This window comes from Corvus kubaryi, unplaced genomic scaffold (assembly GCF_017639235.1).
Source record: "Corvus kubaryi isolate FWS band 111438036 unplaced genomic scaffold, C.kubaryi_AGA036_p1.0 66, whole genome shotgun sequence".
Lineage (NCBI taxonomy): Eukaryota > Metazoa > Chordata > Aves > Passeriformes > Corvidae > Corvus > Corvus kubaryi.
This window is the reverse complement of record NW_024582054.1, coordinates 12,822,829-12,894,917: the sequence shown is the minus strand read 5'-3', so window position 1 is coordinate 12,894,917 and position 72,089 is coordinate 12,822,829. Positions and strand designations below refer to the sequence as shown.

Here is a 72,089-nt window from a genome sequence, read left to right as displayed (position 1 = left end):
GACAAAAACAGCTGCAGAAACTGCACACACCAAGGTCAGTGAAGAAGGAGGGGCAGGAGGTGCCCCAGGCACCAGAGCAGAGATTCCCTGCAGCCTGTGGTACAGACCATGGTGAGACAGGATGTGCCCCTGCAGCCCATGCAGCTTCACAGTGGAACAGACATCCACCTGCAGCCCCTGGAGGACCCCATGCTGGAGCAGGTGGAGGCCCAAAGGAGGCTGTGATCCTGTGGAAAGCTCACACTGTACCAGGCTCCTGGCAGGAACTGTGGTGCTGTGGAGAGAGGAGCCCATGCTGGAGCTGGTTTGCTGGGAGGACTTGTGACCCAATGGGGGGCCCATGCTGGAGCAGTACATAAAGTAGCCTGTGGGAAGGACTCCCTTTGGAAAAGTTCATGGAGGACTGTCTCTTATGGGAGGGATGCCATGCTAGAGCAAGAGTCGAATGCGAGGAGTCTTCCCCCTGAGGAGGCGGCAGCAGAGAAAACGTGTAATGAACTGACCTCAATCCCTGCTACACATCCCTCTGCATCACTGGGGTAGAAGAAACAGACAATTCCAGAGTAAAATTAAACCCAAAAGGAGGGAGGGGTGGGGAGAAGGTGTTTTTAAGATTTGGGTTTATGTCTTATTTTCCTCTCCTGATTTGATTGGTAATAAGTTGAACTTCCATATCCCCAACTCAGTTCTGGTTTGCCCATGATGGTGAATGGAGTGATCTCTTCCTGTTTTTATCTCAGCCCATGAGCCTTTCATTGTATTTCCTCTCCCCTGCCCAGCTGAGAAGGAAAGTGATCGAGAAGCTTTTGCGGGCACCTGGAATCCAGCCAGGGTCAGCCCACCACAGGTCGTGCTGACTCTTCAAGGTGCGTGTCTGCACAAAAGGAATGTCAAGTAAAGCTATACAAGATACAAAAAGGTATAAAACAATCAAAATATTCCTTATCATTTGGTGGTTAAAAGTGATTTTTGAGGCAACAATGCAAAAAGAGCTGGCCTTCTTTTAGGGCACTTTTGTCACAAGTAGTTTTCAATTCAAGGAGTTTATACTAAATTATCAAATAGGAATTAATGTAAAACAACAATCAGACTTTTCATTTCTGGAAGAGGGAAACAACATGGAGGAAAAATTCCAAGTAATAATAATACTGATCTAATAATATTGTTTCCATCTGCTGGTAAAAAAGTGTAAAATCGGAGTATCTCAGGGAGATGCAGGCATTCCTGTATGAACGAATCTTAACAAGCATAACATGAAGCTACAAATCCCGTTAAAATTTTTGTAGGATATCTGCAAGGAACAGGTTTGACAATCCATATATAGCCTTATTAAAAATATATTTAGCTTAATACTGGTTTTCATGGCTAAAAAAATAGCTTTTTAACTCTCAGAAAGCTGATGCCTGCAGAGCATGCCAAGATTAAACGGAAGTGCAAAAACAAAGCACCTTTGCTATCTGATGAATTAAACTTAATGCAGTCAATCTCAGGAGAGAGTTGTAGCTGACCTTGGGAAGTTTAAGTCTTGATAAATTGATACAACCTGCTCTTCAAGGCGGTTTATTTGCAGGTGTGAATGAAAAGTTATATGTATTTTTAAGCCTGTGGATATTTTTCGTAGGGAAGACAAGACTTCACAGAAAGAAAATTATTGCTTTCTTGATCTGACTTACCATAAAATCCTACAACTGTAGGTGTCTTTGGACTTTTTTACAGTCAAACAAGATTCTTTCACAGAAGAACTCAGAATTAGCGAAAAAAAATAGTTCTGTTGCTGTTTAAACTGTTAACAAAGTCATTTGAATTTTACTATCAACTACACAGAAACCATGCATACCTCCACATATATCATTTGCGTTTGTGAAATTAGCTAATTGCAGGGAGTTGGTCACTTGTGAAACGTGAACAGCTTTAACGGACCTAAATTAATGTCAGGTAAATGATCCCTTTGCCCTTCACAAACCGGGATTTAAAAAGAGAACAGGTGATTGTAACAGGTGCCACTAGATGGCAGTGCTCCAAAGAATTTAGTTCTCTAGAGTTCAAGGATTAAACGAATTCAGCAAAGAATATTAGTATGGGCTTCTTTTTAAACTTTAGTTCTCTTCCTTTCTGGAGAATGTAGCTCTCAAAGTAAAACTTCCTTCCCCAGAATTTCTACTAATTTATAAATTTTAGACTCACCTCCATTTCCTCAACCTGTTGACTACTTGAAAAATCAAACCACTCTCATCTTCAACTCCCATCATCCCATAGATTCTACAATTCATCTCTTGTAATTCTACTCCCATCTAATTCCTTCAACTTCCTGCTTATTTTAAGTGGTTCTTTCCTTCTTCCTCTACTTCCTCTTCTTCCTCTTCTCCCTCTTCTTCCTCTTCTTTTTCTCTTCTCTTCTTCCCCTACTCAGTGTCTAGTAAAATGTCTAGTCAAAGACCATGTACAGGTTCCCTCTCCATGGTAATCAATCATGGTATGATTAATCACTGTTCTGTGACAAAAACGTCAGATGATCTTTCTCTTAGGGATGTGAAGATGCCAGTTTTAGCTCAGCAAGGCTGACAGACAAGAATCTAACGAACCTTTGCCTTTTCAACCTTCATGACCTCCTCACTACCTTCTTTCTTCACTCACTGTGGCTAGCACAGACTCAGATCACAGGTATCATTCACAACATTCTAAAATTAGACTCTTTCTAATCTCTCTACAAAGCTAATAGTCTTGTATGTAATTTCATATCTTGCTTGCTGCAGCATCAGTTTCTTTAGCCTAGACAAACATCACCTTGCTGTATTCACAGTCATTCAAAGTGGTACCACAAAGATCATAGTTGCTTCCTTGGAAGGTTATCCCATTCTTTGAAGTAACAGGGAAGAAAAAAAAAAACCAAACCTGTTCAAATAAAAGATGCTCATCTGCTTTCAAAACATTCACAGGTTTTTTGTCGTCACTAGAACAGTAAAATGATAACTTCTATGTTTGTGACTTCTAACTCCATCAGTGAATTCCTAAGTTTTGGGGCTTCCTTTCTAAACACCTATTTGCCCACCCTTATACTGCCTCTCACACCTGAGAAACACTCACAAAAGCCATTGATTTATTCTCACAAGAATTTCCTTAATTCCTCTCCCACCAAGTTCTGCAAAATAGTTAGTGGTTTGGTTACTGGTATGCTGAGACCTCTGTTTACAATGCTGATCAGTGTCCTTATTCTCATTGAGTCCTTATATTCTCTGAATGTATCTGTCCAACACACAGAAAATGCTGCTGAATCAAAAGCAAACACTCTAACAAAGGCCATGAATTATATTTATATACTACCCAAATTGCTGACAAAAGCAGAAGCTCACAAAAACCAAAGGGAAACATCAGGGCCTAATCCTGTACCCTGAAATAATGCCATCCTTGATGCTTAGGATAATCTTGACTACATCAGAATAATTCAATTACTAAAAACTTTCCTAAAGCAATTTGTGGATTCATATTTTAAAGGCAGAGAGAAGCACCGTTATTAGCAAACCTGACCTTCTAAATAATACAGATAATAACATTTCATCAGTATTCATGGACCAAGCTCAAAATTGTCTCAGCAATGCTCAGATTATACCTCAGAGAGAAATCTTGTCTTGATATGAAGGCTGTAAATAGTGGATCATTTCAGAATCTGCTGCTCTCGTTGCTGCACATTGAAATATTATAGCTACTCTCAATTTGCCTAGCCTGAAACCTCAACAACTGGATCTGCTACGTTTTCATTTAGCAAACCCTCTTGCACCAGTAAGTATACCATACAGATAACATATTCACCCCAACTCTGTCTCTCCCTCATGTGTAAAACCTACATAATTATCTTTTAATACGGAACAGGCAGTCAAGAAAAAGAGAGAACACACAGAGGAACTGACACTTCTGCTTGCTCCCCAGGAACAATTTTTGAACACTCTGTTAAGTGCATTAAGTGCACAACATTCCTGAAAACGTTCATATAGAAGAAGAATCACGATTTAGCCAACAAAAAATCAGCTGCCCCTCTCTAGAAATTAGATTTTTCAGGGGTTGCCAGCAAATATTTCCCTCCATTTCAAATCCAGAACACAGCACCCTCTTCTAAGGGTGGATGCATCCATTCTTCCAAGAAAGGGCAAGGTGGTGGTTTTTTTTTCTTTTACAAGAAGAAAAAGGGCAGAGATATGATTTCCACCTCTTTATGATAATATATTATTGAAGCACAGAGTCGGAATAAGAGAATTCACTGCTTATGTGAAGGTTCAAAACTCACTTACTGTTGGATTATTTGACCATTCTGGGTACAGGAAGTTGTGTTGTTGAGCAGAAAAGAATGCAAAAGTCATGCAGCCAAGAGAGAGAACAAGTGCTGACATGACTATTTCAGTTATTAGAGCACTTATCTGGAGCAGAAAAGCTCTGTATAATAATTCTAATCCCAAAACTTCTTTTCTATATTATTGGTAATGTCTCACCTCCTTTATTTTAAGGTAAACATGTTTAATTTAAAGTTCAGAGAGTATTACAGAGACATCTTCTGTTGCTTATCTTTCAAGACTGTAAACTCCTTTCAGAATTACTGCTTTTCAGGATACAATCTTCCCTCCTACAAAGTGTGACCCTAATTCTCTATTCTTATCCTTATGACCTTGCATTTGGCTGCACTAAAACGTGTGTTTTTCAAGAGAACCCAAGTTAACAAGCTGCACAAATTGCCCTGTAAAACTGACCAAGCTTTATCCTTATTTACCACTCTACCATTCTTTAGTCACTACAGATTTTATAAGCCATAATTTGGTCTTCCTGGAGCTGGTGATATACAGAAACTAGAAGTAGCAAACTGCCAGTCTCAAAAACCATCAGGAAAAACTTGAGAATATTAAGGCTCCAATTCTGAATTTTTCGATATTACTATACAAACAAAAAAGACACAAAAAAGAAAAAAGTAATAAACAATGGAAAAAGAATATGCTTCATATTCCTTCATATGCACATTACTGAATACAAAGCACATTAAATTTTTAAAAAAATATTTAGGAATACACTACCATCAAATATAGAAATTGGTAATATAATAACTTGATAAAACAGGGTAGTTATTCCAAAATTCATTTACATTTCATCATTACTTTTTGTAGAACGAATTTTTTGACAGATCCCTTCTTACATGCTACTTCAGCCTTAGAAAAATTAACTATGATGCAGTTTGTTCTACTTCAGCTCCTCATTCATTAAACATCCTGCAGTTATCACATGACTACCTACTGTCTATGCAATTAATACTTTTGACTACAAGTTTATCTAGGTCCCTGTTACGTATGTGCTTCATTTTGTGCATGTGTGAACTCAACAGAACTACAGTCAATTAGTTAAAGTTGTGCTTGTTCCTAAGTGTTTGTAGAGTCAGGACTGAGGTAAGACTGTGATAAAGGGCTGGTGCATGTGTACTTTAAACCTTTTACTACTGCAGAATTTTACATTCACAGAAAGCCTACTGTATTTGTTTAGTATTTCTTCTCATTTCAATGGGACCTCTCATGCGAGTAGAATATATTTTTAACCTAAATTGTGGCATATAAGTTATATGCCTACAAAATGCAATTTATTTTTAAAAACAAACGGTACATTTTACATTCTAAGCAAGATACAAGTCTTTTAGTACCCTCCTTCTACTTATTTTAAAACTCATCTACCAAACAGAGAAATCTTTCAAATCTTTTTCTTTGCCACTTCAAAATTACAAACTCCTGAAACACCATGAGAGTTATTTTTCAACACATAATCTTGTACATTAAAAAAGTAATCATAGAAACTCTGAAAATAAGTTCATACCTTTTTCTTCAATTAAGGTTATTCCTCCTTATTGTCCATGTCCCCTGCTGTAAATAACATATGACCTCTTCTGTCTAAAACATGATAAAACTGTTGCAAATAAGAAGGCAATATGAAAGTAAGAAAAGCAGTACATAGATGATGAATGCCTGGATAATGTTGACCTCTAAAAATAAAAATAAATAAATCAAGAATATTAATATCTATTCCCTAGATTCTTAATTATCTTAGTTGATCAAATATTACATCATGACATACATGAGACCAGATTATGTAAACTGCAAACATAAAAACTTGGTATAAAGTGACCAGTAATTTCTGCTAGAAGTAGAGATTATATTATTTAGAAAATAAAAACAGGTAAAAGCTAAATCATTGGTAATAAATCTAAAGAAAAAAAAAGGGCAAAATTTGACTACCGAGTCAAAACTCAGTAGTCAAAATTTTCCTGTCTCACCTTAAAAAGGTCTTTCCTTTGTTGCACTGAAAATTTAAACTGAGTAACACAGACTTACAACTTAAATTGCCTACGTGAATTAATGTTCTGTGAAAACATTAAATACACATTCATCTTTAAATTCTCTCTCAAGACAGAGTACCTCATAAATACCCTTAAAACTTTGAATTATTTTTATGATATGCTATCACTTGAACTTCTTCCTAGCTTTTCAATTCAGCTGTTGATTTTAGAGGAAATAAGGGGTCTTTGACTATCTGAAAAGTTAATAACTAAAAAATTCTACCATTTAACTCTTCAATCTAAGTTGTGCTAAAGGTGATGAAAGTTTACTGACTTCCACAGGACATGGATCAAATTCTAAAAACAGTCTGTGGCTACTGTATGGACTCTACAAAGTTAATAAATGTCTAATGTGCAGACAGTTACAACGTGAAGAGCAGTATATGAAAAATGCCTGAGATGTAAAAAAAAAAATCAGAAATGGCTCCCCAAATATATGCTACTTTAATTCAAGTTCATAAGTGCCTTCATATTTGAGGAGGAAATCCCAAATTAAAAAGGTTAAAATTCCATTTTGAGATTACACTGAACAGTTTTCAGGTTTTACTATTTTTCCATGGTTCTCCTGAGGCAATAACACTTTCAACAACTTGATTTTTTGTTATAAAGACTGATGCATTATGCTATTAACAGATATTATAAGAAGGAAATCAGCAACAATTGCAAAATGAAGTAAAGAAAAACACAAGATTGACTTATCATGCAACACATATTCATGTTACAAAAATATTTTATATGTCCTTACATTAAAAAAAAAAGCACAGCAGAAAAAGAAGTCACACATGTAAAGAAAAAACATTACATGAAAATTAGTGTAATATAATAGAACTTTAACTTACCATCCAAAAAATTATTCCATGAAGTATATATAAGCACATGACCACCCCACAGGAAAGACCATCAATAAATCTCTTCCTTTTAATCAAAACTGCTCAAAATCATTTTTTCGAGTCATACAACATTAATATATAGAAAAGTGCTTAGTTACCTTATGCTTCAACAAGACTGTTTCACAGATTTTACAATCCAAAGTCTCTACTGAAATCAATGGCTTTTTTGCCTGAATTAATATAGCATCAAGGTTATGAAAAAAATGTTCAAGTTAAACATAAAAATGAAAAGTCAATCACATAACACATAAGATTGGCTAGGATTTAAGGCATGCTTACAGCAACCCCATATGATACAAAGGAATTTTTTTTTAAAATAATTGAACAGTTTGGCAGAATGAATAGAAATAAGTAACTGTTCTGGAGTGTAAGATCAGAGATCAATGCTTTAATAAGCATATCATATTAATTTAAAATTAGAAAGAAATATTTCACACTGCTTTTTTAACTCAATAGCAAGTATATAATCTTCATAACTGTTTGTAGTAGTTTAGGATGCTCTAATACAGTTCACTTTCTCTACAATTCAATTACCACACGGTTAAAATTTTAAAAAAATATATGTCAAACAATTTAATTTTGAACTTACAACATTTAGAATGATTTCTGTAAATAATGGCTGGCAAAATAATTTAACATTTCTAGGGACGTTTTCTGTAAGTTTTGTCATTACTATAAATAACTACAACCAAAACCAATTTGAATGCTATTTTAATTACATTACCATTGCTGCTCTTGTGTAGAAGTTATCGTTTTACTGAATGGACTAAACGAATGCTTTATCAATGTAAACTGAAATATTTGGGGCATGCTGCAGGTAAAGGTGAATGTTTTTACAGCACACAGTCTCCTAAAACAGACTATTTATCATTCTTTGGAAAAGGGGACATGAAAAAACAATACTATGTGTGTGGCCTACATTACCTTCACTTAATGCACTAAATACAGGTTTTTAGAAAATTGTGCAGTTTCTGCACCATTGATAATCTGACAGTAAGTATTTATTGAAGGTAAAACACTCATTGTCTGTTGACACTATTTGTTTTAATATATAATCTTGCTAACCAAATGATCTTTAAGCAATGCAGATAAGCAATGGCATGCAAAGGGTCACTTAAATGCCAATTTGACTGTTTCATAAACTTAAGCATTCTTTTCCCATGACTATTCTCAGCTACTTAATTGAAAGTATTATCCATTTACAAACTTCAGGCCTGCCATAAAAAGGCTCTCTTCTGTATCCAACAGACCTTTCAGGACCCTAAGAACAACAAAATCTAATAAATAAAGGTTCTTTTTCTTTTCCTCTTTTCTTATAGAGAAGTGAAGAAGTAACCTATGGTACATCTAAACAAAGCTATCTGTAAAGATCTTATTAGCAGTGGGGACTGTAAAACTGAAGAGTCTGACCTGACAAGGGATGGACAGTATCAGTTAAATTAGGACACAGTCTGTACTGATTTTGTAATCCTCACTCCTACTAGAGAATGACAGATACACCCTATGACAAGAGCAAGGTAATAAGCAGTTGTCCTTAAATTACAGCTCTCCATGTAAAATCTCCTGAATTTCAGACAAGCACTGACTGTAATACAAATTCAAGTTAATGAATTTTTAATACATCTTCTCTATTTAAAGATGATGACTTACAGCTGGCATTGCTTATATTAAATTTGTGGTATTTTCCATTGTTTGTTTTTAATTATTTTGATTAGATTATTCTTGGAATTGTATGGACAAATGCAACCCCCACATAAGCAACTTCAGTTTCTGCTGCAGTCAAGAGAAGTTTCATCTGCATATAACAGGACTGGATGGCTCCTATGTGTTTTAAAAACCATATCAGAACTATTTCAAGGAGATAAACAGAAAATTAAACTAGAGATACCAAACTAAATCTGATCATTTAGATCAGGAATTGTAAGTGTTCAGATCCAAATTTGAAGGAAGGTGTGTATTCTCCAAACTTGGCAATATTGCTATGCACCAATAACTTCATATCTTTTCAGTAATTTTTTTGTAGTTGTGAAATAATTTTTAAAAATTACTTGAATTTGAAGCCTGAGGAGCCAAAGATTGTTGCAGGTTGTGTTCTTCTTGTAGCTCTTTCTGAACTTCATCCAGTTTAATTTTTTATATTGCTTTTCTTTCTACATGTGGGACATCCAACGATGGAGCTAAAATGTTCATGAACAGCAGATAAACACAGTATTACCAACTGCTAAATTACATGGATATTTTCACACCCACTCTGGAGTAGTACAAGGAACAATGGCACACAAACAGCTCTGACCATCAAAAAAATACAAATAAATTAAACTACAGCAGTTTAGAACTGCTGTCACTACACATATCACAGCAGTGCCCACAGCTATTGAGTATAAGGAATAAGCAGAAAAGTGTAATAAACCAAAATTTCCAGTGTGCCCTACCTAAATTCTCTTTTCTGAATAGTGTATAAGATTGGCATATCTCAATATATTACAAAGCAAATAATCAAATGAGCATCAAAATAGTATTCGTATGCAGAACTAATAAACTTAGAAATGAACACATCTACAATTTTTGTGTTTTAAGCAAATTCAAACATACACATAGTTTAAAGAATAATATTTTTAGGAAAGTTTCTTCAAGGTTGCATTTATTAAACAGAGGAACTCCAGTAGGAACATAGATGTAAGGAATTCCTACTGTTTTCATCCACAGCTGCTCATTCCTATTCATTAGTTGTGCTTAGTTTCACCAAAAACTGGTTTTTCGCATTGCAAAATAAAAAAATAACTGATCCATGTTGAAAAAATAATAATAAAAAAAGTTGTAAAGACACAAATTTTTAATCTAGATCTCTAAATCTCTTTGTAGAGTGTCCCCACATCGACATTTTGTCCAGGACAGCTCACTGTAATCCAGGAGCAAAAGCAAACAGTAAGGAAAAGGAACTATTGATGTCATCACTGCTGCCGAAGTGTCTGCATGTGTTCCACAAAACTGAGCCTCAGAATCTATACCCTTGTGCTGCTTTTGCCATGTTGTGATGACCTCCAGAGGTCTAGTCCAACCTCAACAATTTCAGAGTTCTGTTTCCTGCAACCCCTTAAATATCTTTAAAACAGACTGGCAGTGCCATCAGTAGAAAGGATTCTTCTGAATGCCACCTAAAAGCTTGCATATGTAACAAAACAAAACAGGTTCAAGAAAATGAAGAAGTATAATCATAGCATTAAAAAGACAGAAACAGAACAACACAGTGGGGAAAAATGAAATTCAAAGTGCTTTGTTTTGAAAAAAGTCTATCTCAATATGAAAAGTAGGTCCACTTTTGGGCCCGACTCTTCCTGCTACACCATGGTGATTACCTCTGCAAGTCTGGGAAGGCTGTCTACCTTAATCTATAGAAACCCAAAGAACACAATTATTTCAAGAAAAATGCCTTTCTAATTTAGATTTCAGTCACATGTCTGGTTAAATAAATCATAAAACTATAGAATTTTACTCTTTGTCCATTCACAAGCTTTATTTATCCCAGAACATAACTGAGCACAATGTCTACGTTTATTGACAATTTCAACAGTATTTAAGTTCTTAGAAGGAATTGCTTCAGGAAAAAATTATGGAAGCTTCTATTTCATAAACAACAACATAACTCACCAAGTAAAAGATACTGAGAACTGTAGAAGATACCTAAATGAGTCACTACCTTCTGAAAATTCTTATTCAAAATTAAAATTGCTTCATATGTTGTCAGTTTATTTTTGAAACAGACACCAATGTTTATGTCAGCACATACATGCAAAAAATACAAAGGAGCAAAGTCGGATATTTAATGTTTAGCAGAGAAACTGAAAGCTGATTGAAATTTTACACAGAGACAATAAGCTAACAAAACTCTAGAATACAGAAAAGCTTTAAAGTATTATGTCTACCTGAAAATGTATCAATAAAATGAACCAAATATAAGATTATGATTTTTGCTTTTGAATGTCACATAAGTTTCTGTCATGAGTCTTGTCAAATTTAAAGGAAAAAAAATAACTTGATTAGATTCATTGCCATTTTCAGCCTTTGAAATGTCTACATACTAAATAATAATAATAAAAAAAAAGCCACACAAGTGATATCCAAAAAAACAGAAGATACTCAACATTTGATATCTTAGACACCAATATAGCTAATTGAAACAGCCAAAATTAAAATTACAGCAGCTGTTACTTTAAAATCGTAATTCAAAGTTCTGTGATTTCACCTGTTTCATGAAACACATCATGGAGGGGGACTTCAACACTCTCTTGCTAATGAATAATGGAGGCTATACCAAGCAGAGAGGAATTCCCTTAACACTAAAATAAGAGAACGTGGCCCACCACACTTACTATTACATGGACTTTTATAATTTATATAATCTCATATTATATTCCATTTTCTTTGTAGAAACACCAGTGAACTGGCACATAACATTTTAAACCAAAATATTTATATAATTCAGTTTCAGATGTAACACAGAATTACAGTAACTAAAGCAAATAGCTGCATTTTTTCATCTGACTGCTTTGTGTATAACAAAATTTTCAAGTTCGTCTACACAATCTATCAATTTTTCTTGAAATCACATGGGCTCTGCAGCCCACTAAGCAAAGCAAAATAATTTCAAAATCATATGTCACAAAAACACACCAATGAATATTCTATAGAAATATTAGTATGTAGTACATTGCCATTATTTTTTTTTAAATAGTCCTGCTAAGGATGCATTAGAACATTTAGCTAGTACATATGAGTTTTTAAAACCATTTCTCTTTCTTTTTATCTCCGTTAATTTTTCTGTGTGTAAAACTGAAAGCATGCACTTTCAAGTTGAATAATAGATTTGAATTATGTAGTACTTGTGTTAAATACAACCATATGTACGTATTTTTTTCAGGTGGCAAACTTGCAAATTACTTTCTCTTGTAAGATCACTGAACACATACTGATGAGCATTGTCGTAACAATAGCACCCTTACATTACTGAAATGCCAAGCTGCCCAAAATATTAAATGCTGTCTAAAAAACATCATCATAATACCCCAGTACTGTTAAATGATTGGGAAACTTTTCTGTTGTCAAATAATAGTATGTAATTTAGAATTAATAAGTAACCTTACTATATTCTTTAATATTATAAAAATTACCATCAGTGACACTGTACTGTGTATTGTTTATATATCATTTAGCATATTTAGGTTAGCAACCAACAGATAACTGATGTTGCAGAGTATGCTCTTCAAGCTACCTACAAACATCATTATTAATGCCTTCTCTGCCTCAGTCTTTAACAGTAAGACCAGCTGCTCTCCAGGTACCAAGCCTCCTGATCTGAAAGACAAGGACTGGGAGCAGAATGAAGCCCCCATAATCCAAGGGGAGAACATCAGTGACCTGATACATCACTTGGAAACCCACAAGTTTATGGGGATAGGTGGGATGCACCCAAAAGTACTGAGGAAAGTGTTGGAAGAGTTCACCAGGCCACTTGCAATCATTTACCAGCAGTCCTGGCTAACCAGGGAGATCCCAGTTGATTGGAAGGTAGAAAATGTGATGCTCATCTACAAGAAGGGACTGAAGGAGGATCCAGGAAACAGCAGGCCTGTCAGCCTCAGTGCCCAGAAAGGCCATGGAGAAAATCATCTTAAATGCCATCATGTGGCATGTACAAGCAGGGGATCAGGCTCAGCCAGCATGGGTTTGTGAAAGGCAGGTCCTGTTTGACTCACCTAATCTCCTGTGACAATATGTCCTGTTTGGTGTGAGGTAAAGGTGGTGGATTCTGTGTTCCTGGACTTTAGTCAAGTTTTTGACACCGTTTCCCACAGCATTCTCTTGGAGAAACTGGCTGCTCATGGTTTGGACAGATGCATTGTTCACTGGATAAAAACTGGCTTGACGGCCAAGCCCAGAGAGTGGTAACTGGAGTTCCTTCCACCTGGTGGCCTGTCACCAGTGCTGTTCCCCTGGGCTCACTATTGGTGTCAGTCCTATTGGTGTCAGTCCTCTTAAATGTCTTTATTGATGATCTGGATGAGGCGATGGAGTGCACCTCCAGCAAGTTCTCAGACAACACCAAGTTGGTCAGGAGTGATCTGCTTAAGGGTAGGAAAGTTCTAGAGAGACATCTGGACAGGCTGGATCAATGGGCCAAGATCAGTTGTGTGGGGTTCAATAAGGCAAAATTCCCCTAAATTTCAGTCACCAGTTCTGCCCGTGGGTCACAATAACCCCAGACAGTGCTACAGCATGGGGAAAGACTGGCTGGGAAACTACCCAGTGGAAAAGGGCCTGGGGGTGCTGGTCAACATTGGCTGGACATGATCCAGGGTGTGCCCAGGTAGCAAAGATGGCCAGCGGCACCTGGCCTGTATCAGCAATAGCGTGCCCAGGACCAGGCCAGTGATTGTCCCCTTGTACTGGACACTGGTGAGGCTGCACCTTGAGTCCTGTGCTCAGTTCTGGGCCCCTGACTGCAAGAAAGACATCGAGGTGCTGGAGCGTGTCCAGAGAAGGACAGCAGAACTCATGAATCATCTGGAGCAAAAGTCTTGTGAGGAGTGGCAGAGGGAGCTGGAGTTGGTTAGTCTGGGGACATGGGGCTGAGAGGAGACCTTATCAATCTCTACAACTACCTGAAAAGAGGTTGTAGAGAGGTGGGGGTCAGTCTTCTCCTAAGTAACAAGCAATTAGAACAAAAGGAAATGGCCTCAAGCTGCACCAGGGGAGGTTTTGATCGGATATTAGGAATTTTTTTAAAGTAATATAATTTAATTTTCATCCATTTCCTTCAACAGAACTCTAACCCATTTAACAGGAGTAATTTTGCTACCAGAAAAGCTTCTAGGAAATATTCATCCTTCTCTGTAGAAGAATGCCTGCCAACTGAAACTGCTCAGGCCACTTAGGGCTCTACTTCATGTCCACTGTAGCCCCATGGCAGAATGCAGTGCCAGGACTGATGGGGAATTTCTGTCACCTCCCTGTGACTCACTCCCAGAGCTCCCCTGTCCTTCACTCTTCAGAATAAACTGTGTGCATCTTTGGATCCTGGCTGACCAGGAAAGTTGGATGCTAATGCTCTGGAATTCTAGGCATACGCCTACCTCTCTCTATGCCTTTTTCCATTCAGCTTGAAGAGACACAATCAGGGCGAAACTACAGTCAGTGGAAGGAGCTAAAAAAGTAGCTGAAACAAGGCCCTTAGACATGTAGAAGGTTTCTCATTTTGACTAGACCTCTGCTTTTTGATGACTAGACCTTGAAACAACAAACTCGCAAATATTGGGCCATCAAAAAGCATTCAATGTGTCTGTCTCATCCTCTTTTCATTCTGATCTTTTATGTCTTTCTTCTCAACACCTGCATCTGTCTTCTCATGTAGCTTTTCCAGCCTTGTTCATCTCATTTATTTAAGTTTAGGCCAAGGCTATCTGGGCCTCTGCACATAACACTGTCCAGTAGCAACATATCCCATTCTTGGTCGTCCTTCTCAGTATATCATTGTGAACGTAATAAATAGTGTTATTTGTTTCACAACAAGTGTAAATAAGAATTTTAAGGCAAAGTAATCGTTTGCATCAAAGCTGCAGAAGGAATTAAGTCAGGGTTTTATTTTAGTACCTGGTTACAGCCTTGGAATACTAGAATGTTAAAAACTGACAAAATATGAGAAAAGATATCATTCCATCTTGGCAACAAATGTGTCCTACTGTCTGTATACACTTGATACGGGTTCTCTTCTGAAAAATATAAGCTTTATAGAATTTATATACTAGTGACAGTTTTTTCATGAGAAATACCACAAAACTAAAAGGATATTGAGCATTAAACTATTTTCTAGGAAGGCATCCACTTGTTAAATGCAGGTTAGGATTCTATTTATATATTGTTCCATGAATAATCTGCTTTCCAATCTCATAAAGAAAAGCCTAACCCAACATCTGACCGAATGAACCTTAATTTGTTTTTTCCTCTAACCTTAAGCTGCAAGACCAGTACGAAGACCTGTTTTATAGAAAATCTTTTTTTAAAGGGCAGGTGGTAAGGAAACAGCTTGCAGACCTCTGTATGCTATGAAGTATCAAAACCTTAAGCATGGGAAAAACAATACTATCTCACAATAGTACTAAACCTGCTTACCTGCTTCACCTGCTTATTATATGTTAACAGCTCATCTTTAGGCCAAGATTTATTTTCTGCTGCTTGAGATTCTTTCTGAACTTCTGAGAGAAAGAGAAAAAAACTGGTGTAAAAGATGAATGTAAAAAAATTTTTAAAACACATTTTTGTCTTCCCTGACAGGCAATTCAGTACAGTATTTATTATATGCAATTATTCTTTCAAAATCTATGAAACACCTAGAATGTTGTATCAATTTTATCTTAAGCCAAATATTTCCTCAATATTTCCTCAGCTAATTAGATTTCCAAAAATAAACATAGTAATAGGAAAAGGACCTGCGACAATTAACGCTAAATAATAACATCTATAAAATGTATTATCAAAGGTCTGGTGGTGTTTCTTCTACAGATTTCACTTGTAAGAAAAACTGCTAAATGTAAGAAGAAACATATATCAGAAATTTATATCAACAGATGTTTGATCCTTTAAAGCAAATAAATCAGTAATGCCTCTAAACATTAAGCAATTCCCCAAACATTTCTAAGTTCAAATATTTGAATTCTAAAAACACTTTGAAAAACGTAGAATGATGGGCACTAACACATATGAATATAGATGGATGTCTTATGATTCCATTTCCCTAATCAGCATCCTACTTAATAAAAGCAAAATTCTTAATATCCAGGAGTTGGAAAATCAAGCCCCTTATGAAAAGGAAAGAACAAGAGACACAAAAAAGAAAGAGAGAAAAATAAGGGTATGCTTGTGATTTATGAAGTACCAAAATGTTTTCAAGGAGTGTTGAATTTCCTTTCCAGTTTTATCAGTTTAAAATATGAACTACCTATCTTAACAACTCACAAGCAAATAGAAGCACCATTAACTTATTATATTTTAACATTCCTAGATAATTCAGAATGTTACCAAGCTTGCTTGGTGAAAACTTGGCAGGACTTGAGATCCATTTTTTACTTCCTCATGTTCTATTGGTGCCCATTGTATGAGCAAGAGAGGAAAACTAGTGTCAAACAAGAATAAAATAAATAAAATTATGTTACTACCTTACAGAAAAAAACAACTTCAAAAGAACATATATGTGCAAATTAAAGTTTGAGCCTTCATTACACAAATTAGTTTGAAAGAAACAAGTGCATTTAGAGGCAAATGATCTTATGCTCATCTTTTGCAAACATTTACACACATGCTTAACTCTACTATAAATGACTCCTCCATGGAACTGCTCATAGTAGAGAAGTTTGCAGGCTGAGCACAATTCTCAGTTAATAATTTTCTCCAGAGGAAAAAATCATAATTCCTCCACTAGCAGGAAAGCAATTACAAAATTTAAAGTTGTTTTCCGTTCGCAGACATACTATTCTTGCTCATCAAAGCAGTGGTTCAATAATACCCCTTTCTGGATACCAAAAAAAAGAAATAAAAGAAAAAAAAAAGGCAGAATTAAAATGCAGCAACAGCTCTCAGCACAGACAGCAGTTTTAAGAACTGTGTGCATTCTGAGCTCCTGGTTAGCACACACGTATGGACTTTACCTGTTGTGCCACACACTGCCTTGAGGAGCCCAGTGCTAAAGATAGCAGCAACAAACAGGTATCACACCTGAGCTACACTTCATTTGAGAGTACTGCTCTTTAAAACTGCTATTGAAACAGTAAATGTTTCTGGGGAAAGAAGCCACAAGCTAATACAAGAATTAAGTAAAGCTATCAGTTGAACTTGTATTAGAAACAGTCTGTTACATCATAATATTGCTTTCTAATAGAAGAAACTTCTACACAGTCGAATTTTTATTCCACTGAGTGTATTGTCCACCCATCAATCTAAAAATACTGTTTTTAAGGCCTAGAGTTTTTGCATTATACTTTAATACCATGTAAGAAGCATGGTCTGAACTGTAACATTTTTCATATATATTAGAATATGAAAAGGAAAAATGTAGTCTGTAGGCTAATAAAAAGTGATAGATGCATATAATACCACAAAAATGTAACTAGAAAGCAATAAAAAGCTATGGCCCTGCATGTACATGTTGTACACGTTAGTGCCTTGCTTTTAACCAAAGCCTTAGTAATTATCTACCTTTGATAAAAAAACAGCTAAAGGAAAAAACAATTCCTATTACTTATTTTTTTCATCACCATGAGAACAATGCACTAAAATTGTGAGTGCGTTTCTCCGAGTGGAGAAGCAACTCCGACTAAAAGAAAGAGATTCAGCAATATCTTCTCAAGCTATACCAACCAACCTTCCTCTTCTTTGCAATACATGCATGTTTTCAAGCATGGTGATTACCAAGGACTATTAGTTATTACAGTCCATCTAAGCCAACTGTGATTCTTTCCCTATGCAATTTATCCAGTTCATGGAATCAAAGAGAAATTTTCATAAAGCCCTTCACTCAACCTGGCTGGATCAACTTATGTTTCTAAAGTATTGCATAATATGCAAATTTTATATATTAATTTTCCTGCTCTGTCAAAACCAACAGAATTATATGAGCAAATATTAACTTAATTTCATTTTAGACACCTGTACATGGTATGTGATTGCTTTCCTTTCTTGGGTGTGGTGTTTTGTCTTTTGTCCATTCACCCTGGTTGAATCACAGGCCCAATGCTATTGTGTTATTTTAATAAAATTATGTGTACTGTCAATATACATACTATGGGCCATGTGTTTGCATTAATAAAAACAAGGCCAAAGAGGTGTGATATAAACTTTGGAAGATGAAAGAACTGTGGCAACTCTTAATTCCTGTGGGAATCTATTCTTGAGTGTTCTGCTCCTCCTTGAGGAAGATGTTTCCAGCACTGGTATTTTAACCTAAGAAGTGATGGAAACTTCTAGTGGGCCTTTAAAAAAAAATCTCTATTAGACACAGCCTTCCTCCCACAGGTGTAGAAAATTATTTAGGTACCCCAGCACATTGATCATTCATTATAAACCATTTTAATATTTTTAGTCATTTTCGTATGTTTGTGGTACCCTTTGTAGTTGAAAAGACTCTTTTATGAAGTTTATGAACCCTTACATAAAGAAAACTAAGGATTTATTATTTTTGTTGTTTGGGTTTTGTTTGTTTTTTAGTAATTACCTCTAAATATATCTGATTTAAATATTTTTATCTGATATTTCTTTGATTCCACATTTGGTAGTTACATGCTATTAAAGTAAATTATTTTCCTCTCTGTTTTGAATAAAAAAGTGCAGAAAAGACCCTGATAAATGGCAAAACAAAGTCATTCTAGATGTGTGAATATACAAATATGTTTTAACATGGTGAATTTATACAAGTTGTTTATACACAAACACAGCTAATTACCCTGCACCCCTTTGACAAAGCTTGAAACTCTGGGAGATTACAATCTATCTCATTAAAATAGATTTGTTTTCATATTATAATAGCAGTTTACTGACCTAATGAGAATTAATCTCCAATTTTGTTAGACTCAAAGGTAAAAAGATCCTCCCTGCACCATAAAGTCTGTAGAATTTTTAAGACAACCGTAAATTATGTGGGCCTAATGATCATAAGGAACCGGAAAATGATTGTTGTTAAAATGTAACAAACTGCACTGGTTACTTTGAGAAAATAAGCAGATAGATTTCAGAAGTCCACACCTGTAAACCATCTACCCAATATCTGTCCCTAGGTAGTTTCATGAAACTTTATGAAAATAAAACATCTTTTTTTAAAGAAGCAAAATGAGTTAACTATTCTGGGGGGGAAAAAAAAATATCTCTGGGTCTCCAGGAGTGGTAGTGCCCACCCCTGAGGAGTAAGCAGCTCCCTTCAGCAAGTGGCAGAAAGGGCCATCAACCCTATTGACCATGTGCTTCCTGAATTTGTAATGTATTGCAAACTTACAATAAAAAGCATCATGGTCCTGATTAAGGTGCATTTTAACAGATGCTAAGACTGCAAGAAAAGCATTCCACAACTTACCTGTAGGCAAAAATAAGAAAACCAGTAGGGAGAGTTAGGAGTTTCACCCCTTGAACAGAACTAAGTGAAATAAATGGAAGTGTTTTGTTCATTTCCATGACATTTACAATACATCTGATAGCATAGCACTAACAAAAAAAAAAAAGAAATATTTTCAGTAAGACTCCTAAAAATACTGTTCTTTATACATCAGTATATCTGTAACATAATTGTCATGTCAGCTGAAGTATAAAGAACGTATAGACCAAATAATAAGTGAGATGCTGTAATGTTATAAGCAAATACTGTTTGTATTTGTTTATAAAGCTAATAGAAGTCTATCTCTTCTTGAATTTTAGCAATAATTATTCTCCATCAAACCACTTCTGAGAGTATTAATGCATTACAGAGAAAGTCTCAAGGCCTCATTATTGAGATTAGCTGAAAAGAGCTAGAGATGCTTTTAAAAAACTAAAGTATCTTTTATATACTGCTAGTGCAGTGGACTCCATAGTCCTTGTTTAATAGAAGCATTCAAATTTGATGTTACTTTTAGATAAAAAAAATGTTGTTCATTTACTTACCACCCTCCCAAGCTCATCTGAGTAACCACCTAAAGAGGAGCTACAGGTTCTTCACCAAGATAATGCATTTCTGAGACAAATATAAACACCTTCCTATGGATACTAAACCAACCAGATGCTTGGTATCTCAATATATTTCAGAGTTAGCAATAAGCCTCAAGGCAAAAAAATTACTCTAGGCATTGGAAGCTACATTATTCTTATAATAGAAATTCCATGTTTTCACAGAAAATATGATAGGAAACACTACTGATAACCAATTTCCCTCAAAGGACACAGGGCTAAGTAATGATGTCCCACCAAGTTGGCATTTTATTCCCAGATAATGCTATTTCAATGCAGGTGGAAAACCAGCACTCAGCCCCCTCAGCAACACCATAAGGTGTCAATGCTAACCAGTCATTAATGCAAAATTGAGAAAAAAATAAAAAGAATATAATTTTCTTTTTTTTTTTTAAGAAATGAAAAAACGCATTTAATTCTGAGAGTACGTTTTCGTTTTAGCAATTCCATTCTTTTCTTTCTTCATTTAAAACAATACACTTCTTACTTCATTAGAGAATGCAAGCTATGAAGCTTAGTGTAAAGTAAATAATCCATGCCTAATAATAATAAATTGCTAAACTCTTCAACCTAATTATAAGGTCACTTCAGTTCAAAAGACACCTGCTGCAAAATTATATTTAATTTATTAAAATAAAAGGTAATCAGCAAGAAGGGTCTCATTCACCCTCACTAATGTCCATATGTCCCTACCTAAAAAAAAACATTAAAAACCAAAAAACTGGAAGAGAAAGCCATCACTAGGTTCAAATTTTCACTTTACTTTTAACCTGATTGATCAAATAGTAGAAATAAAGAATTAATTATGATATGATATGAGATATGATATGATATGATATTATCCCAGAGGTCAGATTTTCAAAGCTCAGAGCCCAGAAGCTCATACTACAGACAACAAAAAATCAGTTCACGTATCAGGACTTGGCAGAGGCCAAACTTCAAAAATCTTACCTAGAACATAAGACACATTTATAAAAAAGTAAGAAAACCACAAAATTCTGCACGTTACCAGTCACTACTAATTATTTCTGGTAAGTTAAACAACAAACAGTTTTCCAGGTCCAATACTTCTTTAACCCTTTTCACATCTGCCTGAAGAATTTTGGTAATCAACTGACAAATTGCAACCAAAGAGTCCCAAACTATTACGTCCCTAAAATACAAGTCAAACAATGGAGCGGGATCATCCCAATGCAGCCTCACTGAGAAAAGTCTTCTCTGATTTCAATGCCAATTGATAGACACCACATAATATACAGAAAGTGGAGACACTGCGAATGCCTCAACCACACAAAAAAGCTCTCAGAAGAAAATCAAATCAGAGGACATAAATTACTGGAAATGCAGTTTCATACTACTGCTGCTTATGGACTTTCACATTTAAATTAACTTAGTTCAGGTGCGCTTTTTTTCTCTTCTAGTTCTTGTATTCAATCAAAAAAGAGTCAATCTCACATTAAGGGAATGTAAGGTACTGTACATTTTAGCTGTCTTGGAACTGAAACAAAACTGTCAGCCTTGCTTAGAGAGGACAAGAAGCCATCTGATACTAAGTCAACAGTTTCCTTAACGAATAAATTGGCAAAGTTCTGGTGAAAATCTAGGAAAGTTTTCCCTAGCATCTACCTGATGCCTATTATTACTGATATCACCTGCTGTAATTAATTGAAGGAACTCTTACAGCTGCTTACATGCTCCTCATAACTGCAACAATAAAAAAAATTGTCTTACAAAGACTTCACAATCTAAACAGTACCTAAAAGAAACAATATGGCCAATGATATTCCAAGTGCATTTAATGCACTTTTTCATCTGTCATACTGGAATATGTCAACTTAAAAAGGGAAAGGAGAATAAAGAAAAATATATTTTAAACTATAAGCAGTATAATAAAAATAACACCCAAAAAAGATCTAATGTTTTAATGTATTTTGATATTGGCTCATTTTCATTTTTCAGGGACATCAAAAAAACTAGCAGAAGAAAGAGTGAAGAATATTCTATGATACATTAATGTCTTTATCCATTTGTTTTGTCTGGCTTCTGTGTTGTAACACATTGTAGGAGCTGGAAAAAAAAATATACAACTCTTATAAAAGTAATATTTACCCAGGAGAAAAATATTTCTCTTGTTCTGGTTCATCTACTTCCATTTTTATGTTGTACTTCTGGCCAAGAACACTCTCCAGGAGTTCTTTGATCATCTGGTCTGAGGGAGATGGAGAAGTAGACTGCAGGAAAGCAATTATTTCATCAATAGACCTTGCAACCACTTTCACAGGCAGCACTGGGGTGGAAGTAGACTCTTCAGATTTGCTCTGCTGGAAGTTCTTCTCGTATATTTTTGAAATGTCTGGTCTAGTTACATCCCTTGCCTCTTCCAGCTCTTCTTGAGCAGACCTCACACTTGGCCGCTTACTTCCTTTTCCCAGAATCCTTCTCAATTCAACATCTAAATCTTGTTGCTTTGCTTTTGAAATCACTCTGCATCTCTTCTTACAGCTGTCCCTGCTTACTTTTGCTTTTCTTGAAATGCTTTTACTTGTATCAGAATCTGTAGAGCTAAATTCAATGCTATCTTTAATTACTGTGCCTGTTTCTTGAGCTTTATCTCTTTTTTAATCTATAGCATACACACTCCATTCTTAACTTTATTCACAGCTTTTGTCTTTTCTAATGAGATAGGAGAGTTATCTGGAGCAACTTGACTTCTGAGGTAGTGCTGGGTGTTTGACTGTCACAATTTTTTTTAGTGGTACCTGCAAATGATGCTATTACTGGCAGTGTTACAACTGTACTTTCATGACTAAAGTTGCATTTTTTCTCTTGACTTTTCCAGACCAACTTCCCAGATTTTTTGTCAGCACTGTCTTCTTCTATAGATTTATTTCTTCTACTCATCACCCTGAGATCACGAGTTTGTTTTTCCATGTCTCTTGCTTCAGAAGATATCCTTACTTTCTGTGAACTTTGGAACACCCAATGAATTAATTAAGAATATTTTTATTTATATTCAGACAGGCTCATGTGGACTCTTCGACCTCTGGAGAGGATAATGTTCTTAACTGATGCAATTGATCTGGTGTTAAATCTTCCAATAAGGGCTAAATGCTCATGTTTCTAAGAGCAGTAACTATTGCTTGTTTGATCTTCAGACTATCCCACTGAGATTCCTCGCATATAGTCTCATGTTCCTTAATCATATTCAGTGCTTCCACATAATTCAGTCCTGAGTACTGATGTTTTCTAGCAATTTTCTCTTACTGTATGCAGTCTGTAAACTCGAACAGAAATGAGGATTCATATTTTATGCACAAACACAGATGCCAGCTTGCAAAGGCTCCTCCATTTTGCCAAGGGTCCCATTGGTATTAACAAGACTGTTCCAAACAAGTGTTGTGAAGCACCAGCAATTGCTATCAGCATTTTACATCAGGAAACAACTGAACCATTTCTGATTTTGGGAGTACAAGTTGGAAGCTGGAAGGAAAGCTCAAACAAAAAAAAAAAAGAGAATGAGAAAGAATAAAACTCAACACTTTCTCAAAGTAACCACAAAGAGCTTTCCACCTACAAAACAAACAAACAAACAAACAAACGGACGAATGAACAAACCAGTGACCACGGGCCCCTCCAAGTCCCAGTTCTGCCTGTCCGGCAGGGCCTCCTCGCCGGTGGCCTCGCGGTCCTGAGGCGGAGCCGCCGCCGCTCCCTCTGGAGCCGGCGCAGGGCAAGGACGCGCTCCGCACCGGAGCAACGCGCTCCCCATGCAGGGAGAGCGGGCAGCCCCCGCTGCCGCCGCTACCGAGCGCTCTCTCTCGGCAGGAACGGCCCGGGAACACGCCGCACTGAGAGACCGGGCGTGAAGTACCTCATGAGTGGGGCACTGGTGAGACACTTCTGCCCTAAGTCAGCTGAAACGCGCCAGCGTCATCTGAGGATGTCATTAGAAACGTGTTTCTTCCCGCTTACCCACGGGATCCTGAAGGGCGCAGGATGGGCAAGGGCGTTTGTACCTCTTCAGCCTCATTCCTCTCCTGTGTATAGCAACCCTCTGCTGTCAGCCACGGGCTCTTTCAAAGCTTTGCCCTGAGAACCAAACGTATGAACGGCACTTCTGGGAACTTGTGCACCGTGCAGTGCAGTCGCTTCCTGGGGGCAATTGTAGGCACCTTTTTCTTACAAAACTAATTTTTGTTATTGTCAAAGTCTCAGCTTGGAGATGAAAGCCCCGTTCAGCTGTATGTGGTTCATTGACCATCATCAATAAAGTTTCTGTTATTGAGATGTTTTTTCAGTACTAGCAATTGCATGCAACAGGAGAGACTCCATCTCAGAGTCCATAAACCAAACAGCTTTGCAGTATTAAATGAGCAAAAAGTCTGAAACCAGTTCTCTGAGAGGAACCCTGGCCCATGTCTTGCAGTTTTACTAGCCAATCCTTCAGAAAACAGAGATGCCAAACATAAACTTTCACCAGACATCTGTCTGGTGAAAGTTAAATTTTAACAGTAGTTCTTATCACGTGTGAAGTATGAACTATAAGTGGACCAAAAAAAGGAGAAAAGTTTCAGTGTCCAACAAATACAGGGAAGATAACACATGCCAAAAATCATCAAACTTCAGGAAAGAAATTTTAAAAATTAACTTATAAATTAAAAGAAAATGTGGAAAGTCAGACTGAATCTATCAAGATGGTCATAACTATGGCACAAACCTACAAGGTCAGATTGATCAGGATCCCAAGAAGGCTGATGGTCTAAAACACAGGCAAAGCAAAGCAGATAATAGCAGTAAGGGGGAAAAAAATAGTTCCCTGCACATAATTTGAATGCAAAGTTCTGGAATTTCCATGAATCTCTGGATTGTAACAGTTCACAGAATTATGCTTGTAATCCACTTAAGCCTCTTATGGTGAGTAAAAATAAAGCATTTTTCTTTTTCCCTTATTTCAGTTTGGAACTGTAGGGACTAACTGCAGATATTGGATTCAAATAAGGCGTTCAACTGATTGAAAAGCTCCACTGGTCTACCAGGCAAATGGCTCCTATTATCGTCTCCTTTCTTTGTAGCTTTCAGCTACATTTTTGTAGGTTTTTTCCTCCTGCCTAATTGTATTCCTGGAGTTCAAGGGGTAGCCAGTGTCTTTCTTGCAAATAATGCAACTTACACTAGGCTAGATGGCCAACTTTTAGCTTGATAATGCAACTGAAAACTTGTTGAAGATGAAAAAGTCATTAGCCAGTCATTACGTCCCAATTAATAGCAAGTTTTCTCTTCTGATAGCAAGATAACTGAATAAAATCTTGTATTTGGTGCCTAATTTGCTTCTCTTTCTCTCTAGCAAGAATCCCAGAGTATCTGGAGAAGCAGTAGGTAGAATATCAAATAGCTGTTCTGTGTTGAAGGATTCCTGTTAGCAGTCCAGGCCATTAAAGCAGTTCAGAACAGGAATGAAGTGTTCGATTGCCACATTGAAGATGAATCCTATTAGCAGTTTAATGCAGATGTAAGCCTAGAGAACAGATTCATTTCAAACTAGTTAAACAGTAAGTAAAGCTTCAATGATTTCGTTTACCTAGAACAGTTCCTCTCTGCAGGAGTCACAGTGGGATGTGGAAGAAAAAGCCCTGCATGTGAAGAGGTATTTGCATCAGGAAGTTCCAGTAAGAAGCTGCTGAATGGCAAGAAGGATTTGCATTAAAAAAAAAAGTCTTTGGAGGAAGGAAAAAACCTTAGACACGAATTTCCTCTTTAGGTTAATAGTGGTGATAAAATGGCAAATGAGTATGCTGTGTTATCTTACTGTATCCGTTGGCTGTCGGTTCTGCTTGCAGAAGAGCAGGGGCTGGCTCCTGGGGAATGCAGTTAGGTTGTGAGTAAGGTTCAAGCCTTGGTTCATAAACATGTCCTGTGTTATTAGTCTCTAGGTCTTGTAAGCAAAGCAAGTAAACACCCAAGGGGATCTGATGTCAGGTTAAGTACCAAATGCTATATTTTTTCCCCTACTAAGCCACACATGATGTTTAGCAGCCATTCCTGGAGAAATTGTTGCCAATATATCCTCTTGATCCTTTAGCCTGAGCTCCAGAGATGACAGCTGCAGCTCCTCTGATACACATGAAAACAGGGAAAGCTTTTTCCGCTTTCCCCAGGTATTATTATTATCATTCCTTAATGATCACAGTGATGCTTGAAGCCTGAGGGTGGGGGTTTTTATTAACATTAAGTATTTAGTTAAACAGGTTAAGCCCTACCTCTGAAGATTGCAAAGTCCAAAATTTAATCAGTAGATGAATCTTTATAGTTAGCAAATGGATCTAGATTTGGAAAACCTTCTGCAAGTTCAGTCCCTGGGTACACATTATTATTTTTCATAATTAGACCTCACCAGATCACTAAGCTTTCTAATGTCACATAAACTGTGTTATCTAAGTTATCAGTCTATTAATTTTATAAGGAAGGGTTTTTTTCTTCTTAGGAAGAAAAGCAATCATTAAAAAATTGTTCAGTTGGTTGGAGAAATTAAAAAATGCAATTCCTCATCTCTGAAATGTCTGAGTCCATGTCATGTAGGAAGTCCCATTCCCAGTGCATATCACTTCCACGATCCAAGCACGATGGAGTGAGATACACATCATACCCCACAGATACTGGGAGGCAACTGGAGTTAGTCGTGCTTCCAACAGCCACCTTCATCTAGGCCACCAGAAATCAGGACAGCATGGTGCATATGAAATACCTATAGCCTGGTATGGGCTCTCCTGAAAATACCAAAGAGAATCCTTGGGAAGATGAGTAGCTATTGTTTAAAGGAAAAAGGAAAGTAAGAGCATAACTATTTTGCGAGCTCTGTGGCTCACACCTAGTTTGCCACTAAATTCTAAGCCTCGCCTTGGTATCCTTTTCCAGCTGGCTGTGAAACTCTTTGCACATGTCATAGTCCAGAGGCCCCCCAGCCCTGCTGGGGGTGCTGCATTCTCCATTCTGTGCTACAGCCAAAGCATTGATCTAGTCTGCCTCAGAATGGCAATACACATGCTCAAAACTATTCCCCAGTGCAATAGTTTTAGAAAGGATAAAAGCATATTTACAAATACATTTTCACCATGATGTCCAGTAGCATTATTGCATTTTAGACTCCAGAACAAAGAGAGACTGAATGACTGTCTAAAGTCCCCTAGTAGAATCAGTGGTAATTTCATAACTGAATCTGTGCTTCTGATGGATAGTAAATAGAAAATCAGAGGCATGTATCCTCAGGGTATAGGCCACTGTTTGCTCTTCCAGGCCATCAACATCTTCAACATTTCTGCCAGGTGTATATATAAAATGGCCATAAATAATCAGAGTAAATGGATTAATTATAAGCTAAATTACTGAACTGTGAATTATGGGCATTGGGAATGTAGCACGAAAAGTTCTCTGACAGTTACACTGTGGGGACAGTAACCTGTAGCAGAAGAGTAGAGTAAACGGCAGAGGGGTTATCTCTTAAATCAGACAGTGTCAATACTGAAAAGATTTTTTGTTAGCTGCATCCAGCTGAGCTGAAGAAAATTTTTTTTTTTTCCCCAGTGATCAATCTATATTGAATCCCTTGTGCAGTAAGCAGCCATGGAAAGGTTTTGTGGAATTAGTATTATAAACCACACATTCAATCCCTTTGTGAGTGTTGAAAGCATTGTCATTCTTCTAATCACTATATCCTATCTTTGATCCATAACAAATATGCACACCCAGCTCTACTAATCTCCATTATGATTGTAAGATATCTGTATTTGCCAGTGCCATGCCAGCAGAAATAGTTAAAACATTTTTCTTCCTCCTAAGATTTTGGGCTTTGTCTTCTTGTTTCTCCTCTCCCCATTTAAGCACATTGGTATTTCCTAATATAACATAATATAACATAACATAACACAATATAATTCAAAAATATATAAATAAAAAAGTTCAAAACAAGATTAAGCCCTTTTATTTAAAAACATATTTATAATGAATAGATCAATACAATGATTAAATCACTTGGTCATTTTGAGTGATAATAATTCACAGATTTATTTTTAGTATGACATGACTGTAATATTTCCACGTATGTGCCATTTTATTATATAGCCCAAGAGAAATTACATGAGTTACTTCTGGAAGCCCATCACACATGGCTGTTATTATAGGCACAAGGTCAGAGACATTCCTGGCTTTGAATAAGGCTGTAAGCAATAAACAGAGAAATTACAGCAGAACACCTCACAAAGTCTTTTCTGGGATTGGGCCTTTTCTTGATTTAGTGTTAAAATTTGATTATATTTGATCATATCAAAGATACATCATATCTCTCTGTTGTCTTTCATTTAATACAGCAGGTTTCCAGTTGGCCATTCCAGTCCAGCTCTTTTGTTCTCTTGATAGTGAATACATAGGTGGAGATATATATGTGTGTTTGTAGATCTCAGGTTTCACAGCTGAAGACTCAGTTTTGGTGAACATAGCAATTCCATTTAATCACAAGAAAAATTTTCCCATCTGTTCAGTTTCTTCAACAAAAAGAAATGCCCCTCAAAGGGTGGGGAGAGTTGTCTGCAGAGGCTGAAGTTCCAGCTACCTCTAAGGACAAAAAGATTTAAAGGACTTCTGAGAATGGATTGTGGAGCAAATATTCATAGACCCTGAAAAGGGGAAAATGTTTTTTTCAATCGGTAATGGCAAAGCCACCTAATGAGCTATGAAATTGTTTGGATAGAAGAGAGGAGTTTTATCTTTAGGAGGAACTGAAGGAAAGTTCAGATGTTACATTCCCTCTCAATTATCCCACCTTAACACATAAAAAGAAGTAAACCTGAAACTACATGCACAGCAGGAATACTCAGGCAGCTGCCTTGTTGGCAAGACAGGGATGGAGGAGGAATGAATTAAATCTGATTCTTACCTTGTCTCACCTGTAGCTGCACAGAGAACTGAGCCCAGGTGATGGCAGAAGGGAAGCCATGTGGTAATCTAAATGACCTTCATGATGTCAGTCCCTTTTAACTACTCAGCAGTTTTCAAATTCACCCCTGAAGTGCTTGAAGCAGCAGCAGAAGCTTAGCCCAGCTGCTGGAACAATGAACCACTCTTCAAAATACTGAACAGCTTCTTCCCCTGAGAAGTCCTAACATGTTACTAAATTCAGACCTTGCTCTACTTTCCCATAGGCATTAGTTGACTATAGTTTTTTTATGGATATTATGATTTTAGGGTGTTACCAGTTGATACTCACATTCTCATATTTAAGTGTAAAACTACAGACTGTGTTACATAGGGTCTCTGGTCATCCTTTTCCAGGGCAAGCATCATTTTTGCTATACACAGGTTAGTTATGTCCCCTAATGGAGTAAATGGCCAGTGTTTCTGTATATCTGTGAAAATGCTGCCACACACCCCACAATTGCTCACTGTCCATGTTAAACAGCTCAAGAAAATGTGCAGTTAATGCAGCTTGAATTAATTTATGCTCTAGGAACTGCAAGCTGGATAAGACTGTGGAACTGCTCCCTGGGGAGGAGTTTAAATAAGCCAGCCTTTATTTCGTACATTTGATTCTTCAGAGCTGAAGTCAGCCAAGAAAGCCTTCTAGGATGGATACTGGTCTCTCCCAAAGCTTTTCTATAAAACTGCTGTAGAGACAGAGACAGGGAAATGAATAGTTTTTGAAGGTAAAGCAGAAGATAGCAAACAATTTGAAAACATGTTGATATGTGCTGAAAGAAAGGTAGCATTTCTTCACTCTCCATTGCTCAAAATTAAAGGTATCAAACCAAGTCTACTTTCTGCATAGGAAAGTCAGTTTGCAAAGGAGTAGTATACTAAGATGAATATTACAAAGAGCTGATCAGCTCTGAATCTATTGTCCAATACAGACCTACTGGTTTTTATCAGTAAAGCAGATGTTCTCAAAGATAACTCACTGCAGGTTTTGGAGAAACAAGACTCTTGGAGAGTGGAAATACCTTTGATTCAAGCAGCAGATATTGTTGGAGCAGGGATGGCAGATTTTGGTCCATTAAGTTATTGGGGCAACTTTAACAATGAAAAAATTCTATAATTCATGCATATGTGCCTCTCCTATCAAGTGTTGTTTCTCATACTAGTTTATTTAGATTAACTGCACTCACTGCCTTGGTTTGCTTTCTTTGCTTCCTGCAAAAATCTGTATGTATCCTGAAACACCATTTTTGGAATTTGGATGAGATTCTACAAAGTGGGTGCCATCTAAGTACTTGTGTTTATCTCTGTGCATAATCATATTCCCATCTCCTCTGATACTGTTTCTTCCATGCCATCGTACTGTGGCTACTTCGAAACAAAACACCCTTTAAATCAAAATAAACCAACCAAGATTTTCAAAAACATATCAAGTATTTGAACAAGAACAGACACACTGATTGAAATACACAACAGAAGCATTTACATTTATGTATCAGTATATCATAATATAAATAAAACAAACTACAACTGAAATAAATACCTACATGGTTGCTCTTGAATAAAATTATAATTATCAAGTGCATTTATTCTTGCATAAAGTAAAACACACTTGGCCAATCACATGCTGAAGTGTGGGCATCCTGCCAGCTAGAGTTCTGAAAACAGCATACATATATCTAACCATATTAGCAAAAATAAACTGGTTGCTTACGATGGGTAATGATTTACCTTGTTAAGAACTCTTTTGTTACACTTCAGAAAAAAAACCCCGAAACAACACAAAACAGAAACTTTCTTACTCTCATCACTGTAACCATTGGATATCAACATTCATAATTTTTCATTTTGTTATTTTCTTTCTCCCTTGATTGGTCTGATACATGAGTATTTTCAGATGGGTGGGATATTATTTGCTACGTTGCTCAAGTCTTACGATATCAACTCTGCAGTATGCCTAGAAAATGAAATGCAGTGAATTGCACTGAAATTAAAATAAAATAAAATAAAATAAAATAAAATAAAATAAAATAAAATAAAATAACTATAATCCTGCAACGGAACATCACTGTTGCAACGAGCTACATAATGTCTCCCGGGCCTGGTAGAGCGGTCATGAAAGGAGCACGGCCCTGAGTGTGACCCGTGAGAGCCCGCAGGCCCGGCGCCCCGGGAGCGCTGTCCGGGGCCCCGAGGGCGCGTCCGCAGCAGCACTGCGCCTCGGAGGGGCCGCGCTCCCGCGGGCAGCCGGGCAGCACTGCCCGGGTCCCGGAGCCCCTGCCCCCGGCGGCGGCGGCGGCTGAGGGTCCGGCAGCGGGCAGGCAGGGCCCGGCCGAGAGGGGTGAGACGCCCGGGCCTCCCTGCCGTGGATGGTGCGGCGGAGAGCGCACGTCTGGTCCGCCCAGGAGAACCAGACCACGGGTCCTGGGGAGGAAGAGGTGCTGTGGGAAAAGGGGGTGCCCCACTCCTACCTTGGGTCGGTCGAAGGAAGGAGGTCACTTGATCGTCACGGTCGGAGATAAGAAGAGTACTCTCACTCAGCAAAAGCTCAGAATCAAATGTTGACCCCGTGCAGTGCCCTCATCTGCCTGGGCCCTGCTCCCGAGCGAGAGGAGAGTGCAAAGCCACCTTCTCGCCCGTGCGCCCCCGACAGGGGCTCCTCCGGGCGTGTCTGAGGAGACCCCCACGGACTCTTCTAAATGAGAATTCAGCCACAGGAGCACGGAACCGGGGCGGCTGTGCCTGTGTGAGGGGCGGAGGGAGAGAGGGAGGGAAAACAGCCCCCCCGAGTCGGACGCCTTCTCTGTGGGCTCCCCCCGGAAGGAGAGGCGCTACCGACAGTCACCGACCCCTGGTCCCGGAGCACCCAGGATCCCTCCCCGTCCAAAGCACCGTGTTCTGGGCACAGGCACGTTCCCAGAGGGTTACTGTTTGCCCGCTTGGATGGGGAAGGATTTCAGGTTGGAAACAGACGGGAAGAGAGATTTCCCATCGTGGGGAGATGGTGGGGGAGGTTGACGGGGTCCCACGGTGTTTTCGGCGACCCGTTGCACAGGCTTGGGCCAGTCTGGAAAGCCGGGTATGAGGGACCCTCTGCAGGAGACAGACCCGGTCAAACGAAAAGAAGGCTGTGCAGTGTAGAGCAGGGATGGCATACCGATGCGGAGATAACCTCACAGCTCCTTCCCGAGCTAAACGCCTGGCCCGCGCAAGCACTGCCGAGAAATTCTCGTCCAGAAGACGATGGTATTTGGGCAAAATCGAGTAAGACCCTACAAGTCAAACCGAAGGGCCAGCAGACGCTGCTGCTGCCAGGGGAAACTTAGACAGGAACGAACTGAAAGAGTGCTCCACGTTAAAATTAAAGCTCCCGCCGCTTGCATCGGCCGCCCGGCCCACGCGTGGGGTAGAGCCTGCGGGCGGCGCTCCCGGGCGGCGCTGGTCGGCGGGCACCGACGAGCTCCCGGGCCGTGGCCGCTCCCCGCGTGGGCAGCGCCGTGCTGGGGCCAGCTCCGGTCCCCGAGGCGCTGCCGGAAGCCCCTTCCCAGGGGCGAGGCCGCTTGGCCCGTCCAGACAGCGACGAGATTCCCAAAAACCAGACCCTTGCTGAGTGGTCTTTGTGGGGCCCATCTCTTCCTGACAGCGTTGGTAATACTGTCTCCCCTGGAAGTCCTGCCCCCGCTCCACACACACATATTTCCGTATTTTTTAGGTCAGGTTTTATGTTTGCACCCTTGGCAGCACACACCTGTGGAGCCAAGAGCTGAGACCTTGATCCCATCTAGCCGGGTAAAGCGCAGCTCACCTCAGCTGCGCTTTTCTCCAGGTTGCACAAACAGCTCGCCCCGAAAAAAAAAAAAAATAAACATCTGTTTAGAAAAAAATAAAGTGTATACAACCTGGTTCTACTCTAATCAGAGCTGGGGAAAGGCGCTGTGGGGCCAGTGCTTCCGTCCTGACTCCTGAAAAACGGATCAGCTAGTCGCGACTGGAGAGCTCCTGGCTACTAGACAGCGTCCCGCATCCTAGAAGAGTGCTCCTCTGCTGAGCCTGCTGCAAAGGATACTGATAAATTCCGCTGGACTCGCAGAGCATCCTTCACAGGGCTTCACTACATAAAGGCTCAAGTGCAGGGCAAGGGCAACTACCAAAATACCCGCTTTTTCCTGTGGTCGTGGGCAGAGACGTCTTGACCTTCTTCTTGACTCAAGGGAGGATTTTCTCCGCCAGGGCTGCAACACAGCAACCGGGCTGAAGAGAATTTCCAGCAGCGGCTGGCTCTGACTCGGGCTTGCTGATTATACATCAAGTAGAGAGGCTCTAAGCAGATTAAGAGAGGATCCTGCCTGTGCTCTCACCTCTGGGAGCAGCCTCAGGAGGGAGCTGAGCCCGCCGCCGGACAACAGGAGGCGCTGAGGCTTTGCACAACCCCTGGCTCCCCTCCCCTCCCGAGCAGCGGGCATCCCAGCCGGGGCGGCCCAGGGGTGGCCGGTCTAGAGAGAGGCTTTGCCGGCTCCACGTTTGCTCCGCCCGGTGAAACGCCTCAGCGGTTTGTAGCAGCATCCGATGAGCATGGCCGGCTTTGTGCCTGCCCTTTTTTCCAGGTACGGAGTGACCCAGCATGGGCTGCCCGGCGTCCCGTCGGGTGTTGCTCCCGCGGGGCTGGGCTCTGGAAAGCGAGGCAGCACCGCCCCGAGGTCACCCAGCGGGGGGGTGCCGACAGCGGGGTCGCTGGGGCAGCTGCACTCCTGCCAGCATCCCCGCATGAGGCTGTGCTGCTACGGGGGAACCGTACTCCACAGACCTCAAATACTGAAATGAACAAACCAACACCGAAGGATCTCTGTTTTCAGGCTTACACACTGCTTCCATTAGGAAAAGAGAGAGGGTGCATACATGGAGACCGCAATTTTAATATTTCTTAGATATTAGATATCCACTTAGATATTCCAATTTCTCTGGGTGTAGTTGGACCATTTGAGAAAGCAGGAGTTTAATCCAGCGCTTTTAAGTATTTTATTTCCTTCAAGACATATTTTCATATGTTGTTCTCCTCTGCTGATTCCAGAGTTTTGTTTGTTTCGAGGATTTGACTTAATTCTGTTGCCAGATTTAAAAAAAAAAAAAAAAAAAAAAGGGTGAGGAGAGAAAAAACAAAGAAAGGGGTAGCAGAAAATGCATTTAAAGAACCAGTTAAAACATATTCGTCGAGGCAGAGATATTCTATATCTCGTCATTTGAATCCTGTGTCTTTATGAGAAACTTTAAAATCCTGTTTGTGAGGGTGACATTTCCCCAGATCACCCGAGAACAAATCACTGTGGAAGCAACTGTGGTCATGCTGAAATAAACACATCAAGCTGAAATTCAGCCCCAGATGTGTATTATAGTTTGTGCGGTATGATATCCAAGCCTTTTTCAAAATCCCAAGATGCTTTATTTCCCTTTCAAATTTCCACTGTTGGAAAAGTTGTTTGTGTTGTGGGGGAGGGGTTATTATTTGCTGGTTGGTGATGTAGCTTTTTTAGGTTTTGACTTTTTGGTTTTTGTTTTCTACTATGAGGTGATAAAAGTTTTAGTAGCTAGGTGGGAACGAACTCACAAGGGATAGGATAGAGAAACCCAAGAAAAGTCCGTGGTGTTGACATAGGCTCGAAGAGCCGGACAGGGCAGAAATGTTTGATCCGTCTGCAAAGAGTGAGAGATTCCCTCTATAATAATAAAAAAGCTTTGTCCAATGTCAGTTTGTTTTATCGCTGTTTTTCACCTTTTACCAGCCTGTGTAGATTCCTCTCCCCCCCTGTTCGTTGTGAGAACTCAGGTCAATAAGCAAGAAGTTGGAAATGAGATACCTGCTACCTATTATTGCTGCTCCTGGGTGTCTGGCATCAGAGAAAGCTTCCAAATGAGCCTTCTGGGCTGAAGGCTTTCACAGTAAAGATATAAAATGGTCCTAGTGACTCACCTGATGTTTGCCAAGTGGAGGTTAATATCAGTGGATCCGCATTCAGGCCTCTGTCCGTATTTATTGGGAACCTGTAGTATTATGTCTCAGCACGGTGACTCACATGGTTTCTGAACATAAAGCACCCGAAAAAGCAATATAATTATCACCATCTACACAGGACGGCACTCCGTTTGAAGGGCTAGTTTACTCCGGAGGAAGAGGGGGATGGGGTGGGGGGAGAGTTGGGAGGGCTTTGGGGAGCACGGAGCGGAGCCTCCTGCTCGCAGCCCGGAGCGCCTAATCCGATCCCCTGCCCGGAGGGCGATGGGAACGTGGGGCGCCGCGGCAGGGCCTGGAGGTACCTGCGCGGTAACAACTGTGAAGCGAGGAGCGGGAGAGGGGGGGAACCTGCGGACTTCAGGACTCGGGACTTTAAAGCACGTCCCGGCCATCAAGTTGAAGGAGCATCTACTGGACTTTAGTAAATATTGCCTCTAATCTCAGGAGTTTAAGGCTGGATGGCCTTTTGCATTCTCTTCAAATACAAGGGGCTGCCCTTCCTTCATCTACCTCATTTCATTTCCCCCGGTCCCTCCTAGCATTTGTCCTGTCCACCTGAAAGGGTGGTTGTGCCAGTCCCCCGTCCCATCCCGTCCCGCCCCCCGCCCCCCTCTCTCCCCCTCTCCCACCTCTGTCTCTCCTTCTTTCCCCACAAGCTTAAACCAATTACGCAGCTTTGCAAATAAAGTGCCGCCCCGGGGGGAGTTGCAGGCGAGGGGGACTGCCTTGTTTGCAGGTGCATCTCCGGCTTTGTAGGTGCGAACGCCTTTGTGCGGCGGACAAATGGGGAGAGGAGGAGGAGGAGGTGGGTACTTCTGCGACGTAAGATCCACATCAGCTCAACTCCACTCACATCCCAGCCGCACTTCCTCACTTTCTCAACTGTCTCGCCCCACACCGCTCCCTGCCTCCTTTTTGGCTGGTTATAGAGCAGAATTCAGTAACCCCCGCCCCTCCTGAGAGCTGGCTTCCTGCTAGGTCGGGCTTTCGGGCTCTTTTCCTACTGCCCGTCGCTCGCTTGCAAAAAGGCTGGATGGTTACACCGGGCAGGTTGGCTCCATAATGTTAGGGACTGTGAAAATGGAAGGGCATGAAACCAGCGACTGGAACAGCTACTACGCCGACACTCAGGAGGTGAGTAAATCCCAGGGTCTGGCTTCGCTGATGCCCCTGTGCAGGGGAGGGGAGGACCTGGGGGTGGCTAGGGGTCTGGAGGGGGCAGCAATCGGAGGAATCGGTTTGCAGTCCAGATCCTGCCAACGCAAACGTACCTCCCCCTCCCTCCGGCGCCGAAACTGGCTAGGCTTCCCCAAGGAAAACACAGCTTCCAGGAGCCCTGGAGGCGTTTGGGGAAGACGCGGGGCGGCTGCAAGCCCGCCAGGAGGGCCGGGGGCCCGGGGACTGCCCTTGATCTCATCTAAGAGGCGTAATCTTCTCTCGCGGCGCGCACAAAAGCACGCCGTAAACTCTTGGCGCGGGGCAGAGGACTCGCCGCGCCGCCGGCACCCGACTCCTTCCCGGCAGATGGCAAGGGCCGAGGGAGACGGACGCCAGCGCGTCCTGGTCGGAGGCAGCGCCTTCCCCGAGCTTCTCCGCGGGACCTCCCCCCTCTCTACTCGCCACCGCCAGGCCCTCACCTGTTAAAGCCGGGGGAAAGGAAAGGAGGGGGAAAACCAGGCGTTTGTCCGTACTTTGCGGACGGGCTGCCTGCGGCGTGCGCTGCTGCCGCGGGCCGGCTGGCGGCGCTGCCGAGAGCCGGGCCGGGAGGGGGGCCCGCACCCGGACCCGCCGCCCCCCACCCGGACCCGGTCCGGACCGCGGCACCCCGGAGGCGCTGCCGCCCCCCGCGCCTGTTTGACAGCGCCGTGCATAAAGAGGAGGAGAACCGGCCCAAGCACCCACAACTGCGGCGGAGGAGAGGGCCACGGCAGCGCCCGGAGCCTTCCCCGCGGCGCGGCCCTGTGGGGCCTGGGGTCCGCGCTGTGCCGCTGAGGTTCTGCAACGGGGGTCCCGGGAGAAGCCAGCGCCCGGCAGCACGGCCAGCAGCACGGCGGATTCCCGCCCGGGAAGGAGCCGTTTTGAGGAAGTGCGGCAGCGAGGCAGCACCTGGGTGTGCGCACCCGGGCATTGCATCAGCATACCCGGACACACGGCTCCATAGTCCCCACGCCTCGTCCCGCACCCGGGGCTGGCACACGCGCCCATAGGGCCACGCGGACACAGGCAGATACGTGTCACCAGGCTGGCATCTCCTTTAATAAAGGAAAGTCGGCTGAGGGCAAATAAGGGTCATCCTAATTACGTGCCGTTTCCAGACTCATTTTTCCTCGCTATGCTCATTGTCCACAAACATAAAGTTAAACGAACTTCGCTTTTGCTATTTTTTTAAAACTTCAGTCTTTTCTCCTCTCTTGCCATTTAATTTGAATAGCTGCATGAATGCAAGGTGGGAAACTCAACCGCCTTCTACCATCTCAAATAATTAATGCGATCCTCTAAATCAAAAGTGCGGTTATAAGTTAGTGAAATTTGTGGAGATCAGAAATGAATTTTATATATTTAACCGTTGCTTAAACCTCCTTTTCTTAGCCGTAGTTCGAGTAAACTGGGAACGTCTTTCTCTCTCCTCTTAAATAAGACGCCATACCAGAAAGCACAATTTCGGGCTCTCCGACTCTGCCTTTTTTAAGAGTTGTGTTATGTGGTAGGGTGCTACAATTTTTTCCACGTCGTGCAATTGTAGGAAATCATCTCAGAGAGGAAAAGTTCAGGCTTTTCAGACTTTGGGAAAGTTTGGGTGCTTGATTGGTTGGTTGATTTTTTTTTTTAATTAAACTTCAATTTAAAGACTGTTTTGATAGAAAATGTAGACAAGGGGGAAGCTTTCCGCAGATGAAACAGGCCGACATCGCCTGTTTGGTTTGGGTGAGGGGTTTTAAAATTATTTTGCAACAAGACATTGTTGCATCTTGTATGTTTCTTAGAAAAGAAATTTAAATTAGTGCAGGAAGGGAGAAATACGTGAGATTTTTCTTAGAAAATGCAAGCAGTCTTTCTCCTTGTCGCAAACACTGTATGCCCATCCATTTCAATACTCTGATGAGTTTAAGTATTTAACTAGTGAGACAGGACACAAAAACAACAAAATACGGGAATGCTCCGGGGGAACACCTCCTCCCGGGGCAGTCTGAGCCCGCAGCCCGGCTCTGCGAGGGTGTGGAGCGGCTCCGGGAAGACAGTCGGTTCGTGCGCCCCGCTGATCCCGGTGCAGCCTGCACAAGCTGCGACACGCCGGTAAACCGGGAGCTCGTCCGGAGAGAGCACCCCCCGCTTCGTGTCTATTTATAAATGTATATAAATATGAAATAGATCTTTTCATGACAACAGCTGCCTTTCCGTGCGGCTTTGGGGAAGCTTTTTCCCTGGTGTCGGGGAAGCGGCCGGCGTCCCGTAGCAGGACGTTTGCACGGCTGGCCGGGCCAGGCGGGCGGATCCGGCCCCTGCGAGGTCCTGCCACACCTCTCTCCCCTCTAACTCCGTCTCTTTGTCTCGCTGCCCTAGGCCTACTCCTCGGTGCCCGTGAGCAACATGAATTCGGGGCTGGGCTCCATGAACACCATGAACACCTACATGACCATGAACACCATGACGACAAGCGGCAACATGACCTCCAGCTCCTTCAACATGTCCTACGCCAATACGGGGCTGGGGGCTGGGCTGAGTCCCGGTGCCGTGGCCGGCATGCCGGCAGGCTCGGCGGGGCCCGTGAACGGCATGCCGGCCGGCGTGGCCGCCATGGGCACAGCGCTGAGCCCCGGCGGCATCAACGCCATGTCTGCCCAGCCGGCCCCCATGAACGGGCTGAGCCCCTACGGCGGCATGAACCCCTGCATGAGCCCCATGGCCTACACCCAGTCCAACCTCGGCAGGACACGGGACGCTAAGTCCTTCAAGCGGACCTACCCCCACGCCAAGCCGCCCTACTCCTACATCTCCCTCATCACCATGGCCATCCAGCAGGCACCCAGCAAGATGCTGACGCTGAGTGAGATCTACCAGTGGATCATGGACCTTTTCCCCTACTACCGACAGAACCAGCAGCGCTGGCAGAACAGCATCCGCCACTCGCTCTCTTTCAATGACTGTTTCGTCAAGGTGGCCCGCTCCCCCGACAAGCCCGGCAAGGGCTCCTATTGGACCCTGCACCCCGACTCCGGCAACATGTTTGAAAATGGCTGTTACCTCCGCCGGCAAAAGCGCTTCAAGTGCGAGAAGCCGGCGAACAGTAAAGCCACTCAGGAGGGTAGGAAAGATCAGGCCGGGGCCTCTAGTTCAAGCTCCAACTCCCCCCTGCACAGAGGCCACAACAAACCCGCACAGCTGGACACCACCACCTCTCTCTCCAGCTCCAACCCGTCCACCAGCCCCCAGTCTATGGACCACAGTGGATCAAGCACGGAGCTAAAGACGTCGGCCTCGGCCGCCTCCTCCACCATCAGCTCTGTACCCACCTTGGCCTCCGTCCCACACCCCCCTCACTCCTTAGCCCACGAACCTCAGCTCCACCTCAAGGGCGATCCCCACTACTCCTTCAACCACCCATTTTCCATCAACAACCTCATGTCCTCCTCGGAGCAGCAGCACAAGCTGGACTTCAAAGCCTACGAGCAGGCGCTGCAATATTCCTCCTACGGGGCCAGCATCCCCGGCGGGCTGCCCCTGGGCAGCGCCTCCATGGCTGGCCGGAGCAGCATCGAGCCCTCCGCCCTAGAGCCCTCCTACTACCAAGGTGTGTATTCCAGACCCGTGCTAAACACCTCCTAGCTGTGCAACCCCCGCCACCAGGGCCGAGACCCCTCCTCCCCTTCCTGGCTTCTCTCCCCGCTTTCCCTGAGACAAACCAAGGTGTTTCTGCACGCTGCGTGCAAAGGACTGTTACTTTTAAATTGTCTCTCAGCGCGTTGTGTGTTATGATCCACCACGACCTCCTGCAAAGCCGGCCGCATCCCGCTTGTACATACTCCCTCCAGCCCCTGCCGCCCAGCCCCTCTCCCCGGAGACCTCCCCAGCCTATGCAGGGTGTTATTAAAAAGAAGAAAAAAATGTTGAGCTTGTAAACTACTTGTTTGTGCTTTCCGCCCCCTCGTCTCCCTCCCTTATGTGTTCTATAATCTCATGTAAGTTTACAGGTATGTGGCAATACTTTAACAATACGGAGATGAAGAAGAGAGTAGACATTTAAGACTTTTTTTTAATTAAAAAGGCTTTGAAGGACAATACTGCTGTGAAGTAGCAAAACACTAAGAGAATCTCTAAGCAACAAGAGGACTATTTACTTTCTCGGATCATCCTTTTGATACTTGCAAAATAAACCTTCGGCTACTACAACCCACATAAACCCGGATACTGCGGGCCGGATCCTGCACTCTCGAGGGGACCAACTGGAGCTTTGGAGTGCAGGATGCGACCCTTGTCTTTTTCCAAGTGTTACCTGTTTTGGGATGTAATATAAAGTTACAAGAGGTCACAGCCAGTCGGATTTTTTTTTCCTTCCCATCTGTTACTGAAGATTCTAGTTCATCAGGAACTCTCATCAACATGTGAATGACATACTTATTTAATTTGTCTTCATTGTGTACCAGCTAGAACTGTGTATCTATAACCAGGTTATTTTCCCCCTCCCCTAGGAAACATTGACTATTACACTGATGCAAGGAAAAGAGGACAGCTCTGTCTCTCCCCCCTTTTCAAACTTGTCTAATATTTTTTTTGTGGCCGTTTAATTATTGCCATCGTTAGCTTATTTCATCCAGTGTTATTGCACTTTCCACAGTTTTACACGGTGTTAGCATAGCCAGACGGGTTTTATTATTATTCCTGTTCGCTGTTTCAATGTTCTTAATTTATTGCATGGTTTATATTGTTTTCTTTCTTTACAGCTGGAAATTGCTTTAAATGACCGTAAAAAAATAATTACACGTGAATTTAAGAAATTTTGTTAATTTTATAAATGTGATTGTAATTGAAAAAATATTTTGATTTAAAACGATAACTGAGAATTTAATGCGTGAAGTATGTTTTTGATTATTTGCAGTTAAGGACTTTAAATAAATCAAATGTTATCAATTAAATACTTCTGCTATTTTCTTACAAAATTTCTGGGGCGGGTTACGGAGGACGAAGCCGTGTGCAAGAAAATAAAAACGTAGCGCTTAAATGTGGATATGAAGAGGAAAGATTTGCACGGCCAGGCTTGTGCAAAGGGAAGGCGGGGGATGCGCCCGCAGGGTGTGTTTGTGGGCGCTGCGATGCCACCGGCCTGTGAGGCTGTGTGTGTGTGTGGTGGTGTCCTTTTTTTTTTTTTCCCCTGATTCACTGTGCTGGGATATGTTGAGGGATGGCAGGAAAAAGCATCCCGAGGCGATGTAACCTCCTCGGTGTTTTGCGGCCAGAGCTGCCGGGGCGGCGGCAGCCAGACTCGGCGTTTCCCCGCCGGACGGGACGACGCCCACTGGGAGCATCCCTAGGGCGGATCCACGCCGCTGCGGGCCGCTGGAAAGGCCCAGACCCCGTTTTGTAGTTCTGGCTCGGAACCGTCCGTCGGAACGACACCAGCAGCCGCGCTGGAGAGCTCTGGTCCCCAGCAACAGACGTTGTCGGGGGAGGAGAGTTTAAGTGTGAATGATTTCGCTGTGCCGAGCCCTGTTCGTGCACGGCCGCCAAATAAAAGAACCGTGTAATTCTCGTAATTATCACATAATTGCCCCCTGGTTGGTTAGGGACAGCGGCGACAAACTAAATTAAGGCTCGATTTAGAAAAAAAAGCCGAGCCAGCGTCCCAGAAATCTCACCACATTCCTCCAGCACTACTACCCAGCGAAAAACGGGAGGAAAAAAAAAGTCTTGGGAGAGCCCCTCTGCTTTTCGAGTGTGGCCGGATCAGCGATGATCCGGGTCGGAGATGCGCGCAGGGCTCTCCCGGCGACACGGAGCTGTCTCCCGCGTCATGTTGTGCGGGTGCTCTTGGTCGGGCGGGCATTTACTGCAGGTCCCCTCCGGCTACCTCATGCAGGTCCTGCAGCAGGGGGGAGGGGGTTCTGTCCCTGTCGCCGTGTGCGGCCGGTTACCCCATGGCCCGACTGTGCGGCACCTTCGCCTCTAAACGTCCCGAAATGGCAAACATCAACAGACCCCCCGCAGCCAGGGGCAGCTCGGGGCTGCTCGGCATCGAGTCTGGGCAGGCGGATCCTATCCAAAGTCCCGCTTCTGCCAAAAGGAGCTTCGTGAGACTCGAGAGAGGATGAAGCCAATTTTCAGCAGGACTTCACTTGTCTCCCACAGACTACTCTATAGAGAATATGCCATTGCAGAGTGGAGACATTGATTTAATGCCTTGGGCTTATACACGGAAAATATCAATCGACCGATAGCGATAAGGCAGCAAGTTTCACATATCAGCTGAGGAGCACACACCGTGTGTAATGGAAATATTTGGGGCGTGGGTAATAAAAGCGTTTAAGCGGACCGGCGCGGCTCCAAACCTCTCATAGATAAGGAGCGGAGCCTGTCACGAATGCAGCGTGTGCCCTTTCGCCACTCGCCACCAAGATTATATTCCTCCCCTTTCTTCTCGTAGGCAAATGGTGTCTGCGGTGGGCAATGAGCCACTGACAAGACAGGGATGCAGCTCATGTTAAAAACTCGGGTCCCTGGCTCAAAGCACGCAGCATTCTGCGATCAGTTTAAGATTTGGAAATCAACAGCAGGGCGAAGGGTCCCGTTTTCCGTTCTGCTCCTAGCTGCCCTGCTGCTGCTGCATTAATCCTGTGCTCAGGGAACCCCCAGCCAGAGTGCAAAAATAAGCTAAAAATGGGCTCCACAAGAAGAGGGTGCATCCCCCCGCCCCTCAATGTGTGTAGAAGAGTTTGCGAGCATCTCCTCCCAGCCGGACCGGTCGCTCTGTGCTAGAAGGGAAGGAGCTGGCCGGTGCGGGGCTTTTGCCCCTGACAGAGATAGTGTTTCAACCCGGCGAGCCCGCCAGGCTTCAGGTTCCAGGCTCCGACCGACGCCTCAGTTTACAGGGGCAACTTCGTCTTTTCCTGCTCGGCAATTACCTCCGACCAGCCACGTGCGAGGGAGCGAAAACGGCTCATTTAGCGTCATTAAATACAAGCGGGGAGTAAATCGGGGCGGCGGGGAACCTCTGTAAAGATTTACGCGGAGTTTGGGCGGTGAGGAGGCCCCGGTCCGGGACGAGGGGGAGATGCTGGGTGCGCCGGCGGGGCAGGGGCTCTCGAGGCGACGCGGCGGGGACCCTGCCGGGGGCGAGGGAACGCGGAAGGGTCCCCTGGCGCAGCGGAGCCCTCCTCTGCAGCAGGGTCCGGCAGTCCTGCGCCCACTGGCAAGAGGGGCACGATGGGGCCCCCTCCCGTGGCACCTCCTCGGAGCACCTGCGAGCAGCACCTGCCCTTCGCAGAAGGGAAGAGTCGGTGGAATAAAAGCAGCTTCAGCCGCCCAAGTCAAGTGGGAGAAATAAAATCACAAGTAACTGCTGGGTTGTTTCCTGAGTGCGAATGGACAACACTGACATCTACATCGGCAAACAATCGGAGGACATACATTGTTTGGAAGGAATTAATTTAAAATGTTCGGGACTACTGAAAGACCAGAAAGAAAAAATTGCCGGACAGTTTTTCATTTGAATCCTATTAGTGTCAATAAAACATAAGTAAATCGTAAAAGAACGGCGCGAGAGAACACTTCAGCCACTGGCATAGCTTCAAAAATTGTTCTGAAATGTGTTGAGTAGGTATTGAAATTGGTCCGTCAGCATAAACACGAAATAAATTAATTCCCTTGCTGTAACGCCAATTAGTCTTTAGAAGAGCAATTGTCTCGGTTTTAGTTTTACAGTAATATTATAGATAAAACACTGGATTGCAATAACAATGCACTTTGTATGGTTTCTTTTCTGTTTTGATAAATCGGAATCTAGGCATATATGCGTGAGCTTATGTGATTAATCACTCTGAAAAGAACATTTTTAAATCAGACACTTAATAAATAAATAGATTTCGTGTGCATTTTCGTGATAAATTTAATTCGTGAAGAAGCAAATTATCCTCATATAAATAAGGGATATAAAGTTCTCTCGGGAGGAATATAGATGCATATATTGTATATATTAACATACATATAATTAATATGTATTTGTTTCCAGGGGAGACAAGTGGAAATATACATAACATGCAATGACCAGGCAAAAATCACACCACAATAGTGCACAGAATGTGACCGGAGTACAGAATGTACACGTAAGTCCCCGCAAAACTCCCACGCTGCAATATTGTTCAGGAAATATAGGAGAATGGTTAATAGCTAAAATCAAAATGCAATTAGCTTGATTATTTACGTGTCAAGGGTCGTGCAGCAAAATGGTTCTTTTTTTCTTCTTCTTCTTAATGCGAAGCCAGCCTTCTGAGCTCTTAGCAAAGGCAGAGTAATAATGTTTTTAAAATAGTTTGTACATTTTCTGCAATTTGTAGTTTCGAAAGGTCTATTTCAGCGGGAGAAAATAACTGGGGGAAGAGAACAGTGAAAAATCGGAGGCGATAAGAAGAAAACCTGCCTTTGTTCTCTCTGCTATTTTCTAATAATTATTCTGACCATTGTGACAAAGTAGCAGTTAAGGACAGATCAGTGTAAATAACGTCGCATTTCACTTGCAAACCGTGCAACTTTCTGGCCCAAGCCTTGCCATGGTGTTTGTTTCTCCTCTTCACCTCAAACAGAAACTCATTGAGATTTCAGATCTTTGAACTTTGGACAGATCAAACTGCCAGCGCTCACCTTTGTCTCCAGTCATTAGGATTTAAAGCATATGTAGCCTTATGGCAGAACCCATTTGTCTCTACAAGGGGAAAAAGATGCGATGTCCTCTCTTTCCCCCCACCCTAAAACTCCTACATTTAGTTGAATTCACAGAAAGGATCATTTTCCGGAATGGCGCCTCTGCTGCGGTAGCATTGCTCGAATGGGCTTTGCTCAGGCGAGTTACTTTAGGGGAAGTTCGTCGTTGTTTTGATATTATTGTTGTACAGTTGGTAAACTAATTTTTCCCATGAAATATTCCTACACCTGCTCGTTATTCCAAGGGTGAACTACCAGCAGACAGGTTATTGTTGTTGTTGTTAATTTTATTATTATTATTATTATTATTATTATTACTGCAGCCAGCAGGAGGAACAAGCACTGAACCGGAGCGCTGCTGTGTTCCCCCCTGCCCTGCGCTCGCCCAGGCTGTCCCCCCGCAGCGCGGGAGGCTCTGAAGTGGCGCGGAGGCGACACGGGAGCGAGCGGGACGGGGCTCCGGTGTGCGCGGGGTGTGGATGCCACTGACCTCCCTGCCCGTCCCGGTCTCCCGCCCGGTGTCGGTAGCCCAAGCCTTCCCCAGTGGACGGCGTTGCCCTCCTTTGGTTCAGCCCAGCTCAGGGTTAGGGACCCCCGTCCTTCGCCTTCACTGAGTCGCCCGAGGCAATAGAGCGGGGCGGGGGTCCCCAGGTGGACATGTTTCGGGTGACTGCATTTCTGCTTCCGAAATCAGGCCCGTTCACACACCACTTGGCAGTGAAAGAGTGTCGAGTCCGCCGTCGTCCTGTAGAAAAGCCACCCCCATCATCTGGAGCGGGGGCATCCCCTTCACGGACGGGTCGCCCCTTGGCCACGAGCGGTCAGGCGGAGGTGCCCTGTGTCCCCGGGGCTGGCACCCGCTTCGGTGAATGAGGGGGCTCCGGGAGCTGCCCCGCGCCGCTCAGAGTGGGAGACGCGTGATACCACTCCCCGCCGGGCTATCAGAGCACGGAGGTGCCGGCGTGCTCCGGGGGACTCTCTTCTCGCACCGAGCCTGCCCGGGCACCGACGTGCAGGGCTGCCTGCCCCGGGAGTGGGATCTGGCCCTCTCCAGCAACCATGTCTACAGCAAATACCGCCTTTGTGCCCGATACTTCTAAGTGCTCCCTAATCGTCTACATTTGCCATCTACTGCGCAATAGCTGAAATATATTTGTGCCTTTATTCCTTCTATTTCCCGAGCCTGCCCGGCGGGTTGCTAACACATATTTCCACCGCTTATGACCGACAGAAAATGTAAACATGTTGGTAACTAGGAGGTGGGCCTCATTCTGCAAACCGGGATCTCTCCATAGTGACTCTCAGTAATGACCTCTTTAGCATAATAAAGACCCGGGGGCGGGGAATCTTTGAACTGCGGGGCAGGAGATTGGAATAAGAGCATGTCTGAACTTATTCAAATGTATGCAACAACTTTTCTAGTTCTAAGGTTATCTGATGTGAACAACAGACGTTTTACCTCTTCTTGTTTTTCCTTGCCTGGTTGCTTTATCTAAGGAAGTACTTTACAAACTTCAGGCATGTCATTAACTTATATGAAATGGAAAGGGAATAACAACACGTGACAAAATCAAGTCCCGGCCCCACATTTAGTCGGAAAAAACCCAAACCCGCCCCCACACACAGCCCCAGCAAACTAATAATAAAGACTCTTCTTTAGAAAGGGGGCATGCCCTCCAAACACAAGACAGCAGACCTAACATCACGCCCCGGCCACCAGGAGCCCTGGCAGAACGAAACGGCGAGCAGAGGTGACCCAGCACATCTCTCCGAGGTCCCCCTTTCCTCCCTCAGAAGAGCCCGGGGTCTGTGCATACGGCTTGCCCGTCTCGGCCCCGTGGAGGAGCAAACCAAGAGCCAGGGAGCATCTCTACGGGTCTCCCTTAAAAACACCGCCATCGGGGTATCGGTGTCCAGAGGACAGGGGGGAAAAAAGAGCCGCTGGACGGTGCAGAGCAGAGCTCTCCCCACCCCACCCCCCGGGCAATTGTTCCCTTGAGCCCCTATTAATGCGGGACATATGTTATCCACAGGCAATAGGCAGCGGGAAGACTTCGCCATCTAACTTGTTGCTCAACTTACGAGGCGGTTCTCATCTTCTCATCAAAAGCCGCCGGTCTTTCTTCAGCCGTATGGACAAAAATGTGAACAACAATGCCCGCCTCCCTTCACTTCAAAAGCTGCCAGCGCAGAGGCTACCCAGAGAATTTTCTCTCTGCCTTTCATTCCCCGTTTGAAAAAAGGCACTACAGGGCCAAGGCGCTCCTAATACTCTTTGATGGGGATTGAATTCATTATCTCCAATAACACAATTGTGCTTGGCCAACGAAAAGAGCAAAGTAATACTCATCTAGAATTAGAGAGCAGGGCTCAGAAGAAAGGGAGCGGGAGGATGGTGGGGGGGTGCATTTCAAAGGAAAGGGTGGGGGGGGTGTAATGAGAAAACACCTATATCACAAATCGGCTTGAAAGGAGGGGGTCCCCAGAAGTTTAAATTGCAGAAGTGTATTAAGTGGCGGATTGTACGGCTCCAGGCATGTTGGTGGTCTGACTGCGCATTCCCCCTCCGCCGACCGAGCCGGCAGCAGTGAGCTTGGAGGTTCTTGACATTTCCCTCCAGGGACACCGCCGGGCCCGGAGGGTTCCGCCGCTCTGCTCCCCGCCGCGGCGCACCCCGACGCCCGGCCCCGTGTCAGCCGGGCCGCGGGCGGGGGTCGCCTGCTTGGACTTTGCCCGGGTGCAGCGCAGCGCCCGCCGCCCCTCGCTGCTCGCGCTGGCTTGCGGAGACCCAGCGGCGGTGGGAGCCGCCGCCGGCACAGAGCAGCCCAGCAGGCAAACAGTCCTCTCCTCCGGCGTCCCCCCGCCTCCTCGGGACCGCAGGGATACCCAGAAGCCTGCCCTAGGGGTCGGGGTGGGGTGTCTCAGCACCATCACACCCCGCACCGTCCAAGGCTACGGGAATGCAACAAACCGAGGACCACTTTTTGCGGGGGCGGCGGGTGCAGCCCGGGCTACCGGTGGCCCAGCGGAGGAGGGAAGGAGATGGAGGAATGAATGAATGACGGAGCGGATGAATGAATGAACGAACGAATGGAGCGAATGAATGAATAACGCATACACAAATAAATAAATAATAGAGCACAAAAACCAACCGATTGGAAAACCGCTGTGTTAATATGAGAGATTAAAATATTTGCTTGTTTGGCTTCCAGCGCAAATGTTTTCTTTCGGGTGTTATCCAAACAGGCTAATTTTCAAAGCCAACCAAAATACAGCAATGAGAGGCTAAAGTCGTTGCACGTGCGACGGGCGGTGATGGGGCCCTGGGCGGGTGCATCACACGCGTGTCAGCGGGCACGAGGAGCGGCGGCGAGATGGGCTAGGGATGCAAACCCCCGTGTCTGACGCGTCCCTGCTTACCGGCAAACGCGCGGCCATCCCACCACAGAACCCACTTGTGTTTCCAAACTTCCCAGCGCCCACTGCAGGACCCCCATAAGAGCTTATGGAAGTGCAGAAGTGGGAGCCGCCAGAACCCCCAGAGATGCTTTTCGGAGGCAATCAATACCCTCTAGGCATTGGTAATCACACGGAAGGGGCCCAGAAACTTCCTGCCTTCTCTGCAGGGTCAGAGGGACACCACGCTTCCCAAAAGTCAAATTGCGCTCTGGGGAACAGGAGTTCTCCCACTCCACCCTAAATGGGGAGCCTGGAACCTTAAACTGGCCAGCCGAGGGTTTCTCTCTGGTAATAAGAAATCTCTTCACCTTCGTTAGCAGGTTTGCCCCCAGAAGGGTCACACTGGCCAAACGAGGAGACAGGAGGAGAGAGATGACCTCTCCCAGTCCCCGTGGGGGTTTCATCATGTGCAATAATGCTGACCCTGTCACCTTTCCTCTTACAAGACAAAGCTGACCTTCACAGGACTGGTTTCAGTGGATCCACACTCATCCTTTTAAACAGTCCCTGGGCAGGGGGTAGATTTTTTCTTTTTTCTTTTCCTAATGAGTGTGACCGAGATTACATGGACCTCAGCTGAGTCCAAGGTTCAAGGATTTCAGGATATTTCCCACTTTGGAAAGTGCCGTAGAGGTTTGGGGTGGTTTTTTTTTTTTTTTAAATTTGAGTGGAAAGAGCTCCTTATTTGTTTAAGAAATTTGAAGAACTCCAGAATAAGGTGTTTGTTCCCAGGGAAAGTATTAAAATACTTGTGCTTTCTGCAAAAGTAGGAGCAGACCTCACATTGTTTCTGCTAGGGTCTGTTTAGACTGAGCATTCATGTTAACTGGCTAACTAAGAATTTTACAATTTGTAATTTACCTCCCCATGCATAATAACTTCACCAAAGTGTACATTAAATCACCGTATAGTTCATGTCCAAGAATTACTCTTCACAAGTCAGCTTACCTCAACGATCAATGTGCCATTTATACTTTTACACAATAGACTTTAATTGTTACAAGACTGTCCTTTGGTCTATGTGAAATAATTTGTTTTGCGCCATAGCACAAACAGGGGATTAGGAGTTCAGGTAAGGAATAAGCAGCACCAACAACTTAATTCCTAGGCAACAAAGATTCTACTTTCATGCCAGATTTCTCTCTAGTAAAAAGCAGGACACAGCACCATCTCCAGCTCCCTGGACCACTCAGACATTAGTTAGCCTGCATTTCTTTCTGGTTTAAATCTCTCCAGGGTTTTGTGCCCTTCATCCCTTCCAGAGCAAAAAGTTGCATGTAATGCTATGCAGTGCTAAGTAAAAATAAACACAAGAGGGTCGCCAAATTAAACAGAATTCCATTTTTTTTTTAAATCATGATTTAACAGGCAGAGGTCAAAGGCAGCTTTGTAGATCTAATTTTTAGTATTCTGTTTTTCCAGTGAGATTGATAAAAAGGTTATTGTATTTTAAACTATCAATTTCATTTGGAATGACAGCTGATTCCCGCCCCTCCCCCACCCCCCCGCAATTACCTGCATATCCCAAATTCATGTAGAAATCGTAAAAACCAGACAGGTTTAGGGCAAAGACCCTCTTTATTTTCCAGTGGCTGGGCACTGGCAGAGCACTGTGGTGGCCCAATCCTTGCCCCTCACCTCTGCCGAGCAGTAGGTGGCTGGAGAACACACACCTGAATTTCCTTGGGTGTTTTAGCAGAGTGAACAACCGGTGCACACATGGCAGGCAAAGCCACTCAGAACATTTCCATCTTTGAAATGAACCCAGGAGCAAATGGATCCTGAGCTTCAACCCACTGGCTTCAGCCTGTCACAAACCTGGCCCGGGTATTATCAGTGATAGGTAAAATGGGGCTGGGGGACTTGGGGGTGTGTGTGTCCCATGGGCTCTCACTACCCTCCTCGGGTGTGGGGCACCATGGAGAGAGACACGGGCAGTCTTAGCCTGGCTCCTTCATTCTCAGACGTCCCTGCTCATCCCCTCACCTTTCCAGGCTGCCAGTGCCCTTTGACAACAGTGAAGGTGGGAATGACTTGCTCAGACCATCATCTCGTCAAAAATTAAATCAATACAAATGAGGGACATACAAGTTGATGCAGTAAAAATCTTCTGCGTGCCCATATGAGTGTAAGCCACTAGGTCAAACCCACTCAAGAGCCAGGATGGATAAGTGAGACAACCAAGAAATACACAGCAATGCTCTGCTGAATGAACGTAATCTCCAAATTCTTCTTCTTTCCTCAACACAGTCCTTAGAGCAAAGCAATCTGAGATCTCCCTCTTAATGCCAGCAACCAAGGGAAAGAGATGTTTAAGGTTGCTGAAGGATGGCTGGGAGGACTCTGGAATGCAGATTACCAGCAGCATACATTAGTGGGTTTCCTTCTGTTGCTTCTAGGACCCTGGGGGAGACCAACCTACTGATGAGTTTCTTCCCCACTGGGACAGTGTCACACACAGGCACACATACACAAACAAGCACAAACACACACACAACTGGACTCAAAGCTTCCCCAGGCCAGGGCTGCACCGAGAGGTCACCTGCTTAATGCAGGCCCACGAGGACACAACTGCGTGGGCCTCTGCCATGCTCAAGCCAAATGAAGGCTGGAAATACCTTAGTGCCAGAAGCAAGAGGTCTTCAGAGGTACTTCCAGCCTTTGGTCCTCATCTTTGTAACAGGGACTGTTCTTTTGCTCTGTTACAGAGAAGTTTACAACCTATGGAATGTAATAAGTAAATAAGACCTAATTAAATAATAGCTGGTCTAAGCGCCTCTAAGAGATACAAAGCACTTTACAGAATGGAACTGCAAGAGACTTTCAAGATTTTAAAGCAGTAGTTCAGATTTTTAAAGATTGGAAAAAAGTTTTAAAGATTGGAAAAATGAGTTTTCAGACTCATTCTGATCCTATGAAAATATGTTTCTTTCATTAAAAATAAAGATACAGTGTTTTTCACATATTGTCTGATAATAGGCTTATCTGCACAGTAGTTTTCAAGTTTTTGGCAGATACATACTCATTTGAGAAGCTGGAACATTTCAGTCTACTGTGCTGGCTTAAAGGTTTGCCAGTTCCTTTAAGTTTCTGGTAACATGCAAGACTTTAATATATATTAATATGTTATCTAAGTCACAAATATGTTCTCATTGTGTATATTGTCTTCATACTAGAAATGCTGGAATAAAATAAAAGCTATGGTATTTATTAATCAGAAAAGACATGCATGGAAAGGAGTAATACCTTTTTAAATTTGTAATTTCAGAAGGAGGAAGGTCACTGTACTTAACCAGGTGAATCTTTTGTGACTGGGAAATCTAAGAATAAATAATCAAAATTTATGTATTTTGGTTTGAATAATTCTTAGCAGTCAGGTCCTCCAAACTGCAACAAATACACAGCACACATTGATGAGGTGAAGTATGACAGTGCTGTTCCCATGCCAGTAACCTTAGTAAGGAAAAAAAATAGAGAAGAGGGAAAACCACAGAGAAAACACTAAAAAAAAAAAGGAAAAAAAATTTTCTCAAATTTTCCCTCGAACTATCAATAACGCCTTTCAATATTGAGCTGCAAACCACAGCTAAACCCCTATGAAAATAGTCAACACACAGACACATGAGGACACAGAGCTCTTTAATTTCTTGAAGACACAGGCTGGAGCTCTCCTCAGCTGCAAGGACCTGTGCTCTATAGGCTTTGCGGTTTGGCACATGAGACAGCCTGAGCCAGAATGAGGGAGTGGGACACTTAGAAAATTAAAGATCTGCATAGGGGGAAAAAAAAAGTTTTTCCAATATTACACCGTTTTAATTACAAATTTATTGCTCGTCTTACAAAATACAGGGGCGCCTCGTAATGCTCAGAGGAGGAATTAACGCCGGGGCGGGCGAGACGTTTGCCATCACGGCGGGTACCGGGCTGCGCTGCCCGGCGCCCTCCCGTCCCCTCCCCGCCGCGCCTCGCCGGTGTCCGAGCGGCGGCTGCGGCCGCGCCCCTCCCGAGGCGGGGCGGCTCCCGGGCGGCTGCTGCCGGCCTCGCCGCCGGCTCCGGCGCCCCGGGCGGAGCGCGCTGGGCGGGGGACCCTGCACACCGCCCAAGGGGGATTTCCCCCTCCCCGCCCCTCCCCGCCCCGTGGGCACACACGGCCCCGGGGGTGTGGGGCTTCCGACGACGGCGGAGGATTATCGGGACTGGGGGGCTGCGGCCGGGGCTGCGGGCAGGGCGAGCGGGCGGGCCGAGGAGCGTCCTCCGGCACGGCGGGGCTGCTCCCCTCCAGCCCTCCCGCTGCGGAGTGCTGGGGGCTCGGCATAGGTGTCAGCCCGTGACTGTGTTGAAAGCCACACACGCACAGCTCCTACAAGCAGAGGTTGAGTGCCCCCCGCCCCGCCAGATCCGGCTGCTGAGCCAGCTGCGGCCCAGAGCGGCAGGCAGCGCCCGGTCAGGGAATCCCCGCATGGCGGGCAGAGGCTGGAGCGCGTCCGCACGCCGGGGGATTTACTCTTCCTCCTCCTCCTCCTCCTCTTCCCGCTGCCAGCCGAGCCCCGGAGCGAGCTGAAGGCACCCGGCGGCGGCCCCCGGGGCGCGGAGCCGCCTCCCCCGCGCTCCCCCCGCGGGGCTGTAGCAGCCGTCACTCCCTCGTGGGGCCACTTGCCCTCCCAGCCACCGCTGAGGCGCCGGGGATGCAGTTCCCTGGCGGGTGGGTATCTACTAAAACTGCCTACCTGCCTGGAAGGTTATTTATTTATTTTTTAACTGTTCTTCTGATCTGTGGTTTTCTTAAACTAAATGGAAGACCGCCTCCTCCCCCAGTCTCCCTTATCTAAGTCGGGCTTAAATATATGCCAATGGCCCTTGTAATAATCATGAAATCAAGCCACCTCCATGCCAACGGGTTTGCCGTGTGTGTGAAAATTCCAGCCCCGTCGAGGGTGGATGTGAAATCTGATCTTGCTTCAGTCTCAACCGAAAGAAATGATTCATGCTTGACCGTGTCTCCTTGATAGTTCTTATTTCGATTTTTCCTGCTTCCTTCGTTCTGTCTCCTGGTTCACACTCTTTCCAAGGGGTCCTTCAAACACTCGACGATTGCAGTAACAATGCTATATGCAGTATTTCCTTGAAGGGCTTTATTACTAGGCTATCTAGAACAAAACCAAAAGGCATTTTTCAAAACACCTCTCTAAAAGAAAAGGAGATGGCAGTTGTTAAAATAAGGGAGGTTACACAGCAAGCCACTGGTGCATTTAACAGCATCCTCCCTTCCCTTCTGAGCTGCACAATACTTGGCTTTTATTTCAAGAAGTCATTGTAAATACCTGATTCCTGCCTTCAGTTTTAAGGAGTTCGCTCCCTACATGGTGGACACTATTTTGCTAGCAGGGGTGGCACCGCACATTGTCCTCTGCCAGATGTCTGCCACATCTGTAGGCAGGTGAAGGGAAGCAGTACTTAGGGTAGAGGGCTGTGAGTGTGGGGAATTCAGGCTCACACAAGACCCTGGAGAACCAGGGAGGCTGCCTGTGACTGTAGAGCATGTGAGAAGCGGGGATGAGAATAATGAGTAAGAAGAAAGATTGGAAGAAAGATTGAGGACGTGGAAGGAAGGGATATAAAGCAGACAGTAAGCGGGGGAAAGTGGACCATGTGGTCACAGGTCAGGAGAACTGAGGGATGCCAGGTAAGGGAAATGACTGCAGGGAGCAGATGGCTGATATGAGTTAGGGGACAACATGAAGGTGGACCACACCTGGAGCAGCTGTCTGCCTTTTCTAGGAAGTAAAAAAGTAATATGAAAGCAATCTCCTGGCTGTTGCCCCCAGCGCAGACAACCAGAGACATACAGTGGAAGTCTGCCTCTGAACAGCAAACAAGGAAGCTTGTTTTTTTATGTGTGTGTTTAAGGCTGAATTTGACCTCGAGCTGACGTCATGCAAATCGAGGGCTATCTGCTTCCCTCTAAAAGGCTAAAGAAGCCCAAGGAATCAGCTTAAAATGAAGAGCTACTTATGTTTAAGTATCCCCTGGTTTGGGGGTGTACGGAGAGGCTGACTCAGGGGCTTCAGAAGTTGCTGTCGCCTTTGACGGGGTCAGAAACAGCCACTGCTGTTTATTTGCAATACACACTAGGCCTTTTACAAACCTGTGGAAGGACAGTCCCTGCTGCTGCACTGTACAGTCTAAGGATTTGCAAAATGGGATCACCAGTGTTTCTTGGTATTATAATGTCACAGTGTCTCCAGGTTGGTTTCAAAGCATGTAAGAGCATGTGGAGAGCACTACTGCAAAAGTTACAAAGCTATAGGCAATAGAGACTCAGGTTAGATAAGGGGCTGGCTGGGTGGAGCTGGTGAACAATGCACGAAAGTGCTTTTCTTTCACTGATCTTGGTTCAAATTAAGGTTAAATTCCAAGGGGAGTGTATTTTTTTTCCCTCTCTCAACCTCTCTCTCTCTCCAGGAAGAGGTTTTAAAGGCCATCATTTTCAGTTAAAAAAAAATCACAAAGAAAGATACATGTTAATACAAATGTAGCATTCCACAGAGGGGAGCCAAGAGCTGCGGGTGTCGCACCCACAGCTTTTATTCAGCCAAAGCGAGTTCAGCAGTTTCAGCACCTGGCAGGAGCAGGATTGATCCTGCTGTCAAGAAATGGCTATAGCAAAAGCAAGACCGTGTACATGCCACAGAGTCTATACAGAAAAAATGCTGATCTACAGGAGTGGGAAAAGGGATTATGGAAATAATACACAGAATTCAAGTAATTTTTACTAAAATGACACACTTCTTAATTTGTGCGGCTCCGAAGTCATTACCTTTACCCTTGTAAAAAGGTATATTAACATCTAATCTATGCAAGTATGTAACAGAAGGAACTAGAATACAAGTTTTCCTATTAAATCTACAAAGCCTGGTGCTGTAACTAAAGGAAAATGCAACAAGGCTTCCAGGTAGCTACTATTAGACTTGCTTTTGTTGGAGTGGGGGGAAAAAGTAAAAAGTGAAAAAAAGTTGGATCAACTTCTTCACAAAGCAAACTTCACAGAATTTATTTTGCAATCTGTCCATCATCACTTTTCTGCTTTAGAGCTGGTGTTCCAGGGCACTGTAAAAACGTGCAACAGATTCTGTGTCCTTCCAAAATTTGAAAGCAGAAATGTGGTCTCTCCTGCGATAAGAGCTACCCAAAGTGCAGGGGCAAAGATGGCACACATTTAGTGCTGGCTTTTCTTTGGGATGACATGAGCTCTTGAAAATCAGTGGGGAAATCTGTGGCCTTGATCCTGTGAGATAGTACAAGTTTGCTATGGGAGAGTTCCCGGCTCTCAAAGGAATCCACAGAACCTCCTCCCACAGACTGCTCTCTAACTAGAGGGATGCAGTCAGCTCTGCCATGCACAGGGGCATTTGTCATCTCTGTGGCTGCTTTTGTCTTTAAAGGTATGTGAGACATCAAAATACATTATATGCCAGCACAAACAACCATTTCCCCCTCAGCAACAAGACCTATGTGCCCCATACACAGTATACAACATAAACCCACAAAAGACAGCCTTTGTTTTCTCAACGTTGCCTCTTTTCCCCCACGAAAATGAAATATTTTGGCCTACCAGTACAATGAGTGTTCTTAATATTGACCCTCAGTAGCTCCTCATTACCCTTAGAAAACTGCACCACGGACTTAAGAATGATTGCTTCATGTGTCTTATGGCTGTGCAGTCCAAGGTAGCTGTGCTAGGTGTATTTCAAGCAGAGTGTTAACATTCTTAGGAATACTTTGGTCAAAAACTAATGTTACTCCATGCCAGTCCACCTAAACAACATTTAAGTGTTGCAGAGCACAAAACATTGCTTAGTTGAACAGTAGTAGCTTAGAATCCGTAAGTGCCATAGCTGGTGATCAAATGCAGCCATTATTGATGGACCTGAAAGCTAAGTTGCCAGTTGGATACTTCTCTAGCCATGAGGGCAGAGACTGCCGTCAGGTAGGACAAAACTCAAGTGAATTCAGGGTTCAGCCTCGCAGATGTGAAGTGCCTGCCAGGGAAGGCAGATACCCAGTGCTGGTATTCAGCTCTGCAGATTTGTTCCTGGGATATCCTTCCTTACATCTCTGAGTCCTATTTTTGACCTCTTCCTTCTTAAACAGCATCAGTGCAGTGTTTCTCACCCCCTTTTCATGAACAGTGCAGTATAACTTTTTCTACTTAGCAACTGTCATCCCTTCCTGCCAGCCTTGCCTGCCTCTTGGCATTGCTCCCTCCCTGTGATACTCATGCTAAGAACAGCCTCACCCCCACTCTGGGCATGCAGCAATATTCCAGCCCATCAGATCTGCCCCCCAAATCACTTCTTTCCATTGACATTCCACTAACCTCTACCCAGCCACTATTCTTACCATCCTTTGACTTAGCTCAAATTACAGTATAATTAAAATCACCATGGAATCACAACTAAACCAACAAGATTAACTACACAATCACTTTGGGTTTTTTTTTTTGCAGCAGCAGCCTTACAAGACATCTACCCAGCTTCAGCAATTTTGACTTTCAGATGGTTATGACAGGAATATATTTCTTTCCATATTGGGCAAGATTCATGGTCTAGCAACAAAAATCCAGGACACAGGTGTCAGTATTAATGAAGCAGAGTTCACAGAAATGAACTTCCTAACTCTATTTTACCACCCTTTTTTTTTTATTTTGGATTACTCTTTGATTACTGTTTTCTGCCTCAGATAGTTTTCTGTCTAGTCTCTTCCACATCCAGAAATTCTTGGAGAGGAATAGACCACAAATACAAATACTCTGAAGAGCTGTCTAGGACTGACATTGAGCATGAGGTCCTGGGGTGATGCTGTGCCTTAGAGAACGAGCATGCTCCTTGAAATCAGGAATGTACACAAAACCAGCATGGAGACATCAGCTCTATACAGACCACATCTGAGTGCAGGAAAAGGGTGTTGTGTACAAGCCAAGCATCTGCATGCCCAAGAATTAGAAATGCCTTACTGCCTGAGCAATACCTGATAAGTGATACCAGAAACTCATCCTGTTCAGTTTATCTAAAAGAAGATTAATGGTAATCTGTTCATGGTCCCCAGATACCGAAATGGGGAAGGGTTTGGGGTAGTAAATTGTTCTTTGAGTTCTCAGGAAAAGGAAGCATGATGAGACCTACTGGTCTGAAGCTGAAAGAAGACAAACTAAAAAACAAGTTCAACAGATCATCCGTGGAGTCCTTCACCCCAGATCTGTAATTTCATGTGCTTGACGCTTAGCTGCGTTCAAACCATGACACCCACACATCTGTAGTTCCACCTGAAAGCCTGGGACTTTAGGTGTAACAAACCAAGGAGTGCTGGAATTGATGTAGCTGTAGTTGATATCCAGCTTTCCTAGGGCAAGTGCACCAGGAAAGCAAGACTAAGTCAAGAATGAGGAGCCTGCCATCTGCTTTTTTATATGTTGATTCTGCATTTCTTACGTTTATGATGCGCAATAGCTTTTCAAAGCTTTTTCTTTGGGTTGAAAGATGTTATATGCACATATTATAATCACCATAAATTGACATGGCAGCTAGCTAGATACCTGTGATATCAATAATTTAGGTAAAAGAGTAACTGAATAGGAACTAAAGACGTAACTTACAGGTTTTGCAAGCAGGGGGTGGGGCAGAAGGAGGGAACAGGACATGCCTATGACAGGTGGTGGTATATCTCCTACACATCCTGGGTCAAGAGGGCAATATGTGGTTCAGCCTGCCAGACCTCATCTTGCTTTACTACTAGTGGAAAGCAATAGTCATAGCACCTAGTTGGACACCTGCAGCAGGTGGTTCTGGAAGAGCTCTAACAGGATAAAATGTCAATAGCACTGAAAATAAAAGACTTTTAATGAGATAGTAGGTAGCCAGTCACTCAGTAGCAATAGTTGGCTCTACAGGAAATGAGGCTGTGTGAGGGTAAAGTTCTGGAGAAAATACCTCATAACATGCAAAGCTGGTCATTTGCAGACCAGATTTCAATGAATGGAAAATTACAAGGATAATGCCATTACTGGATAACAGGGTGGATTGTTACAACAGGCAGTTGTGGATTTGCTATATAGGACTATTGAGAAAAGTCTTGTGGGATTTCAAAAAACACCAAAGTACATTTTCTTTAGGCACAAGCAGTTCAGATTTATAAGAGTCTTACTCTAGTGGTTGTTAGAGCTTTGGGGAAATAAAGTTATCATGAGCAGACAGGTCAAATGTGGAGGAAGCATGGCATTTAACTGCTTGAAAAGCAATTGAGCTGGGTTTCTCCATTATGTGATCAAAGAAGAGCAAAACTGCAGACCTTCCTGGCTTCATTCCAGTATGTGCTATGGTGGTTGTTGCTGTATTCAAATGTTTGGTGCTGTAGCTGTGCAGGTATGAGCAGTCCCTCTCACTGTCCACAGATATCCCAGCGCACCAGCAGCACAGCCCTCAGTCAAGCCTTTGCTTAACACATTGCAGGGTGAGCTTGCACATCTCTGTCCTTGCTTCTCCTGCACTTCAGGCTCTCAGGAGGGGAGTAAACTGCAGTCCCAAAATACTATAAATGGGTGCAGTTAGTTTCATATGCAGCGCCTTTGGGACAGAATGGAGGAATGAGCCCCGTTCTGTGCAAAAGGCCAGGCAGACGCGTATCTCTGAAGACCAAATTCCTGAGGCAAATTTCACTCAGGATGCATCTATAGTTGTGTTTTCTTTATGTTGAGGGTACTTTAGAAGCCCCTCTCCCATCTGTCTTCACTTTCTGTGCTTTGGTTCATGTCCCAGAGCAGTCTCAATGCACCCAGGATCCCACAGAAATGACACGAAATGGAGAGATGTGATTCTACTGCCTGCCACCAGGCAGACCAACCCAGGGATTTCTGTGGAGCTAGCCCCAAAGGTGCAGCAGTTGGCTGTGGGGGCTACATGCCATCTTTTCGCTCTAGGGATCTGCTTCTCCTGCACTGCCCGACCTGGTAATCCAGACTTAAGTCTCAGCTCTTCCAGCAGAGGTGCAGCTACCAGCTGAGCACAGTTCCTCACTCTAGCAAGGATGCACAGAAATGCTGAAAGTAGCCCAACAAGCAGATTCTGTGAATGACTTAGGCTGAGATCTGATTGCCTGTGTAAATCAGAAATGACATTGGGCACAGTCAGGCGTTAGTTGTTGGCAAGCCTGACTATGGTATTAAAGACTTGCTAAAGTTCTCTGTGGAAATGGAGGCCAGTGGTTCCCTGTCTGCTGCCAGATGGCATCTCAGGACCCTACAAGGATTTGCAAAGCATGGTCACCCCTACCTTTCCTCCTTCCCTTTTTGTCTTGACCTCTCTTTCCCCACTTGACTGGCTCATACAACACCACCTCTCTTGGCCACAGCTGGTCAGATCAATATTTATGTGGCTGCCTTTTATGGGGACCTGTTGAACTAAGGAAAAACATCAGTATAGGAGATGTCTGGGCCCAAGCAGTCAGTCTAAAGGCCCAAGTGAGGATCTCCATCTTGGCAGTGCATGTAGGCAAGGAATCCTGCACCCCTAAGGAAGAGGGAACATGGGTTGTCTAGTCAGCAGAAGACGTGACCGCCTTCATCATGCTGCTGAACCTCAGTTACTGCACTCAACACAGCTGCCCCCACTGGATAAAATCCCTTGAGGGAACAGTCTGTCCCTCCCTAAGAACACACCGACCTTTCTGAGCTTATGACAGATCCCCTATGACCTATGACAGATCCCCCAGAAATCCGTTCATTTTCACATGTATCTTCAGATGCCCTGAAACTCCGTAGGTACCTCTTTGTCTGCAAGAGAGCCACTCTCCCTTCTGCACAGCTGAGCATTGCTGCAATTCCCAAGAGCAAAAAACCAAAATAAATTAGGATGGTACTATTGAATTTTGTTGACTCTCCAGTATAGTCCATGGAAGCTGTACACAGTTCCAGATTTTTCTATGGCCCAGCAGCCAAATGTTAGTTTCCAAAGCAGTCTAACAGGGATATTATTTTTGTTAAGAACTACAAAACTCCTTTTGTACATATAAAATTCATTGCTGATATGACTTTATAGCTTGTCTTAAAGTAACTACTGAGCAAATAAATGACAACAAATGACAATTTTGCTATAGACAAGTCCCTTTTATTCATACAGTGGCAACTCATTATCTGGGATAGCTGAGAATGAATCCCTGAGACCTGTAAATTAGCAAGGACTAGATCTTCCAGACATTCCTAGTGGTCATCAGTCTGGTCCACTGGAAAGGCTGCAGCCCCTCAAGCTGTTTGCCACTGCCTTCTTACACAGAGTTGCCACACATCTGGCCAGCCATATAGTCAAATGCTCATTTAGGCACTTCTTCTGCCAATTTAGGGACAAAAAACTGTTTTCTTTTAAATGCGTTCTGAGATCTGTTGATGAAAATTGTAGAAGGGTTTAGATCCTATTAAATATAACTCAATATTTAGTATTTTGATACAACTTTTTTGTGTCCTGTCTATACCGAGAAAACCTTAGCAATAGGATAACAGAAGTAGAGGGGACGCTGCCAGTTTCCATACTGATTATCTACTGATCAAAACAGCTAAGTGTTAATTAGAATTGTTTTATCTGAAATTTAGAACCAAGGTAGCCTGTTCTATCAAACACAAATTTAGTGAAAAAAATGAACACAACCAAATTTCAACTAACTGTCTAGACTTATGCTCACATACCAACTTAACCTTACTGACACATTTACTTTCAATTACAACAGCTGTGTCTTGCTTTGACTTCTGTGAAGTTTTTTAAACTTCTATATGTAAGCATAGCAAAGTATTTCTGTCACTCATTTTAACAACTTTTTCTCCTTTTCTACGTCTGAAGCAGGCAAAGCTTCCACACATGCATATTTGGATTTCACCCAATTCTTTTTGGTGTTCTGCTCAAAATTTAATTACTATCTTGCACGCCACACACTGGTAGATTGTTAGGGGTGAGGGAAAATTTTCCTGTCTAAAGTGGAAGAAGCAAAGCTGATAATTTTATATACCCTATTAAAGCACCAAATGGGATGATTTTAGTGCTATGAACATGCATTGATGGAGACCATACTGCTTGTTATTTTATTTCTAGTCTAGTATACCTTCACAGAGACTGCATTTGAGTATGTTCTCAGAATAAGCTAAATATTCAAGTGAAGAATTAACTTTTTGATTTTATTTAGAGATATGTGAAATCTTGCTTTTAAAGAGTATAACATCTAAATCAATAGCTACATCCACTTAGACTCCAGTAGCCTCATTTCTCATAGACTGATTTTTGAGAAGTTTCTCTCTTTGATCATAAAACCTGTGAAATAGGGGTACCACATCAGTGAGTCAAATAATCATGAACAAAGCCTTGTGGCAGCTTTTCATTTTTGCATCTTAATGTTTTGATTTTTCTTATAAGTTTGTTTCTGAAATTAGTTCTGTTAATCCTTAGTTCATGAAAAAATGAAAGTTTCCATCCTTTGAATTCTTTGGGAAACCAGTATATTTTTCAGTAGTGTGTGAAATGTAGGGTGCATCTTCATGTGGGAGTATCAATCATCACAAATTTATGTCAAATATTCTGCAAGGGTGATCCTAACCTTGCCTTATCATGGCCACGGGGAACCAATACTATTGGTTATATTGCTATTTTGCCATATGAAAATGGATCTGCATCTATCATATTCAGAACCTGTTCAAACCATGATGAACTTCTGTGAACGTGGCACTGCATGGACCTTTGGCCCGAGGTCACCACGGAGGGAACATGCCCAACTCCCCCTGATGACAGCTTCTCAGAAAGGAGTGTGACCCTTTGCAGCTGGCGACTGCCTGGGCAGCACGCCAGAGCACAAACACAACTGTAACGGTGCGCTCAGGACTTGTGAACAGGGGATCTGCAGGTTTTAAACAAAATATGATGATTTCAATTCATAAATTCTCAACTTTTTAAGTTTCAGTATAAGTTTCAGGTTAAAACTTGAAAGAAAATAAAAGTAGTGGTGTTTTTTTGGTTGCTGTGGTTTTTTTGGACTTTTTTTTTTCAATTACAGTAAACATTGCCCTTGCTCCTCCTTTCAGTCAAGGGAAGGAAAAGAAAACCAATTCCAGGTCAAAGACTGCTTTTTGTTTTCCTCAAGCTGTTCTATTTCATCAGTTCAGTACAGCTTTTCAGTCTATTTTCTTTATTGCCTGGCTCTGCACTCACCAGCAAGGTTAGTACTTACTCCTCACAGTACATAGTAGGACTAAGAGTAAAGCGCTGCAGGATTTGGTCCCACTATTACTGTGTTCCATTAATTTTACAACCAAGTCTTGGCTACCAACATGAAGCCTTAAATTCTGAAAACACTTCTGGCTTTGTATTTCTGACATTTTCGAACAGAATTACCAGGTACATGTTACCTTAAAATTGATTGGTAATGACAATATCTTACAATTAACAATAAAAAACCACACTCCAAACCCAACTTCTTTTGCAGACTATTTTAATAAAGGGATTATAAAACACAAAAGAGAGAGAGACAGGTAACCTGAGATGCAATTTTGGAATGCAAACTTTTAGTTCAAATGTGCAAGCTCAAACTTAACAAATGTTTAAAATATTTGAGTTTGTTAGATGGTGCCAAAATAAACCATGTCTTTTCTAAAGACTACATATTTAGCTAGGCACTGGCAATGTAAATCTTTCAACCATTTCAAGTATTTGTTTAAAAGCCTCCCAGAACACGTGGGCTCCCAACAAAACTGAAGAATGAAATGTTTAGAACACTGAAGCTCAACAGCTGACTTATAATCGACCTAATATGAGAACACTACTTTGTCTTTTTGAACTTGTGAATACATTTTATTTACCAATGCATGAGAAGAACAAACAGAGAAAGTCCAGTTCTGCAGACCTGATGTGAAATGGTACAGCGATAAGAGTCAGCCCATGTAATGCTGCGATCGCAGCATGAGAAACTGCCGGTCAGTGATTTCATGCGCCTCACAGTTTATTCTTGCATGGGAGGAAAATCTTCAGAAGAAGAAGGAAACCCAACAAAACCAACAGCCTTATTCTAATTGAAGGAAATAAAGGCACAGAGAAATCCTGACATTTAGCTAGTTAAATTCATTTGTGTATATGGATTAAAGAAGTTACAACTCTTATCACCTTGTAAGAATATATACAAAGTCAATCTTGTAAAATGTTCCTGATTTGGAATGAACAAATAAATAAATGTGCATATTACAACATACTGACATCACTAAACCATTTCAATATGATAGCTTATTTATAAAAACAGTTGTAATATTCCTTAACATTAATGATTTACCAATGAATCTTACTTCGCTGTGAATATATTTGAAGGGGAATCAGTCTTCAGCAACAGGACTCCACTAACAAGACTGAGCTGGCTTTGAACTTTTCAAATATCAGCAGTTTTCCCAACACTAGTACAGAAAACCATACCACCAGTTTTTGCCTGTGGGCTGCATGAAAAATAGTACTAAAAGACTAAAGGTCCACAGTTCTTTTCTGTTAAAGTTGATTTGTCACAATATTGTTAATTAGTGAGGGCTTAGGGAAGGCTTACTAGGAATATAATTACAGTGCTGAAAAGCATTAATAATGCTCTTATCCCGAGCCAACATGATGCTATTTACATATTTTACCCTGGCATATACCAGAAATCGCTCCCAATGCATAACGTGCTGCAGGATGACCAAGAGAAAAACACAAAATCTTACAGGGGAAGAACATTTCTGAGTATCTCTGTATCCAAGTATTCAAGGCAGCAGGGACCCTAATTTGACAAGTAATTACAACTGTCACCATAAGCATCACCTATGGTGAGCCACCTTTCATCGGGAGGGAAATGAATTGCTACTCCTAGTACATAATCTGATGCAATCTCATCTTTCTCACATTTATTAGGACAGAAGTGACAATTGCATTTTTCTGCCATATAGGACCAGACTTCTTTCAATTTCAGAGCTTTGCACAGGCATCAATTAGTTCTCAATGAATAAACCACATGATAAGCCCATTAACCCATGTTATCATTATTGCCCGTTCCTACTACCAGGGCAGAATTCCTGCCCTCATTACACTGAAAGGCTAAAGTTAGACTGGGCTCAACAGGACCAGAAGTTCAGCTGAGGGCACTAAAGGCTGGGCCTCCATTACCAGACCTATGTGACTTTTACTGCTCACTTCAGCAGGTGAAGAAGCAAAAGTGTTTTGACATTAGCCACATAGATACTTTTGCAAACTCCCTGGAGGAGCCCAGGAACTTCTTCAGGGACTGCATACCTTTAATGACAGTCACTAAGGAATTTGCCGAAGACCACACACCAGGTTGTTAGCAAGGAAGAGGGAGAACCCAACTGTTTTTGAATCTTTCTACTCTCAACACAGTAAATTTCTCAAGGTCCTTTCCAAAGAATAAAAACATTTCCAGCTGAATTTTAAAAATCAACACATCTGATTTAATTATGATTCAAATACATTTATCTACATTTGTCAGTTATGACAAAACACCCTAACTTAAATTTTATCACTGAATTCCAGGCTGCTTGGTGCAAGACAAAAGACAGAGTCAGGAACTATTTTTTCACCTTAGGTACAAGGCGCCAAAAGGAAAATTATGAAGTAAAACTATCACTTAATTTTACCCAATCAAGTATTACCTGCAATCAGATATATCTGACATCAAGCCTGCTAGATAGCTTTTGCATGGCCCATCATACTTTTCCAAACAAAGCCAATGGACACAAGAGGCTGGAGGTCAAACAGTCTGGCTGTATGAAGCCTGCATTCACAAGATTATTCACTTGGATGCAGAAATACTTGGGGAAAGGTGAGGAGCTCTTGACACTCCTAGGGGAAGGAGGAACTTAGCACATTCATGCATGGAGCACAAGCCCTGATTTAGTAAACTTGCATTTTCAAAGTAGCAAACAACTTCCTCATCAAAGCTGCCAAGCAATAAGAGAGAAGACCTTTACACTGAAAAATAAGTAGTTCAAAGTTAGATTAAAACAATCTGTAAGAATAAATGTTTCATTTTCACAGGAAAAGCTACCTTATTGTCCTACAGGGATCTTTGTCCCAGAGGCCATGTTTAACTTGACTAAGAAATCACCTTGAGGAGGGGGTTATTTGGAGATGGCAATATTTCATATCACCATATTCAGCATGGAGATGCTGATGATACTTTGCTACTGTGAGTGCTAAAGAGGAGCTGTGAAAAGAGATGGAATAAGAACTCATGGTCACCAGGGAATGCTAAAACAACAGGTGACATTCAGCACCCATAAATGCTAAGTTATTCAGAAAACAGTTCTGTTGTCATACAACCTACAATGAACTCTGAGCTGAACATTACAACTGAGGAAGGAGATCTAGAGTTGTTGTTTTACTACAGAAATATTAACACCAATAAATAATCTGTCATAAAGGAAATCCAATGCTAAAACCAGTTACAAATAGCATAGAGAATAAAACAGACAACATCATTATGACAACCATTAAAGTCACATTTTGTCTACGTCTTGAACAGTAGGCACAAATCTGGTTGCATCTCAGTAAAAAAACTGCAGAGCTGGAAAAAAACCAGATTAGTATGACAAGGCCAATTGAAAACATGAGACAGCTCCTTTAAATGAGACTAGGGGTTCCCTCTGGAAAAGAAAAATGGGGGAAAATTATGCCAAATACGTGAAATCACATGGGACATGGAAACAATATGAACAGGGAATGGTTCCTCACCATTTCTCTCATACAAAAACTAGGTGAAAGCAAATGAATAGAGCTGGTTCATAACAGAAAAGGAAGTATTTCTTCACTCAATGCATCATTAACTGCATAAGACCTTGTGAAAGGAACAAGTAGATACAAACAATTTAAATGGATTAAAAAACAGGTCATGAAGAAATGCTGCTAAATACAAAGACACCACCTCTGGCTTAGAAAGCCTCTAACTAACAAATTGCTGGGATACCAGTTGGGAGAGTGGTCACTAGTGCTAGGCTGACTTTATATCCTTTCCTAGGCATCTTCTATTTGTTATTGCCAAAGGCAGTCTTTGGGCTTTGGTCTAGCCCAGCATGGTAGTCCTTACATTTTTGTCTTTATTCCTTCGTCACTACTTCCTTACAGCAGAAATGGTTCAGTAGCACTGACAGCTCAGGAGATCTTGTCATCTGCTTCGTGCACAAAGCTGTGTGAGGACAGCAGGACAAAGAGCTGTTGAGTCACCCAAAGAGCTGAACAGCAGCACATGGGAGAGGGTGAAGGGGCTGGAACCTGGGGGGTGGCAATCCTCTGGTTTGGAAGCATTACAATTTCTTCCCACTGAATAGGTGTGGGGGAGTGGCTCCAGACTCACTGGCTAGCTTAGGATTGACCGAAGGTCAAAAAGGAGCACTTCAGAAGTGTCTAGAAGTGACTTGGGTAAATGTGGCCCAGAGAGATGCTGTATCTCCCTGCAAGGTGTTAGGTATGGTCAACTGAAACTAAGAGGGGCTTAGGTCTGCACATGAGGAAGGTTTAACGTTAAAGTGTTTGAAAGAAAAAACAGACATTAAAATTCCTCTCTCTACACTCAAAATTAAAATTTTATTTTCTCCAGATAGACTGCACTATCACAACATCTGTACAAGCAAGCATTAAGAGCGAAGACCATGTAACAACACTAAAAACAAAGCAAAGCAGGCAAGTGGAAGCCTTAGGAGCTACATCCACCTTGCCTTAGTTGGCGGGTCCTGAGAAGAGACTAAAGCCCAGCTGGCTGCTGAGATTCTTTACTGAATTTGGGGTGCTAAGAGATTACAGCTGCTTTCTTGAGCAGGTTTATATGAGTGCTGACCTGACAGTTCATACAGGGAGATGGTTGGGTCACAAACATAACTCTAAGTTCAACTCTCATGTGTCTGTAAGGTCTATAATGTCTGGGTACCCCAAATTTTCCTCCTCAGCCCGCAGTTTCTCCCCTCCCTGTAAGATTCTATGCTTCAGCCTTTGAGTTAAGTCCTAGGGCACTTCATGAGTACAAAAACCTGAGGATTGGCAGTTTGGCCTCAAACCCAGCCTGGATGGTACTCCTGCACTGCAGAGCAATCTGAGGTCTAGAAGAAGCAGACAAAAATCTTGTAGGAAAGCGATAAGAAGAGGCAAACACTGAAAAGGTGGATTTTTAATTTATAAGGTGCTTTCTGAATATCTGAGTGCTTTTTCCTCACGGAAAAGGACAGAGGAGTGACTAAAAACAATACAAGACTTTCTGCACTGTCTGAGATACTGTACAATGCCATAAGGCTTTCATGTTGCAATTTATTAAGCTGTACTTCCAGTGAAACCTAACTGTAAATTTCTTTTTAATGTACACTGAAAATGCTATGCACTAGCAGAAGCTATTCAACTGTTGTATAAAGCTATACATTTATCCTGCCTGCCCTTTGATGTAGCCACAGTTACTACCTGCAATTCAATGGACTATGAGTAAGGAGGAAAAAATATCCAATATACCAGCCAGAGATATTTCTTGAATGCCAACCTACTTTATCAATTAATATATTTAACATACAAATACTGGACTATTTACAGTCTCACAAATAAAATAAGGGATTTAAATTTTGAAACTGCTTTGCAGCATTTTGAACCCAAAGCCTGCAGTATTTAAAAAAATGACCAAGCTGTGCAGCAGAGTATAGTCTACTAACACTGAGAGGACAGACTGTTAAAATAAGCATCTACATAATTTTTCACAGTACACGATGCCACAATGCATTTGCTTAAAAACAAATACATGTTTGCAGCAAAACATTTCAACAAATCACAGAACTCAGCAGCAAAGTAGTTAAACATTTATGATTTGATTTTATCTCAGCTTGGAATGTCGCTGGAGTGTCCCACTTCTAACAACTGTTTGCTAAGTTAAGGCTTCAGTGTTTACACAGTGCTGAATGAAGCAGCCTGGTCACCAGATGTGAAAGCTTCCTTAGACTACAGCTTTCAATCAGATCACGGTCCTAATGGTCCCTGCTCCAACCTTCTTCCTCAGGACGTCCACCAGCCTTTCCAACCTGAGAGGGGGCAGGGGAGAGGGAGAGGAGAGAAAAAAAAAGGAAGCTAATGTTAGGAATGTTCTGGCTGAAAGAGACAGTGTTTGCACTGAACCAAGCTGTCCTGGTGGTGGTCACGCTCAAAAACAAAGCACTACTGTAAAAGACAGACATTAAGGGAAAATGCAGACAACTTGAGAAAAACTTTTTAACCTACAACCCAACCCATCTGCAGTCAGTGATATATATCAACTCACTTTTCCTTTGTAGTGTATGTAGTATCTGAGCTCCCTGTATGGCATTAACACAAAATCCTGTGCAGCAATTCTGTAGTACATATACACTGTGGTGTAAGCAGGACAATTATTTTTTGCACTTTTAAAAATATGAGTTGTCCATGGCTCTTGTTAAATGTAGCACTTAACTGTTGTTTCTCCTTAAAAAGTATCTTGCCCATTATCCAACAGATACTTTTACTGTCCAGTTTATAAATTTATGTCTAAAAGCCCATGTGTTTTATGTCAAAAACTTTTTCAAAATACTCAACAAGTCAAGTTTCTGAGGACGTGGATGATGATATTTTGAAAGTGGCCTGCACGATTCTTTTGTCAATATAAATACAGAAAAATTAATAGTCTAAATAAGTAGGATAGAGAGCTGCCCAAACCTCTTAGTTTTAAGGCACAGGCTATAATCATGTTCAGAATCTCACTGGCTTAATTTGATCATTCTTTTGTTAAAGTATGTAGGCAAATGCAAAGGACTACATTTGTTCATCATTTTGCATCTACGCACATTTATCTTCAGCATTCCAGAAATCATGCATTCAAGCTATTTCTTCAATTTGTCTGTATTTTATGGTATCCTTCAATGAAAGGTCTCCCACAAATAAACTATCTGTATAAAAGCAGACGCTGTGTGTAGCAGAACACTTTTAGAGCCATGTCCAGAATATTATACACACAGCTTCCACAATGGATAAACAGAGTTGCAGATTCAAATAGCTGTATTCCTTGTTACAAAGTTGACTATTTTGCTTATCTGAAAAGACTATTTAAAAAAATATATATTATACAACATGAGAAACGCAGATAGGAAATAAAAATAACACAGCTTTATCAAAATTGCAAAATGCATTTTATCTCATGAATGCATTAGTGACTTCAGTGCACATAAACTAGTTAACGTGCATTTATTGCCACAAGTCATGACTAATGTGCTTGGTACGTATTGAAACACTCTTGTTTTCCAGGAACCACCAAGCACGATGAAGCTACACCTTTCATTGTACTCACCAGGTGACTTAATTCCTGAAATGAGATTAAGAATTCACCACCCAAATGTAATCATCAGACACCAGGAAAAGTATGTGGAAAGTTCAGCTAGTTTTAGCTGTTCCACAGGGACTCTGAGGGAATGAATGCACAGGTAAAAAACTGCTGCTTAGGTACTCCTCTCCCTTCAGTTTTCCAATAGTCACTTTTCTTTAACCAACTAGTGAATTTTCAGCCGTTTTTGTAAAATAACATCTACTGCACTTTGTCTTTATGGAGGCAGCGCCCAAACAGCCATAACTCAGTGCCATCAGCCCATGCAAGTTTAAAGTCAGGGATTCCACAAGTTATTTGCTCCTGGAAGTTTTCTCACGTGGATATATCAATGTTTTCTGAGTTCTAAGGATTTTAACTCAGTTACTGACAGGTCACAGTTTCGTCAGCCTCTCTTATTGGGAAGTTTCCCTGTTACATCAGTTGTCAGTCCATGTGCAATTTCAGAAAGCAATGGCAGATTAGTCCTCTTTCAATAGCATGTTTATTCAGAACCATGGCAGCTTTCTCAGCCATTTTAACTCTTCCTGGAGGTCTCTTTCACACTATCACCCTCTCTGATGTGCTTCAGAGACATAAAAACACTGGAGAAATATTTCAAACTGTTTGGACAAACAGAAGGTTTGGGCTGAAAATTGTTTTTCTGGGAGACAGCATAAAACCTGTAAAATCTGAGATCATGGTTTATTTAAATCACTGTTCAGTTAAAAAGGAATATTGTGTGGGTTATACAAGGCGGGGTGTGTGTGTGTGTGTGTGTGTGTGTGTGTGAAATGACTTCAGTAATTGAGGCTCCTTTTGGGAAAACACAAGCTGGAGGTCACTGCTTACTCATTGTCCTACGACGGGGTTTAGATGTGCACCACTCTGTGACCAAGCAATGGCACTGCACACCAGAGCAGAACAAGTTAGCGAAGAGCTGCCCATGTTTGAAGAGAAATACCACTGGGATGAAAGTAGTTGTCTTCTGTTTAACCTTGAAACTGTCAGGCTTCATTGAAAATAATGAGGCTTAACAATCATAGTTTCTGCTTTTCAAATGAATGATGACTGAAATCATCAAAATGAGGTATTCCTCACCAAATACAAACCATGCAGAGCTTATTTGCCTTTTGTTTCAGTCATATGTGGATTTGCAAATTTATTTATTCTTTATTAGAAGGAAAAAAGAAAAGGTAGCAGTGGAGTAAGATATTGTACCTTTGAAAGAGATTTAAGCAATAATGTAAAAGAGAAATTGTAACAGCTATTTATAAGACAAAATAACAGAGGGCAAAATTTACCCCTGCGCAGACACAAGACCCAATATACCACTGAAATCCCACTTAAGCCTACAAAATAATGCTATGCGCTGAATCAGTGGTTAATAACTCTTGATACAGGTCTCAGGGGGCTTTTTGGAATGATAATCCTGGACTCTTTGTTCACCAAGGGCCCAACTCTGTCATCCCAACTCAGTAAGCAACATTTTCTTTATGAGTAATAAAAGGCAGCTAAAAAGGCTGTTTGTGCCAGTGAGGTGCTACCTGCAAAGGATGAGGGTGGCAGAGCCAGCCCTTGTCCATAAGGCTTTGTGCCCAGCCCAGTGGGATACTGCAGGCAGCTCCCTCTGGAGACTGAGCATTTTAATGTGGAAAACTGCAGTAATAGTTTTATACCTCAAGATCAAAGGTAACTTAAACAGAAGAATGGAAGCTGCTGGGAACTAGTCTCAATCTTTGCAGGGTTTTATTCAAAATATGGAAGACACTGACCTGAAGAAAGCAACTTCTGTTACTTTGTGTAGTTTTACCAAATTTTACTTAACTGATAGCAGCACTGACTACATTTGATTGTATTCTAAGACAAAGATTTAACAAATGACATTTGTCTTTTTGCTTGTGAAGAGTCCTCATAATACAAATTTAATTTGCAACATGACACTTTATTCTGAGATGTAAGCACGGACACTCAGTGAATTTGCCTCTCATGAAGCAACTGAACAAGTCATTTAAGAAGAAAGTATTTGGGTTCATATTTTAGATCAGACAGAAGAATGATACGGTGGGTGGGCCACTCTGCTGTAGTGCTGAGGGTCCAAATGTGCAAGGACAGACACACACCTTTTGGAATGCTCTATAAAGCCTCCTAAGGGCTCACTCCCCATTCTCACAGATTTCAATTTCTTCCTTAGAAATTTTTGAAAACCGCAGTAGGTGACCTTCATTATTTCTTGGTTCTTCAAATAATTCTAGAAAATCTGTCCCTTAACAAATAAATTCTCTCAACAAATGCCACATCAGCATTCTTTACACAACTATTGTATGCATGCATGAAAAGTGAGTACAAAATGACATAAAATAGAGGAAAAAACTACGGC

General features: G+C 42.6%; 2 protein-coding genes and 2 long non-coding RNA genes across 10 annotated transcripts in view; 1 reads left to right on the top strand and 3 right to left on the bottom strand.

The window, feature by feature from the left end:
- Nucleotides 1-27,945: 27,945 nt before the first annotated feature.
- On the bottom strand, nucleotides 27,946-33,306 carry LOC121673969. Its single transcript, XR_006019380.1, has 2 exons — nucleotides 28,913-33,306; nucleotides 27,946-28,590 (listed from the first exon to the last, which is right to left on the bottom strand). It is a non-coding gene; the product is annotated as an uncharacterized LOC121673969 (long non-coding RNA).
- A 483-nt stretch (nucleotides 33,307-33,789) lies between these two features.
- On the bottom strand, nucleotides 33,790-35,745 carry LOC121673968. 2 transcript variants are annotated; one of them, XR_006019378.1, is made up of 3 exons: nucleotides 35,584-35,745; nucleotides 34,913-35,022; nucleotides 33,790-34,047 (listed from the first exon to the last, which is right to left on the bottom strand). It is a non-coding gene; the product is annotated as an uncharacterized LOC121673968 (long non-coding RNA). The 2 variants fall into 2 exon arrangements; XR_006019379.1 differs by lacking the exon at nucleotides 35,584-35,745 and adding an exon at nucleotides 35,465-35,536.
- Nucleotides 35,676-40,746, top strand: FOXA1 (forkhead box A1). The gene is made up of 2 exons (XM_042047857.1): nucleotides 35,676-36,088; nucleotides 38,516-40,746. The coding sequence occupies exons 1-2, from the start codon at nucleotides 36,017-36,019 to the stop codon at nucleotides 39,776-39,778; spliced, it is 1,335 nt and encodes a 444-aa protein (XP_041903791.1). The 5' UTR covers nucleotides 35,676-36,016; the 3' UTR covers nucleotides 39,779-40,746.
- Nucleotides 40,747-62,822: 22,076 nt separating this feature from the next.
- The window catches only part of MIPOL1 (mirror-image polydactyly 1), a 189,867-nt gene continuing 180,600 nt past the window's right edge, over nucleotides 62,823-72,089 (bottom strand). For all 6 annotated transcript variants that reach the window (XM_042047431.1, XM_042047430.1, XM_042047429.1 and 3 more), the window contains one exon: nucleotides 62,823-68,423. In XM_042047431.1, coding sequence (XP_041903365.1) covers nucleotides 68,357-68,423 — 67 coding nt within the window. In that variant the 3' untranslated portion in view covers nucleotides 62,823-68,356. The remainder of the gene's footprint in view (nucleotides 68,424-72,089) is intronic.

Coding starts and splice junctions, on each gene's coding strand:
- FOXA1 (XM_042047857.1), top strand. CDS start 36,017: ATGTTAGGGACTGTGAAAATGGAAGGGCATGAAACCAGCGACTGGAAC. Junction 36,089..38,515: donor ACTACGCCGACACTCAGGAG/GTGAGTAAATCC, acceptor TCGCTGCCCTAG/GCCTACTCCTCGGTGCCCGT.